Source organism: Cyprinodon tularosa, unplaced genomic scaffold (assembly GCF_016077235.1).
Source record: "Cyprinodon tularosa strain WSP-4 unplaced genomic scaffold, ASM1607723v1 ctg1240, whole genome shotgun sequence".
Lineage (NCBI taxonomy): Eukaryota > Metazoa > Chordata > Actinopteri > Cyprinodontiformes > Cyprinodontidae > Cyprinodon > Cyprinodon tularosa.
Genome location: NW_024038049.1, coordinates 1 through 56,827, shown reverse-complemented (window position 1 = coordinate 56,827; position 56,827 = coordinate 1). Strand labels below are relative to the sequence as shown.

The 56,827-nt window shown below is 45.2% G+C and overlaps 3 protein-coding genes across 3 annotated transcripts; 1 reads left to right on the top strand and 2 right to left on the bottom strand.

Moving 5' to 3' along the window:
• The first annotated feature begins 4,936 nt into the window (after positions 1-4,936).
• Positions 4,937-6,046, top strand: LOC119777536 (early nodulin-75-like). The gene has a single exon (XM_038276435.1). The coding sequence runs from the start codon at positions 4,937-4,939 to the stop codon at positions 6,044-6,046; it is 1,110 nt and encodes a 369-aa protein (XP_038132363.1).
• Positions 6,047-18,331: 12,285 nt separating this feature from the next.
• LOC119777534 lies at positions 18,332-32,391 on the bottom strand. Its single transcript, XM_038276434.1, has 9 exons — positions 32,069-32,391; positions 31,933-32,027; positions 28,183-28,316; positions 21,611-22,231; positions 20,768-20,842; positions 20,560-20,697; positions 20,357-20,473; positions 20,105-20,251; positions 18,332-19,053 (listed from the first exon to the last, which is right to left on the bottom strand). Exons 1-9 carry the CDS (start codon positions 32,374-32,376, stop codon positions 18,712-18,714), a joined length of 1,977 nt encoding a protein of 658 aa, XP_038132362.1. The 5' UTR covers positions 32,377-32,391; the 3' UTR covers positions 18,332-18,711.
• Positions 32,392-36,451: 4,060 nt separating this feature from the next.
• alg14 (ALG14 UDP-N-acetylglucosaminyltransferase subunit) lies at positions 36,452-51,575 on the bottom strand. Its single transcript, XM_038276430.1, has 4 exons — positions 51,376-51,575; positions 40,019-40,170; positions 37,082-37,204; positions 36,452-36,758 (listed from the first exon to the last, which is right to left on the bottom strand). Exons 1-4 carry the CDS (start codon positions 51,518-51,520, stop codon positions 36,528-36,530), a joined length of 651 nt encoding a protein of 216 aa, XP_038132358.1. The 5' UTR covers positions 51,521-51,575; the 3' UTR covers positions 36,452-36,527.
• Between the last annotated feature and the right edge of the window lie 5,252 nt (positions 51,576-56,827).

Genomic DNA, 56,827 nt, shown 5'->3' with positions numbered 1-56,827 from the left:
TAGTTAAATGATTCTTTACCCTCTTTGAAATAGCTAGCAGCGGATAGACATCAGGATTCCACTAAATGACTCTTGGTCATACTTGGTAATGGAAATGTAATGAGCATTTGAGGAACACATGAACACTAATGTTATATCAGTGTTTAAATCCTTAGTGAATAAAGCTTGTCTAAGCTTTAGCAACAGCTCAACACATGTTTCTGTAGCATAGCGTAGCATGCAGTCCATCCTGTTAGCTTTGTCTTTACTCAGCAGATATGATTAACATCATCAAAAAACATATTATTTGTTCTGTCCCTAATTGTGCCAGACCTGCAAACCTGTTTCCATGTCCATTTGGAAAGCTTGAGTTTCATTCAGCTGCAGCTCAGCAGGCAGGTTAACAGCAGAACGGGGGGTGGCAAGTCACTCCTTTGTAGGAGTTCCTGTGGAGGCACTTGGCTGAGAAGGGGGGTAGCAGAGGTCTTACAGCTTTTTATGAGCCAAAACTGCATCTTCTTCTCCGGTAATCATGTCAAGATGAAACATGGACACTGGCTCCTTCGTCAGTTTCACACGGTTTTATTTCTGATAGCAAGGAGTAGCTAGCCTAGGCTAGCGCTAGCTTAGCATTGCTATGGCTTCTCTCTCTCCCTCCCTTGACTCTTTTCCAACTCTTCCTTCTTCCTCTCCTCTCTCCTGCTCTCTGTGTCAGATGTTCAGTTATTCCTCTGCCTCCTTTAGTGATAATGGGATGTTTAATAAGTGTAGTATTTTAGTAGCTTTGGAGGCGAGGGTGTCAGAGTTAGAATCCAGGCTTCAGGCTGTTGAACATCCAGGAGTTAAAGTAGGCCCCCCACGTAGCTGTCCTCCAAAAGTGCCTGAGCAGCCAGGCGATTGGGTAACTGTACGCAGAAAGCGTAGTCGTGGATCTCTGCCCACTGGTCACCACCAACCCGTTCACGTTTCTAACCGGTTTTCCCCACTCAGTGACACACCCACTGAGAAGCCCACTCTGGTGATTGGCAGCTCCATAGTCAGAAACGTGGCATTAGAGACACCAGGGACCATAGTCAAATGTTTGCCGGGGGCCAGAACGGGCGACATCAAATCCTACCTGAAACTACTGGCTAAGGATAAGGTTAAATACAGTAAGATTGTTATTCACGCTGGTGGTAATGACACCCGGTTACGCCGATCGGAGGTCACTAAAATTAGTGTTGCTTCGGTGTGTAAGTTTGCCAAAAAAATGTCGGACTCCGTAATTTTGTCTGGTCCCCTCCCTGATCTGACCAGTGATGACATGTTTAGCCGCATGTCGTCATTCAACCGCTGGTTGTCTAGGTGGTGTCCTGAAAACAACGTGGGCTACATTAATAATTGGCAATCCTTTTGGGGAAAGCCTGGTCTGATTCGGAGAGACGGCATCCATCCCACTTTGGATGGTGCAGCTCTTCTTTCTAGGAATCTGGCCTCCTTTATTAGTCCTCCAAAACCCTGACCACCCAGGGTGCAGACCAGGAAGCAGAGTTGTAGTTTAACACACATCTCTGCAGCTTCTCTACTGTTACCCACTCTTTACTCCATCCAGACAGTGTCTTGCCCACGACCAAAATCTAATAAATTAGCAAAGATTCCCAAAGGAGTAAATCATGATAATCTAATTAAACTTAAAATAACTCCAATTGGGGAAAAGTTAAAACAATTAAATGCGGTCTGTTTAACATAAGATCTCTTTCCTCTAAAAGTCTGCTAGTTAATGACTTGATTTGTGATAATCACATTGACTTGTGTTGCCTTACAGAAACCTGGCTGCAGCAAGAGGATTATGTGAGCATAAATGAGGCAACTCCTTCAAGCTATTTAAATTTTCACATCCCCAGAAGTTCTGGGCGAGGAGGAGGAGTAGCAACAATCTTCCAGTCTGACTTACTAATTACTCCCAAAACAGTTAATACCTACAACTCTTTTGAACATTTAACCCTTAATTTCCCTGATCCACATTTCAAAGCAAGAAAACCTCTTCTTTTTGTAACTTTGTATCGTCCACCAGGTCCTTACTCTGAATGTTTAGATGAGTTTTCAGAGTTCCTTTCTGATTTGGTATTAAATACTGACAGGGTCATCATAGTGGGAGATTTTAACATCCATGCTGACATTGAAGGCGATAGCTTAAGAGCAGCCTTTAATGCTATCTTAGACACTATTGGCTTTGTTCAAAATGACTACTTCAGCTGCATCTGAGGTAGTCATGGAATCTGAACCGGGTTTAGACTGCTTTGATCCAGTTGAACTTTCAGAGTTAGCAAAATTATTGTCTTCATCTAAGCCTTCAACTTGTATGTTAGATCCAGTTCCAACCAGGTTATTTAAGGAGGTATTCCCTTTGATCTCCTCCTCCATTTTAGATGTGATTAATCTATCTCTGTTACAGGGATATGTACCTAAAGCTTTTAAGGTTGCTGTAATTAAACCTCTGCTTAAGAAACCGTAGACCTATATCCAATCTTACTTTTCTATCTAAAACTAGTCCATGCATTTGTTACTTCAAGGCTGGACTATTGTAATTCTTTACTATCAGGAAGTCCACAAACTGTAGTTAAAAGCCTTCAGCTGATCCAAAATGCTGCAGCCAGAGTTCTGATGAAAATTAAAAAGAGAGATCATATCTCTCCTATCCTGGCTTCTCTTCATTGGCTTCCTGTTAAATCCAGAATAGAATTTAAAATCCTCCTTCTCACATATAAAGCCTTAAATGGCCAAGCTCCATCTGATATCAGAGATCTGATTGTTCCTTATGTTCCTAACAGAGCACTTCGCTCTCAATCTGCAGGTTTACTAGTGGTTCCTAGAATTTCTAAAAGTAGAGTGGGAGGCAGATCTTTTAGTTCTCAGGCTCCTCTCCTGTGGAACCAACTACCAGTTTTAGTCCGTGAGGCAGACACCCTGTCTACTTTTAAGGCTAGCCTTAAAACTTTCCTTTTTGATAAAGCTTATAGTTACCCCGAAATCCCACATACTCCGTCTGCGCTCCAGACCGCCTGCACAAAGCAAAGCCTACAGCCGCCGCTGTGGCTCCCGTCTGAGTTCCTTGGAGATCGTACAGAGCATGCGCGAGATGAACCAGGGTTTCCGCGGATCATTAAAAATAATTACAATTCATAATTCTTTTTTTAAATCAAGGCCTTAATTGGCACTAAAATTAATTAAATATGTTTATCATTGCATTTATGATTCTTTAATAAAAAATGCTTATAAAAACAATTTTGTCAGATATATTATATCGCTCCAGGCGGAGAAAAAGCTAGAGGATATATATATACGTATATATATGTGTGTGTGTGTGTGTGTGTTTACATACATACAGGAGTCATGGAACTGTGCTTACAGCTCCTTCATATTTCATGTACACTAATAACTTGTGTACATGGTTCTTGTTGATGTCATTAAAATCATTTCTAATAGCATTAAAATAGCATTAAATTAGAGTCACTCATTCCTGTATGAACCCTGTGAGCGCTTAATTTAATATGACATATTAAAAAAAAATTTTGTAACGGGGATAAGGATAATCCAAAACTGCTTTTTTTTAATGAACTTGTTCTCTACTCCCAAACTCAGCATCTCTTTTCATTCCTGTTATAAGAAGTTTCTTTTGAATGGATTTGATTAAAGTTTAAGTCCCTCGGTATAAAATAAATATTTTGATGGAGATGAGAAATCTGCTTCCTCGTTGGTGAATAACCAATAGTTTGGATCCAATCATTTAAATAAACGGTGTTAGTTTTTTTTTTAATATATAAGAATTGTGCTATAATTTCTAGTCACCGATCTGTTGCTGCTATATTTTAATTTGACGAACCAGAATTTGTCAATGTTCTTTTTCCTGTTTGGTGCGATTGCAATTGCGGATCTTGACCTGGCCGGACCGGAGCGGAGGAAAAAAATAGCTCGGCTCCGTAATTTGTCGGTGACGGACGGAGAAGACGTACGTGGACGGAGACGTGCGGAGGAGTAGCGGTGGATGTGGAACAGCTCTCATTGATTTACATGAAAGACAAGCGCTCCGCACGACGTACGTCAGCAGAGCGGAGCGCTGACGGAGTATGTGGGATTTCGGGGTTAGAGTGGCTCAGGTTATCCTGAGCTATCTCTATAGTTCTGCTGCTATAGGCTTAGACTGCTGGAGGACATAGGGACCCCTTTTTCATCATTCTGCTTCATTCTATCTCTATTCTCCTATTCTGCAGAATCTGTTAGTTCAATCTCTAACGTTCTGCTCTCTCTGCTTTTTCTCATAGTAGCTTCATCTGGTCTGTTCCTGTTTGGCTGTGACTCCATCCTGGAGAGAAATATCAGCTGTGCTGCTGCCATTTCTAGATGTTGGAGCTTGGCCTGTTTTCCAGTGTAGTCCTGTTTCTCTGACTGTGACTAACTGGATGTGCTCTCTTCATCCTCTGACATGGGAGCTGGCTCGGAGCTCGTCTGCCTGGCTGTGTGTTTCCTGGACGGGGCCGCCTGTGGAGCTGGTTGACAGTTGCCTTTTGTATCTATGCTTCTTTTTGTATGTCTGCTTCTGTCTCCTTGAACCCCAGTGGGCCTCAGCAGATGGCCGCTCACACTGAGCCTGGTTCTGCTGGAGGTTTCTTCCTGTTTAAAGGGAGTTTTTCCTCTCCACTGTCGCTACAAGCATGCTTAGTGTGAGGGATTGCTGAAGAGTCAATGAGTCGATGCAATCAGCTGGTTTTCCTTAGATAGAAAACTTTGAATCAATCTGACTGGATGATCTGGTGAACTGGAAAGTACCTTGAGATGAAGTGTGCTGTGAATTGGCGCTATAGAAATAAACTGAATTGAATTGGATTAATTAGAGCACCCTCCTTCTATAGAGCACCCTCCTTTTATAGAGAACCCTCCTTCTGTGGAGCACCCTCCGTCTATAGAGAACCCTCCATCTATGGAGCACCCTCCTCCTATAGAGAACCCTCCATCTATGGAGCACCCTCCTCCTATAGAGCACCCTCCTCCTATAGAGCACCCTCCTTCTGTGGAGCACCCTCCTCCTATAGAGCACCCTCCTCCTATAGAGCACCCTCCTTCTGTGGAGCACCCTCCTCCTATAGAGCACCCTCCTTCTGTGGAGCACCCTCCTCCTATAGAGCACCCTCCTCCTATAGAGCACCCTCCTCCTATAGAGCACCCTCTTCCTATAGAGCACCCTCCTTCTGTGGAGCACCCTCCATCTATCGAGCACCCTCCTCCTATAGAGCACCCTCCTCCTATAGAGCACCCTCCTCCTATAGAGCACCCTCCTTCTGTGGAGCACCCTCCGTCTATAGAGAACCCTCCATCTATGGAGCACCCTCCTCCTATAATGCACCCTCCTCCTATAGAGCACCCTCCTTCTGTGGAGCACCCTCCGTCTATAGAGAACCCTCCATCTATGGAGCACCCTCCTCCTATAGAGCACCCTCCTCCTATAGAGCACCCTCCTTCTGTGGAGCACCCTCCGTCTATAGAGAACCCTCCATCTATGGAGCACCCTCCTCCTATAGAGCACCCTCCTCCTATAGAGCACCCTCCTCCTATAGAGCACCCTCCTTCTGTGGAGCACCCTCCGTCTATAGAGAACCCTCCATCTATGGAGCACCCTCCTCCTATAGAGCACCCTCCTCCTATAGAGCACCCTCCTCCTATAGAGCACCCTCCTTCTGTGGAGCACCCTCCGTCTATAGAGAACCCTCCATCTATGGAGCACCCTCCTCCTATAGAGCACCCTCCTCCTATAGAGCACCCTCCTCCTATAGAGCACCCTCCTCCTATAGAGCACCCTCCTTCTGTGGAGCACCCTCCGTCTATAGAGAACCCTCCATCTATGGAGCACCCTCCTCCTATAGAGCACCCTCCTTCTGTGGAGCACCCTCCGTCTATAGAGAACCCTCCATCTATGGAGCACCCTCCTCCTATAGAGCACCCTCCTTCTGTGGAGCACCCTCCGTCTATAGAGAACCCTCCATCTATGGAGCATCCTCCTTCTATAGAGCACCCTCCTGAGTCTTTATTGTGACTTTGGTGTCTTTCCTCAGATATTGACCTTCTGCTGGAGATAGTGTTTTAGTTCCTTTTGTTTGAGATGTTTAACCTTTGTTTATGTGGTAGAAGCAGACACAGGGTTCCCTGCTGTCTTCACCCTGCCTGTGCTTGTTGTTCTTCTAGCTTTGAACTGTTTACAGCTGAAACACGCTGTGATGGTAACATTCCTGTGATCGAAACTCCAGATTGTCATGCTCCAACAAGACAGACTCCCACCTCCACTAAGCGCATACCAGCACTTTCAGCAGCTATTGTGTAAGTTCCTGGACATGCTCAGGCAGCACGCAGCCACCTCACAGGCCACCACAAACTCTCTGTTAGGACACATTTCAGACGGGATTATCACACATTATAAACCCAGGAGGAATCTAACCTTTGCTTTGGTTCTTCAAGGAGCACAAATACTCAAAACTCTTCTGGAAACTCATGAAGTTTTTTAGGAAGTGAATATTAAAGTTTGAAGTACTGACATGACTTACATTTAAATGATGGAAAAATATAAGCACTTCAAACTTAAATATTCAAACTTCCTCAAAAACCCTAACCCTAGCATTCTGAACTTATTCTAGTGGTGGTGGTGGTGGTGGTGTTGGTGGGGTGGGTTCAGGCTGGATTAGGCTAATTCAGAGCGAGTCAGAAAGAGACTAAACAAACTGGTGAGAAAGGCCGTTTCTGTCCAAGGCTGCAGAGGCTGAGGAGGCTGCTGTCCAAGCTTCCATCCATCATGGACGCCACCTTCCACCCTCTGCAGCAGACTGGAGAGGAGCTGAGCAGCTCCTTTAGTCAAAGACTTTTACAGCCTGGTTGGAAAAAGGAGCGCTACTGCAGGTCATTCATCCTGCTGCACCCAGACTCTACAATGAGACACTACAACCACAATAACTGCTGCAATGGAGAATAATTACTATTTAATACTCTGCGAAATAACTGTTTCTCTATATCTGACACCCACTGCAATAACTATAAATATTAATACCGAGCTATATATCACCTTGACTATATATAGATGGGTATTATACTGATGGGTGGTCCAAAGACCACCTGGACCCTCGGACCACCTGGATCCATGGACCACCTGGATCCTTGTTGGATCGCCTGGATCCATGGACCACCTGGATCCTTGTTGGATCGCCTGGATCCATGGACCACCTGGATCCTTAGACCATCTGGATCCTTGGGCCACCTGGATCCTTAGACCACCTGGACCCTCGGACCACCTGGATCCTTAGACCATCTGGATCCTTGGGCCACCTGGATCCTTAGACCATCTGGATCCTTGGGCCACCTGGATCCTTAGACCATCTGGATCCTTGGGCCACCTGGATCCTTAGACCACCTGGACCCTCGGACCACCTGGATCCTTAGACCATCTGGATCCTTGGGCCACCTGGATCCTTAGACCATCTGGATCCTTGGGCCACCTGGATCCTTAGACCATCTGGATCCTTGGGCCACCTGGATCCTTAGACCACCTGGACCCTCGGACCACCTGGATCCTTAGACCATCTGGATCCTTGGGCCACCTGGATCCTTAGACCATCTGGATCCTTGGGCCACCTGGATCCTTAGACCATCTGGATCCTTGGGCCACCTGGATCCTTAGACCATCTGGATCCTTGGACCACCTGGATCCTTGGACCACCTGGATCCTTGGACCACCTGGATCCTTGGACCACCTGGATCCTTGGACCACCTGGATCCTTGGACCACCTGGATCCTTGGGCCACCTATAGGCAGGATCTTCTGTTCCCCTTTAAAGGGGTTGGGGTAGCGATGATAGTGGGAGGGAATCAACTCAACCTCGCCAGTTCATCCAGACCAACAATTCCCTCTAATGACCCCCCATTCAGAGACATAGGCAGGTATGGGGCATTTCCTAAACTAAAACCAGGCTTTGTTGGGCTGCTGGATAAAACCTGGAACTAAACGCTATTTCTGACATTTTGGATTGAAAAATCTTCCTGGATGGAAGAGAAACGTCTTCAAACTAGGAAACAAAGTCCAGTGTTTTTTTTTTTTACTTTTTTGCAGCTTCTCTTTAAGGTTTGTTTGGAGCTGATAGAACTAAACTGAGAGTGATGCAATCTTTGGAAGCTCCTCTGTTTGAAGCTCTCAGGGCAGCATGACCATGGGGGAGCTGGACCTTACTGCAGTGAGAGACGTTTGCAGTTTACTCTCACTACTCATGAGCCAGGAGGAACACATTCATCATCTTCCATCCTTTGTAAAAATGGCCATCAGATGTTATTCTACCTGAAATATTCTCAGCTAGATCCTTTATTGTTCCTCAGTGAGGAAATTCATGTTTGACAGCGAAAAGGATCAGAAAACCAGAGAAATAATACAGGACTGGAGTTCAATCAGCACCTAGGATGCCAGAGCGACGTCCTGCAGACAGCTGGAGATCAGTCCAATCAGCTGCAGACTGTCTCCCAGAAAACTCCAACTGTTTGGAGCAGCTGGTTCTGAAGTCTAGGAGGAAGGATCTGCGATAGCGCTGCTTTGTGTGTCTAGGATGCAGCAGCAGAGCTGATCTCAGGAGGAGATGGACCTGGGTCGTCTCTGAACCAATAAATCAGACGTAGGAAAAGAAAGAAAACCAGAAGAAAAGAGATGAAATAAAGACCTGATCAGTCTGACGTTAGTCTGTCGAGGATCTGTGTCCAGACAGAGGAGTGCTCTGGTTCTGTCTGCTGAGGCTGGGCCCAAATGGATCAGTCACAGCTGGGACCACAACTTCTCATTAATCATGATAATTTTTCCATTTCCACTGGATTCTTTTCTTGTGTAGCTTCTAGTAACAGTAGAGCTTTCATTCTCAGAGTTTATCCGTTCATCTAACAGGAAGACCTGCTGCAGGACCCGCCGTTCCACATGTTGACCTGAAGCTGTGCTTGGCTCCTGAGAACTTCTGAGCTTTTCTCCTTATCAGCTGCTGCAGCGTGTTCTGATTAGCCTCCTGCATTTCCTTCTCTGCAGCTCTGCTGAAAAGGTTCTGGGAGTCCTGGGAGCAGGTCTGCATGGTCCGTCCGGATGGGATTCTATTCCTGCTTTATCTAGAACCTGGCTTCCTGGCTTCTGCTGAATGTGTTTCCGTCATTGTGAGGTCCGGGACGTTCTTCCTCTGTTTACATTCCAGAGGCTCCGTCCAGTGCAGCTCATATCTGTGTCCCTGCAAACCAGCGTTACTCCATGGAGCGCTGAACAGGAGCTGCTGAACCGTTTGGTTCTGTCCTCCTGCCCACAGATATCTGTGACTAATGGGAGATGACTGAACTGTTGCCATGACGCTCAAACCGCTAAAATCTGCTGCTGGCGAGTTTCTGGGAGTCTAAACGTTCAGTTCATGAAGGAGCTCCACGCTGGGAACAAAAGACTCTCAGCCTTCCATGGATGCATTCTAGAGTCAATTTCTATGCTGCTTATAGCTGGCAGGCTGAGTGGAAATGGAGGAAAATGATGCTGGTTACTGGAAACGGCCCATCAAGTAGAAAAGCTCCTCTAAAGATCAACTGGCAGGAATGTGGTTTTTACTCAGTGGGAGCTAAAAATAGGCATATCTGACCTCCATTAGGAGCTAAGGAGGGACAGCGCTGGGGGGGACGGGGGGGGTTCAGTGGAGAACTGGAAAATCTGAAAAAAGACTTTAAAGACTTTAAAGTTTGCAGAATGGTGTTTGTTGTCTTTGTCTCAGCATGGAGCCCCAGAGAGATCAGCGCAGCGATGAAGGTCACAGATTGACTGCCTCAGATTGAAAGTCCTTTTAAAGCTACAGTCTCCACTCTAATTATAGAGCAAACAGATATTTGGCTCTTTAGAAACAAAACATGCTCCATATAGAGTGCAGCTGAACACACGCTGCCTGAAGGAGGATATCAGAGAAAAGTTTATTCAGTCTGAACCAAATCTGAGTCATTATGCAAATAGGATCGTATCTATTGATCAGCTCTAGTTTATTGTTTTCTATCTCAAGAAGTAGCAGGAGATTCTATCAAATCATTAACTTTTAGCAGATGGATGGATGTCTAATCAGTCAAGGCATTGACTTTACAGGATGAGCAGTTAGAGACAGGAGATACTGACTCTTCAGCAATCCCTCACACTAAGCATGCTTGTAGCGACAGTGGAGAGGAAAAACTCCCTTTGAACAGGAAGAAACCTCCAGCAGAACCAGGCTCAGTGTGAGCGGCCATCTGCTGAGGCCCACTGGGGTTCAAGGAGACAGAAGCAGACATAGAAAAAGAAGCATAGATACAAAAGGCAACTGTCAACCAGCTCCACAGGCGGCCCCGTCCAGGAAACACACAGCCAGGCAGACGAGCTCCGAGCCAGCTCCCATGTCAGAGGATGAAGAGAGCACATCCAGTTAGTCACAGTCAGAGAAACAGGACTACACTGGAAAACAGGCCAAGCTCCAACATCTAGAAACAAAGGTGTTGATGGCAGCAGCACAGCTGATATTTCTCTCCAGGATGGAGTCACAGCCAAACAGGAACAGACCAGATGAAGCTACTATGAGAAAAAGCAGAGAGACCATCAGTTCTCAGGTGAATATATGCCCTGATAATTAAACTTCATAATAAAACTATAACAGCGTAAATCTGGTCAGCTGGGAATATTCCTCAGATGAAAGAAGGAAATTCTAGAAACCTCTTTGATCTGGGATTTAAATGACAGGTCCTGATCAAAAACAACACCAAGATGTTTTACTTTATTATCTGAAATCAGTTTAATCCCATCCAAATGAAGTGACTGACTAATCAGCTTCTTTTTCAGAGACTCTGGTCCAAAGACTATAACTTCTGTTTTGTCTGCATTCAGAAGCAGAAAGTTAAGAGTCATCCAGGTTTTTATGTCTTCAGACATGCCTGTAATCTATGTAATGGGTTAGCTTCATCTGGATTATAGACAGATATAGCTGGGTATCATCAGCATAACAGTGGAAATTAATCCCATGCTGTCTAATAATTCTACCGATTGGGAGGATGTATAAAGTAAAGAGAATTGGTCCTAGCACTGATCCCTGTGGAACTCCACTGGTAACCTTTGAGCGTGTTGAAGATCTATCATTAACATGAACAAACTGAATTCGATCAGATAGATCAGATTACTCATCTAGAACCTCTGGAGATGAAGACGATGATGGACAGCATCCTCTTCATCAGACTGTTAGACACCAACAGAGGGTCTTCAGTCAGAGGCTGATCCAGATCTGCTGTAGACAGACCTCTACAGGAGATCCTTCCTATCTAAAGCATCAACATCTACAACAGATGGATTAAAAAAATATGAGTTCTTTCAACATTTAATTCTCTTTGGGATTTATAAAGTATTTCTGAAGTGAAGTCAATTGAATATGTTGTCGTGGCGACCACCGAAGGGGACTGTTGTTGAGTTTTCCATTCTGTGAGTTCAGTGAAGTGGTGGGAAAGCATGTTGTGGAGCAGAATAACAATTAGAGTGAAAGCAGGAACATTAGTCCTCATTGAGCATGCTAAGCTGCTCCTACAGTCCATTCACAGACAGCTGACTCATACTGCTGACTCAGCAAAAAGCCCAGATCTGCTCTGTCCAGGACTGAGACCATCTGAATCCATGACTGAAGGCTGTGAAAGGAACGATTCATGGATCTTATGGACATGATGAAAGGGACAGACGGCCTTTAGTCTTCCTGTTGCCTGGTTCCTCCTGTCGTCTGTCCAGAGAATGCAGCTGTGTTGTTTTCCAGGAAAAGAACAACAAGGAGAGCAGCGTTTTCCTCCCCTCTCTGGGGAGAGTTCAGGTTCTTCTATGTCGATGGAAACTTTCACACCATGGAGCCCAGCTCCCAGGAGGCCTAAGGTTCCTCAGCTCGGCTCTAATGAAGACCACCGGACCCAGGTGGTCTTCATTAGTGACCCTCTCCTCCTGAACCCCCAGATCAGCAGAAAGACACCTTCATCCCGTCCGTAGCTGCTCTGTGCCGGACCCCCGGGGGGCTCTGTGGGAAGGGCAGGGGCCAGTCAGACTGTGATGGCCCCCCCACAGGAACAGGATCATCTTTGGTCTGTTTCTCAGAGCACAGCTGCTGGTTATGTAAGGACTTCCTGATGCGTCTACAGATGGTTAGGTTCATTCATCTTAATTATTCCGTATTCAGCAGGTTTTCTCCTCTTGGTTGCTATATTGATGCTGATTTTCATTTGTTTTTCATTTCTGTCTTTTCTCAGGTTGTTTTCAAAGTCAAATGTCTCAACATGATTTCACTGTGGTCTCAAAAAGCTAAAACTATTCACATACGATAACAGTCATTGACGAACCAGAAGGAAACCAGAAAGGAAGTGGTAATGATGCAGAGTCTGAGAAAAACAGGTAGAGACGTGGTGCAAAAGCCTTCAGCTGATCCAAAATGCTGCAGCCAGAGTTCTGATGAAAATGAAAAAGAGAGATCATATCTCTCCTATCCTGGCTTCTCTTCATTGGCTTCCTGTTAAATCCAGAATAGAATTTAAAATTCTCCTTCTCACATATAAAGCCTTAAATGGCCAAGCTCCATCTGATATCAGAGATCTGATTGTTCCTTATGTTCCTAACAGAGCACTTCGCTCTCAATCTGCAGGTTTACTAGTGGTTCCTAGAATTTCTAAAAGTAGAATGGGAGGCAGATCTTTTAGTTCTCAGGCTCCTCTCCTGTGGAACCAACTACCAGTTTTAGTCCATGAGGCAGACACCCTGTCTACTTTTAAGGCTAGGCTTAAAACTTTCCTTTTTGATAAAGCTTCTAGTTAGGGTGGCTCAGGTTATCCTGATCTATCTCTATAGTTCTGCTGCTATAGGCTTAGACTGCTGGAGGACATAGGGACCCCTTTTCATCATTCTGCTTCATTCTATCTCTATTCTCCCACTCTGCAGAATTTACTGGGAAAACAATAATTTCAGAATATTAATCCTAAAATAAAAGATTCCAAACATCATTCGTAAACAAACAAACAAACAGGAGAAAATTTCAGATTTTTATAACTGGTTAGATCTTAACCTAGAGTGGATGAACATTACGTTCATTTTTAGATTCAATTAATTTACCTAAATGAGGATCAAAACAAAGGTCTCATTCATGAAGTAACTGAAGTAGAAATAAAAAAAAAACATCCGTGTCTAGAGCTAAAAAAAAAACTACTAAGAAACTCTGTAGTTTCCATCCGTTTTCTATTCATTTAGTTTTTATTGTTAAAGAAAACCCAAAGAGCACTATTTGTTTTTCTTATTTTTACCAAAGTGTGAACATTGGAGCCTTAATGATGGAGTGAAGCAGACAGTTTACTCAGATCCGTTCTTCTAGATAGCAGCTGAGCTGCACTACTGAACTCATCAGAACCATGGTGTCTTTCTAAACTAACACTGCCCCCTGGTGGACGAACCGCTCACAGTCATTCAGGCCTTTAGAGATCCATTTCCTGATCTGATATCATATTGATTATGGCTCAAATCTGTGTCATTGCACAACATCTACCTGACTGGATGATCTGGATCTATAAGCTGACCTAAGATGATGGGATGGGAATTGGAGCATAGAAACAACGAGAATAGAATTATGGAGGCAACCGCTGACTCCCCAAAGAGAAGGTAGAGATGTCTTTTTGCCAGATGTGTTGGCCGCACAAAGCCATCTGATTGGTGGAGCTCTGTGTGGTGGGAGGAGCCTGAGGAGAAGAGCTCAGGTAGCAGGGTGGTGAAGATATTTAGGTCCATTTCAGGACCAAAGGGATAACATCTGATGTTTACTGATGGTTGATTGGAAAACAGCACAAAAATAAAGATTTCTGAGAGAAGATTCAGCATTTTGACACATCAAGCATGTTTTGGGTCTTTTAAAAGATTTTAATTTCCGTCCCATTTATGCTGCATGTCTGATTTCCTTTATGACATGAAGGAGAAGATGTTTCTGTTCCAACAAAGGACCGGAGTAACATTTTGTCCTTTACATCATTATCATCATCATTTAGCAGATCCCTGATGGCGTTTCTGGGCATAGAACTAAACAAACATGGCCGCCGGTCCCAGCGGTGCAGGTCAGGCTGTCTTCACTCCTTCTGGCTTTTTTCTGTCTCCTTGAACCCCAGTGGGCCTCAGCAGATGGCCGCTCACACTGAGCCTGGTTCTGCTGGAGGTTTCTTCCTGTTCAAAGGGAGTTTTTCCTCTCCACTGTCGCTACAAGCATGCTTAGTGTGAGGGATTGCTGAAGAGTCAATGAGTCGATGCAATCAGCTGGTTTTCCTTAGATAGAAAACTTTGAATCAATCTGACTGGATGATCTGGTGAACTGGAAAGTGACCTGAGATGACATGATGGGAACTGGAGCTATAGAAATAAACTGAATAGAATTGAATTTTCCTTCTCTGAAATGAACTGGGAATCATTTTCAAAGCTCGACTTAAAGCTTTCCAGGAGGTTTTAGGACCTGATGACGTTTTCAGGTCCTAAAACCCTGCAGCCTGATGAGGCGTCAGCCATCAGAGGAGCCTCTGTAGGTTCATGACTGGATTCCTCCTGTGATCCGTCCGTTAGCTCCTGAACCAAGCGGAACCATACGGGTCCCTGGGAGCTCTGCATGTTCCCTCTGGAGTCTGGAACAGGTTCCCAGTTCTTAGCTGAATTTAAACAATCGCTCCTTTTTCTGCTCCCTCAGCAAATCCTGACGATTAGAAGGAGACTTTTGTTCTCTGCTCTCGTGGAGCCAAACCAGCCCTGATGTTGGAGGGACAAAGGTTCATCTGATATAACTCTGTAACCTGCAGTCATCGCCATGGCAACAAGGGGCCCTGGTCACACATAACAATGGCCCATCAGCCCCCCCTCTCCTTCTATAGGGCCTGTAGAACAGTAACAGCAGTGAAAGCCATTCAGAGCTGGGAGCCATTTGATGAGTTTTTCAGAAGGATAAGCACCAGCTGAAATGAGCCTGACTGCTTCCAGTAATAAACTGGTTCCAGTGCAGGTTCCAGTTACTCTGCTTTCTGGCAGTTGATGATCCCTCCCTCTCCAGCTTCCAGCCAACCGAAGGCATCAGGAACCCAGACAAAGACAGAAGGAATGTGGTGTCCTCTTTCAAGCTCAGTCAGCATGACGTAACCAGCATGGCTGCTCTCTCACTGGTTCCTGCACTGGTTTCCAGTATGCTGGCTAACCGCCACACATGGAAAACCCATCAGCTGGCTGCAGCGTCTCCATTCATGGCTCTGCCAGATGTCGGAGTGGATGATGTAAAAACGGTTCCTGCTAATCCAGCCCTGCCTTTCATGGTCCTGCAGCCAGAGTTCTGATGAAAATGAAAAAGAGAGATCATATCTCTCCTATCCTGGCTTCTCTTCATTGGCTTCCTGTTAAATCCAGAATAGAATTTAAAATCCTCCTTCTCACATATAAAGCCTTAAATGGCCAAGCTCCATCTGATATCAGAGATCTGATTGTTCCTTATGTTCCTAACAGAGCACTTCGCTCTCAATCTGCAGGTTTACTAGTGGTTCCTAGAATTTCTAAAAGTAGAATGGGAGGCAGATCTTTTAGTTCTCAGGCTCCTCTCCTGTGGAACCAACTACCAGTTTTAGTCCGTGAGGCAGACACCCTGTCTACTTTTAAGGCTAGGCTTAAAACTTTCCTTTTTGATAAAGCTTCTAGTTAGAGTGGCTCAGGTTATCCTGAGCTATCTCTATAGTTCTGCTGCTATAGGCTTACAGGTGCTGGTCATAAAATTAGAATATCATGAAAAAGTAGATTGATTTCAGTAATTCCATTTAAAAAGTGAAACTTGTATATTATATTCATACATTACATACAAACTCATATATTTCAGATGTTTATTTTGTTTAATTTGGATGATTACAAATGACAACAAATGAAAATCTCCAATTCATCATATCAGAAAATTAGAATATTACTGAAGACCAATAAAAACAAAGGATATATAGAAATGTTGGCCAACTGAAAAGTATGAAGATGAAAAGTATGAGCATGTACAGCACTCAGTATTTAGTTGGGCCTCCTTTGGCCTGTATTACTGCAGCAATGCGGCGTGGCATGGAGTCGATCAGTCTGTGGCACTGCTCAGGTGTTATGATAGCCCAGGTTGCTCTAATAGTGGCTTTTAGCTCTTCTGAATTGTTGGGTCTGGTGTATTGCATCTTCTTCTTCACAATACCCCATAGATTTTCTATGGGGTTAAGGTCAGGAGAGTTTGCTGGCCAATTAAGAACAGGGATACCATGGTCCTTCAACCAGGTACTGGTAGCTTTGGCACTGTGTGCAGGTGCCAAGTCCTGTTGGAAAATGAAATCTGCATCTCCAAAAAGTTGGTCAGCTGCAGGAAGCATGAAGTGCTCTAAAACTTCCTGGTATGTGGCTGCGTTGACCCTGGACCTCAGAAAACACAATGGACCAACACCAGCAGATGACATGGCACCCCAAACCATCACTGACTGTGGAAACTTTACACTGGACTTCAAGCAACGTGGATGAAGTGCCTCTCTTCTTTTCCTCCAGACTCTGGGACCTTGATTTCCAAAGGAAATGCAAAATTTACTTTCATCAGAGAACATGACTTTGGACCACTCACCAGCAGTCCAGTCCTGTTTCTCTTTAGCCCAGGCAAGACGCTTCTGACGCTGTCTGTGGTTCAAGAGTGGCTTGACACAAGGAATGCGACAGCAGAAACCCATGTCTTTCATACGTCTGTGTGTGGTGGTTCTTGAAGCACTCACTCCAGCTGCAGTCCACTCTTTGTGAATCTCCCCCACATTTTTGAATGGGTTTTGTTTCACAATCCTCTCCAGGGTGCGGTTATCTCTCTTGCTTGTACACTTTTTTCGACCACATCTTTTCCTTCCCTTCGCCTCTCTATTAATGTGCTTGGACACTGAGCTCTGTGAACAGCCAGCCTCTTTAGCGATGACCTTTTGTGTCTTGCCCTCCTTGTGCAAGGTGTCGATGGTCGTCTTTTGGACAACTGTCAAGTCAGCAGTCTTCCCCATGATTGTGTAGCCTATAGAACTAGACTGAAAGACCATTTAAAGGCTTTTGCAGGTGGTTTGAGTTAATTAGCTGATTAGAGTGTGGCACCAGGGGCCATCAATTTTGAACCTTTTCACAATATTCTAATTTTCTGATATGATGAATTTGAGATTTTCATTTGTTGTCATTTGTAATCATCAAAATTAAACAAAATAAACATCTGAAATATATGAGTTTGTATGTAATGTATGAATATAATATACAAGTTTCACTTTTTAAATGGAATTACTGAAATCAATCTACTTTTTCATGATATTCTAATTTTATGACCAGCACCTGTAGACTGCTGGAGGACATAGGGACCCCTTTTTCATCATTCTATCTCTATTCTCCTATTGTTTATCAGCTATGTCAGCATCTAGCTTCTCTTCTCTTTATAGGAGCTCCATCTGGCCTTGCGCTAGCCAAGCTTATGCCACCATTTACTTCCTGTTGTACTTCTATAGAACAGGAAGTAAAGGCCGCACCTTTGTTTGGACCAAGGTGTAGCAGATCTGAGGAAAACCATCAGAATGGGAACTTGCAGAACTAGAAGATGTGCAGACAGACATGGTGTCAAACATCATAGCCCCGTTTACATCACCCTCTGAAAACCAATCCGTGCCAAGCTCATTTCCTTAATACCATTTAGACACCACGCTAGCTCGGTTTCTCCTCTCCTAGTGGCGATCTACGGTACTACTGCTCTCAGTGATTGACTGAGGGAATCAAGCAACCCAACATGGCGGTGCCCGTAACATTCAGGAAGTTTGCGGAAGTTTACTTGACGGAGTCGGCTTTCGGGAAGTGAATCAGGGCTTCCAGATGCAGGAAACAAGGACAGATGTTGAGCTTCATCACACTGCTAACCAGAACCATCTCTGGAAATCGTGTGGTACGGTAGGGAAGCTAGGATTTTAGGAATGTCTGAGATGACGCGTCTGCTCATGCGCTCTTTGTTATCAGAGAAACTAGCCAGAACTGAACCGCTCCGAGCCCTGATGATGAACTAGTACCATGTTGTTGTTGTTGTGTCTGGCGCGGCCCAGTTCAGTTTAATGTGCCATTTATACTCAACTGTTACCTTGGTTACCGCGCCTCACCGACCTCAGCACAGTTTGTGAAGGGTAGTGGAAATGGGACTACTGACTTGGTTATTTAAGGCTATTTCCCAGTGGCTCAGTGGGGTTAGCTGTGAATGGAAATGTGCAGACAGGCTGATTCAAACACGGTGAGACTTTAATGAAAGGTAGGATTTTATTAATAAACACGGATTGGTCTAAAAAAGGAAAGAAGGTAAGAACGTAGAAAAGGTTATGAGCGCCTCGCGTCCATCAGGAAGACGTAACTCAGAGAAAGGAATGAATCTAGATCGTGAAAATCTACAGACTTTAACAGGTACACTGATAGGCTCAACACTGGTCCGCTACAGGTATGCCGTACAGGACAGCAAAGCTTCTATCAAAGACGTCCTTCAAAAATCACTCTTCACCACTTATCTGCCGTGCTTAGAACTAAAACTGGAGCTCTGCGGCTCAGAGTCTAGTTTCATAGAAAGTCCAGTGAGGACAGCGAAGGTCTGATGACGTCATACTGCTCTAGACCTGAAGCCCTGCACTAGTAGTCACTGTGGGGCTCGTTATAGAGGGGGTCGTAGTCGTCATGGTAACCGGCGTGGTACTCCTCCTCCTGGAACTCGGCCTGGTAGTCGCTATCGCTGATTTCTGAGCCGTTGGTGCCGGTGCCCTGGCTGCCGTTTTTGTGAATCACCGGTTCCGTCGGTGCGGCGCAGTACTTGGGGTCATAGACCTGCCGGCCCAGACCGTACACGCTCATGCCTCTCTGAGACGCCACCTTGTTGGTGCCCATCTGGAGGGAGATGGTAGAGTTGTCGACCGGCTGCAGCGCCACCTTCTGGTCAAAGATGTCCCTACGGGTACCAGGGGCCGACATCCCCGCCTGTCAGGAACCACAAAGCAGCGTTAGGTTCAACCGGAGCAACATTAGCTGGTTCTGATGGAACAACATGGCCTCCCTGTCATTACTGCAGCAGCTTGGGACACTGACTGGTCAAAATGACTCGTGACTAGCGTAGCTGGAAACAGCATGTGATGCGCAGTGAGAGGCTGGCGAAGCTAGGCTAGGCTGCATAGGTATAAGAGCACCCTTAATAAAGCAAGAGCAGCATATTTCTCCTCATTAATAGAGGAGAATAATCCTAATTTATTTTTAATCCCAAACTCACCCAGAGCCATAGCTCTGTTGAACCGTCCATTCCACCTGCTCTTAGCAGGAATGATATTATGGGATTCTTTATAAATACGGTTGATCTTATTAAAAATAAGATCATTAACACTCCTATCTAATAAATGGGCTTTGACTAGACCCACAATGGTTTAACTCTATATCTGGTCCAGATTGTTGTGATGTCACAGGCTGCATTCGCCTGGTATTTGAAGGCAACTCTCCTTAAAGTGGGATGATTGATTTCAGATCCTTCACCATTAACTGCTACCATGTTCTTCCACTGTTACCCTTTGAGGTACACTGAGCTAACTGGGTTAAACAGTGCTGAGCGCTGAGTCAGCGCATTCAGCTGCTGTTTACGGCTGTAACTTTAGCCAAGTTAAGGAGGATCCAGTTAGACAGACAATGCCTCAATTCATCAGCATGCTCAGAGAGAGGGATTGCTGAAGAGTCTCAGCGACTGGATGCAATCAGCTGGTTTGAACCTTAAATCTGCCTGGATGATCTGTTTTATCTGGATCTATCCACCTTATTCCAATGGATGGAAGAAGCTTATTTAAATATGTATTCATAGAATAAGGAGAAATAAAACACGCTGATCTGTTCGTGGAATAAGGAGGATATAGGTGGTGCTGTTTGGAGCTCTAGAAATAGACTGAATAGAATTTCAACCGTAGAGTTAATTGTGTGTGATGTATGGGTCTAACTAGTCTCTGATGCGGTGACAGCAGTCAGTATGGTGCACAGAAAGGCGGGCTTTAACCTGGCTGGCTCCTTTGTTGGTGCCCATCTGCAGGCTGATGGTGGTCTGGTCGTACGGTTTATCGCTGTGAGTCTTCGGGTCGTACAGATGCCTCCTGGTTCCGTACGCCGTCATTCCAGCCTGACTGGCACACTTGTTTGTTCCCATCTGGACGCAAAGCAGAAACAGGTTCTGTTGAACTCAACCCGGCAGAGAATGTTGCTAGACTGAAGGTCTCTACCATCAGGACTCATGAGGACCAGGAGCCCTTACCTGCAGTCCGATGACACACTGTCCAGCCTTGATCTTCTCTTCATCAAACTGCCGTCTTTGTTTGTCTGCATATTTCACCCCAATATCAACCTTTGTGTCCAAGCCTTTGGTCTTGGCCTGACGGACCCAACAGAAGAGAACCAGGACCAACGTCAGTTCAACGCTTCTAGGCAGCGGTTCTGCTCAGTGCGGCCTGGACTCACCATGCTGGCCAGTGCTAGCAGCGTGGTCTGCACTTGAGTCATGTTCCCGTTTTCAAACAGGTCGTTGGCCTCGAAGATGTCGCTGGGCTTCAGGCCGTAGGCCAGAATGGCTTTGATAAAATTCCCCAGGTTCTCCAGCTGCAGACAGACATGGGTCAGTGCTTCTGGAGGCTTTGGCAGGGAGGAGAAGACTCCCAGGTGGGCTTACCTTGTGCCAGTTCAGCTGGGAGTGGTTGATTTTCTTCACTGAGCCGGGCTGGAGCTTATTGATCAGCCTGGATAAAACAGGAGAGATTCAGGGACTGTTCTGTAGACTGAACCAGAACCGCTTCCTGTAGGAGAACCGGATCACACATCCTCCCTGTAGAGGACAACCCTTCAGCACCCAGCTGCAGAGACTCAGACAGAATAAGCTGTTGGTAATGCAGCCTGTTCCATCACTGAGACCTGTGTGATGGTGGCAGACCGACCAGGAGGATGGCCAGCAGACGCAGTGGGTGGGCGGGGCCTGACTCCTGCTTCACCCTCACCTCACTTACACCCTCTCTTCATCTCAACTGGCCAATCTTTAGGGTACCAGAGTGGCCTACAATCTGACGACTTTTAATCTGAAGGCATTTAATCTGGAGGCCTTTAGTCTGAAGGCTTTTAATCTGAAGGGCCTTTAGTCTGAAGGCCTTTAATCTGAAGGCATTTAATCTGGAGGCCTTTAATCTGAAGGCATTTAATCTGGAGGCCTTTAGTCTGAAGGCTTTTAATCTGAAGGTCCTTTAGTCTGAAGGCTTTTAATCTGAAGGCCTTTAATCTGAGGGTTTTAATCTGAAGGCATTTAATCTGGAGGCCTTTAGTCTGAATGCCTTTAATCTGGAGGCCTTTAATCTGAAGGCATTTAATCTGAGGGTTTTAATCTGAAGGCATTTAATCTGGAGGCCTTTAGTCTGAAGGCTTTTAATCTGAAGGTCCTTTAGTCTGAAGGCTTTTAATCTGAAGACCTTTAATCTGAGGGTTTTAATCTGAAGGCATTTAATCTGGAGGCCTTTAGTCTGAATGCCTTTAATCTGGAGGCCTTTAATCTGAAGGCATTTAATCTGAGGGTTTTAATCTGAAGGCATTTAATCTGGAGGCCTTTAGTCTGAAGGCCTTTAATCTGGAGGCCTTTAGTCTGAATGCCTTTAATCTGGAGGCCTTTAGTCTGAATGCCTTTAATCTGGAGGCCTTTAATCTGAAGGCATTTAATCTGGAGGCCTTTAGTCTGAAGGCCTTTAATCTGGAGGCCTTTAGTCTGAATGCCTTTAATCTGGAGGCCTTTAATCTGAATGCCTTTAATCTGGAGGCCTTTAGTCTGAAGGCCTTTAATCTGGAGGCCTTTAGTCTGAATGCCTTTAATCTGGAGGCCTTTAATCTGAATGCCTTTAATCTGGAGGCCTTTAGTCTGAAGGCCTTTAATCTGGAGGCCTTTAGTCTGAATGCCTTTAATCTGGAGGCCTTTAGTCTGAAGGCCTTTAATCTGGAGGCCTTTAGTCTGAATGCCTTTAATCTGGAGGCCTTTAGTCTGAATGCCTTTAATCTGGAGGCCTTTAATCTGAATGCCTTTAATCTGGAGGCCTTTAGTCTGAAGGCCTTTAATCTGGAGGCCTTTAGTCTGAATGCCTTTAATCTGGAGGCCTTTAATCTGAAGGCATTTAATCTGGAGGCCTTTAGTCTGAAGGCTCTTTAGTCTGAAGGGCCTTTAGTCTGAAGGCCTTTAATCTGAGGGTTTTAATCTGAAGGCATTTAATCTGGAGGCCTTTAGTCTGAAGGCTTTTAATCTGAAGGTCCTTTAGTCTGAAGGCTTTTAATCTGAAGGCCTTTAATCTGAGGGTTTTAATCTGAAGGCATTTAATCTGGAGGCCTTTAGTCTGAATGCCTTTAATCTGGAGGCCTTTAATCTGAAGGCATTTAATCTGAGGGTTTTAATCTGAAGGCATTTAATCTGGAGGCCTTTAGTCTGAAGGCTTTTAATCTGAAGGTCCTTTAGTCTGAAGGCTTTTAATCTGAAGACCTTTAATCTGAGGGTTTTAATCTGAAGGCATTTAATCTGGAGGCCTTTAGTCTGAATGCCTTTAATCTGGAGGCCTTTAATCTGAAGGCATTTAATCTGAGGGTTTTAATCTGAAGGCATTTAATCTGGAGGCCTTTAGTCTGAAGGCCTTTAATCTGGAGGCCTTTAGTCTGAATGCCTTTAATCTGGAGGCCTTTAGTCTGAATGCCTTTAATCTGGAGGCCTTTAATCTGAAGGCATTTAATCTGGAGGCCTTTAATCTGAATGCCTTTAATCTGGAGGCCTTTAGTCTGAAGGCCTTTAATCTGGAGGCCTTTAGTCTGAATGCCTTTAATCTGGAGGCCTTTAGTCTGAAGGCCTTTAATCTGGAGGCCTTTAGTCTGAATGCCTTTAATCTGGAGGCCTTTAATCTGAATGCCTTTAATCTGGAGGCCTTTAGTCTGAAGGCCTTTAATCTGGAGGCCTTTAGTCTGAATGCCTTTAATCTGGAGGCCTTTAATCTGAAGGCATTTAATCTGGAGGCCTTTAGTCTGAAGGCTCTTTAGTCTGAAGGGCCTTTAGTCTGAAGGCCTTTAATCTGAGGGTTTTAATCTGAAGGCATTTAATCTGGAGGCCTTTAGTCTGAAGGCCTTTAATCTGGAGGCCTTTAATCTGAAGGCATTTAATCTGAGGGTTTTAATCTGAAGGCATTTAATCTGGAGGCCTTTAGTCTGAAGGCCTTTAATCTGAAGGCCTTTAATCTGAGGGTTTTAATCTGAAGGCATTTAATCTGGAGGCCTTTAGTCTGAAGGCCTTTAATCTGAAGGCTCTTTAGTCTGAATGCCTTTAGTCTGAAGGCTCTTTAGTCTGAATGCCTTTAATCTGGAGGCCTTTAGTCTGAAGGCCTTTAATCTGGAGGCCTTTAGTCTGAAGGCCTTTAATCTGGAGGCCTTTAGTCTGAAGGCCTTTAATCTGGAGGCCTTTAATCTGAGGGTTTTAAGTCTGAAGACTTTTAATGTGAAGGCCTTTAATCTGAGGCCTTTAATCTGGAGGCCTTTAATCTGAAGGCTTTCGATCTAAAGGCCTTTAATCTGAGGGTTTTAAGTCTGAAGACTTTTAATGTGAAGGCCTTTAATCTGAGGCCTTTAATCTGGAGGCCTTTAATCTGAAGGCTTTGTAAAAGCCCTTAATTGGGGGTTTTTAATTAAGATTAAATTTGGGGCCTTTTAATCTGAAGGCTTTTTTGGGGGTTTTTAAGGCTTAAAAAAGTTTTTTTCCCCAAAAGGGGTTTTCTGGGGCCCAGCCCGGCCCCTTTCTTTTTTTTTTTTTTGCTAAGGGGGGTTTTTTTCCATTTTAATCGCCCTTTAAAAATCTATTTTAACCCGGTTTTAAGGAGTTAACGGGTAAAAAAATTTTCTGCCAACTGATTTTTCGGGGTTGCTTGTCCCCCCCCTAGTTTTGTTTTTCTGGGGAGGCGGGGGGAAAAAACCTTTCTGGGGTTCGGAAAAGGGAAAATGAAGGCCTAGAAACCCCTACTACCTTTCCGTTTTACCCAATGACCCCCCCCCCTTTCCCGGGCCTTAAGGGGGAAAAATTTTCCCCTCGAAAAAAGCCTTATCGGGTTTTTTATGGGCCCCCTATAAGGCTTAATTTTTGGGCCCCCCTTAAAAAAAACCTTTAACCACGGGCCCCAAAGAACAAACCAATTTGTAGAAGCTATTAAAACTTAAAACAATGGGTTTAGGAAAAAAAATTTGTTTTTTTTCAAAATTACTTCCCCAAGAAAGGACTCCGGTTTTAAAAAAAATTTTACTTTTTTTTTTTTTAAAAACTTTTGGTTTTTAAACCCCCGCCCCCTAACCCCCCCCCCCCTTCCCGTTGTTTCAAAAGATAATGGCGGCCGCCCCAAGCCCCAAGGGGTTTGATTTTTAAAAACGAAAATAAACCCCCTTGGTTCCCCCTTTTAACTGGGGAAAGCCTCAGGGCCAAAAAACCCCTTCCTTCTCCACCAAACCCACCCTCCCCCAAAAATTCCATATAAACCCCCTCCCACCCCATCCTCCATCCACTCCATCACCTCCAAACTTTTCCCCCCCCCAAAACCTCCCCCATCCCCCCAAAATCCATCCTTTCCAAAAAACCCCCCTAAAAATAATCCATAAATTTTATCCTTTCCCCTATATATATAAACCCCCATCTACCCCAAAATTTTCCCTTTTATAATTTTCTTCCCCCCTTAAATTCCTCCTCCCCAACCCAAATTCAAAAAAAACCCAACCCAAACCCCCCTCACTCCTCTTAATTATCCTATTTCAATTTATTATAATTTTTTTAACATTTTTTAAATATTTAAATTTTCCCTTTTAAAACCCCAAATTTTCCCCCAAAAAATATCCCCCAAAAAAACCCATAATTTATATCCAAATATATAATTTTTAAATCTAATAAAATATAATAATAATATATAAAATATATATATATAATATATATATATATAACCCAATATATAATATATAAATAATTTTTAAAATATATATTTTTAATTAATAAATCCCATAAAAAAAAATACCATAAAATATATTTTAATATCAAAAACAATAATTCCATAATTAATAATTTTAATATTTTTCCCCCCATATAAAAAAATTTATATATATATAATAATATATTAAATACCCCTTTAAAAAATTTTTAATTAATATATAAATCATTAATATATACCATATAATATATATATATATAATATATATCCCAATACCCCCAAAAATCCCATATTTTTTATATTTTATATATATATATATAATTAAAAATAATATAACCCATCATATAATATATAAATAAACCATATATTTTTAAAACCCCCCCAAAATCCCCCCCAAAAAATATAATATACATATAATATAAATTATATCCAAAATATTTTAAAAAATTTTCCTAATTATAATTTAATATATTATAATTATCAAATCCATACCCCTTTAAATCCTATATATATATATAACCCCCTAAAAAATAAAAAATATAAAAAAAAAAAATTAAAATAAAAATATTTAAAAAACTTAAATTTTAATTTAATAATAAAAAATATTTTAAAAATAAAAAAATTTTTAAAAAAATATATATATATAATAAAAAAATAATATTTAAAATAAAAATAATTTTTTTAAATATAATTTTTTTAAAATAAAAAAATATATAAAATTTTTTTAAAAAAAAAAATTTAAAATAAATAATATAATAAAAAATAAAATTATAAATTTTAATATAATAAAGAAATAAATAAATAAAATTTTAAATAAAATGAAATTTTTAAATAATAAATATAAAATAAATTAAATAAAATAATATATAAAAAAATTTTATATATAATAAAATATTTTATATCCCTTTCCCAAAAAATATATAATTTCCCTTAAATATATAAATTAAAAATTTTCCCCCCAAAAATTCCTTAAAAACCCCCAAAAAATAATTTCCCCATAAAAATATTATTAATTTAAATATTTTAAATATAATATATAATATAAATATAATTTTTTTCCCCCAAAAAATCCAAAATATCCATATTAATATATATAATTTATATACAAATTCCATATAATATATATATATTTTTATCCTAAAAAATACATAATCAATATATATATATCCACAAAATTTTTAAAATTACCAAATTTTAATATATATCATATCCCAACCCCCCCCCAATATCCAAATCCCCCCAAATATAATCCATAAACCCACCCCATCATCCATCCACCCTTCCCCCAAATCTCCACCCAACCCCTTTCCCATCACCCACCATCAATCCTCCATCATCCACCTCATCCATCCATCCATCCATCCATCCCCCCCCCATCATCCTCATCATCCAACCCCCACCCCATCCATCCCCCATCAACCTCCTCCACCCCATAATCCATCCATCACCCCTTTTTAATCCACCCCCAAACCATCCATCCATCAATCCATCACCATCATCAATCCACCCATCCATCCATCCATCACCCTCAACCCATCCATATTATATATAAATATTCCCATTAAAATCCAAAAAAATTTTTACCATCCATATAAAATATTTTATAATATATTTTTAATATTAAAAAAATATATAAAATATATTTATACCCCCAAAATTTATATATATATAATATAAAAAAAAAATATAATTTCCCAAATTTAAATTTTAAATATATATAAAAAATAAAAAAAAAATATAAAAAATATCCTAAAAAAATAAATTATATTAAAAAAATATAAAACCCAAATTAATTAAATTTATCCACCCATCATATTTTAAATAAAAATTAAAAATCCCATATAATTTTTAAAATTCCATACCAAAAAAAAAAAAAATAATAAAAAATATAATAAAAAAAAAACCCTTTTCCCCTACCTTTTTCCCACCATCATAAATATCTTTAATATCCACCATCTTCCCATCTACCAACAAAATAAAAACCCCCAATATTCCCCCCTCACCCCCACCAAAAACCATCATTTTTAAAACCATCCATCAAAATCACCTCATCCACCTAAAACCCCCCCAAACCATCAATCACCATCCATCCATCCATCTCCATCCTTTTCACCCCATCCACCATCCATCCATAAAATTTTTTCCATCACCATCCACCAAACCCATCCATCCATCCCCCCTCCCCCTCCACCATACAAAAAATTTTTAATAATTTTATAAAAAAAAACCATAAAAAAAAACCCCACCATAAAAATTAATTTTAAAAAAATATAATAATACCATATAAAATTTTTAAAATAAATAATATTTTATATATAAAAATATTAATTTTTAATATATTTTAATAATTTTAAATTAATATATATATTAATATAAATAATATATAAAATAATTATATAATATATAATATTTAAAAAAATTTTTAAATTAAATATATATATATAATTATAATATAATATTTTTAATATAAAAAAAAAAAAAATTTTTAATTAATTTAATAAAAATTTTTAAAAAATATAATATATATAATATTATATTTTAAATATATATATAATTAAAAATATATATATAATTTTTTAAATAAATATTTTAAAATTTTTCCAAACTCCACTACCACATTTCAAAACTAAAAAAATTTCCCAAATACCCCCCCCCTTCAATTTTTCAATTCTCTCCATCCACCCCTTCACCTCCCCCAATCCAAACCATCCTTTTCTGGGGGTAAATTTTGGCAAGGGGGAAAAAGGGAAGGGGCCAACAAACCGGGGGCCTTTTAGGCCGGAATTTTGGAGGGCTTCTTTTCCCCCCAAAACCCGGGATTCTTTCTGGGGCCCCAACACCGGGGGGGAAAAACCCCCCAGCCAAAACCCCTTTTTCGATTTCCCAAAGGGGCCCCCCGGTTTGGTCACAAAAAGGGGGGCTCAATAAACAGTTCCCCCCATGGGGGCCCACCCGAAAAAAACCCCTTTCTCTTTCCAGTTCCGTGGGGGTTTCCACAAACCCCCTCCATACGGGCCGGGCTTTTTTTGTAAAGGGGTTTTCCCTCCAAAAAACCCCAAACGGTGGTTAACACCAACAGCAACCCGGGGAAAAAACTCCTAAAAAAAAAACGAGGAAGAACTCTGGGCCGAGCCTCTAGGAGGATGACCTGACTACTGGTGTGACTGGACTCCAAGTCACTGACCCACTGGGAGCACTGGGAGCTGAACTGGTAGAGGTTTCTCACAGAGGCCCAACCCCAACCTGACCTCTGTTCTAGAGGTTCATCACATAGAGTGAACCTCTGTTCTAGAGGTTCATCAAATAGAGTGAACCTCTGTTCTAGAGGTTCATCAAATAGAGTGAACCTCTGTTCTAGAGGTTCATCAAATAGACTGAACCTCTGTTCTAGAGGTTCATCACATAGAGTGAACCTCTGTTCTAGAGGTTCATCAAATAGAGTGAACCTCTGTTCTAGAGGTTCATCAAATAGACTGAACCTCTGTTCTAGAGGTTCATCACATAGAGTGAACCTCATTTATAGAGGTTCATCACATAGAATGAACCTCTGTTCTAGAGATTCATCACATAGAGTGAACCTCTGTTATAGAGGTTCATCACATAGAGTGAACCTATTATAGAGGTTCATCACAGAGTGAACCTCATTTATAGAGATTCATCACATAGGATGACCTGACTACTGGTGTGACTGGACTCCAAGTCACTGACCCACTGGGAGCACTGGGAGCTGAACTGGTAGAGGTTTCTCACAGAGGCCCAACCCCAACCTGACCTCTGTTCTAGAGGTTCATCACATAGAGTGAACCTCATTTATAGAGGTTCATCACATAGACTGAACCTCTGTTCTAGAGGTTCATCACATAGACTGAACCTCATTTATAGAGGTTCATCACATAGAGTGAACCTCTGTTATAGAGATTCATCACATAGAGTGAACCTCTGTTATAGAGATTCATCACATAGACTGAACCTCTGTTCTAGAGGTTCATCACATAGACTGAACCTGTGTTCTAGAGGTTCATCACATAGAGTGAACCTCATTTATAGAGGTTCATCACAGAGTGAACCTCTGTTATAGAGATTCATCACATAGAGTGAACTTCTGTTATAGAGATTCATCACATAGAGTGAACTTCTGTTATAGAGATTCATCACATAGAGTGAACTTCTGTTATAGAGATTCATCACAGAGTGAACCTCTGTTATAGAGATTCATCACATAGAGTGAACCTCTGTTATAGAGATTCATCACATAGAGTGAACCTATGTTATAGAGGTTCATCACATAGAGTGAACCTGTTATAGAGGTTCATCACCGAGTGAACCTCATTTATAGAGATTCATCACATAGAGTGAACCTCATTTATAGAGATTCATCACATAGAGTGAACTTCATTTATAGAGATTCATCACATAGTGAACCATGTTTTATAGAGGTTCATCACATAGAGTAAACCTCTGTTTTCTAGATCCATCACATAGAGCGAACTTCATTTAAAGAGGTTGATCACATAGAGTGAACCATCTTTTATAGAGGTTCATCACATAGAGTAAACCTGTTATAGAGGTTCATCACAGTGTGAACCTCATTTATAGAGATTCATCACATAGAGTAAACCTCTGTTTTCTAGATCCATCACATAGAGCGAACTTCATTTAAAGAGGTTGATCACATAGAGTGAACCATCTTTTATAGAGGTTCATCACATAGAGTAAACCTGTTATAGAGGTTCATCACAGAGTGAACCTCATTTATAGAGATTCATCCCATAGAGTGAACCTCATTTATAGAGATTCATCACATAGAGCGAACTTCATTTAAAGAGGTTGATCACATAGAGTGAACCATGTTTTATAGAGGTTCATCACAGAGTGAACCTCATTTATAGAGATTCATCACATAGAGTGAACCTCATTTATAGAGATTCATCCCATAGAGTGAACCTCATTTTTAGAGATTCATCACATAGAGTGAACTTCATTTAAAGAGGTTGATCACATAGAGTGAACCATGTTTTATAGAGGTTCATCACAGTGTGAACCTCATTTATAGAGATTCATCACATAGAGTGAACCTCTATTCTAGAGGTTCATCACAGAGTGGACCTCATTTATAGATGTTCATCACATAGAGTGAACCTCTATTCTAGAGGTTCATCACAGAGTGGACCTGTTATAGAGGTTCACCACATAGAGTAAACCTCTGTTCTCTAGATTCATCACATAGAGTGAACTTCATTTATAGAGATTTATCACATAGAGTGAACTTCATTTAAATTGGTTGATCACATAGAGTGAACCATGTTTTATAGAGGTTCATCACATAGAGTAAACTTGTTATAGAGGTTCATCACAGTGTGAACCTCATTTATAGAGATTCATCACATAGAGTAAACCTCTGTTTTCTAGATCCATCACATAGAGCGAACTTCATTTAAAGAGGTTGATCACATAGAGTGAACCATCTTTTATAGAGGTTCATCACATAGAGTAAACCTGTTATAGAGGTTCATCACAGAGTGAACCTCATTTATAGAGATTCATCCCATAGAGTGAACCTCATTTATAGAGATTCATCCCATAGAGTGAACCTCATTTATAGAGATTCATCACATAGAGTGAACCATGTTTTATAGAGGTTCATCACAGAGTGAACCTCATTTATAGAGATTCATCACATAGAGTGAACCATCTTTTATAGAGGTTCATCACATAGAGTAAACCTGTTATAGAGGTTCATCACAGAGTGAACCTCATTTATAGAGATTCATCCCATAGAGTGAACCTCATTTATAGAGATTCATCCCATAGAGTGAACCTCATTTATAGAGATTCATCACATAGAGCGAACTTCATTTAAAGAGGTTGATCACATAGAGTGAACCATGTTTTATAGAGGTTCATCACAGAGTGAACCTCATTTATAGAGATTCATCACATAGAGTGAACCATGTTTTATAGAGGTTCATCACATAGAGTAAACCTGTTATAGAGGTTCATCACAGAGTGAACCTCATTTATAGAGATTCATCACATAGAGTGAACCTCATTTATAGAGATTCATCCCATAGAGTGAACCTCATTTATAGAGATTCATCCCATAGAGTGAACCTCATTTATAGAGATTCATCACATAGAGCGAACTTCATTTAAAGAGGTTGATCACATAGAGTGAACCATGTTTTATAGAGGTTCATCACATAGAGTGAACCTCATTTATAGAGATTCATCACATAGAGCGAACTTCATTTAAAGAGGTTGATCACATAGAGTGAACCATGTTTTATAGAGGTTCATCACAGAGTGAACCTCATTTATAGAGATTCATCACATAGAGTGAACCATGTTTTATAGAGGTTCATCACATAGAGTAAACCTGTTATAGAGGTTCATCACAGAGTGAACCTCATTTATAGAGATTCATCACATAGAGTGAACCTCTATTCTAGAGGTTCATCACAGAGTGGACCTGTTATAGAGGTTCATCACATTGAGTAAACTTCATTTATAGAGGTTGATCACATAGAGTGAACCTCTGTTATAGAGATTCACTCTATGAGGACCAGCAGGAGGTTCTGCTGCAATAGAAGCTCAGGAACCAGAACCAGCAGATAACCGGACCTCCAGCATGGTTCTTGTTCCATATAGATTCTGGATTTATGATCAGTCTGCTGGTTCTGGTTCTGCTGAGCCCAGATAAGAACCTTCTGAGGTTCTGGACTGCCTTCACACAGAACCTGGTCTGGGTTCTTCCGGACCTCCTCTCCACTCACACGCTGACCCAGTCCCAGCCGGTTCTAGCAGAACCTCTGGGTTTCACCCCCCACCCTCCCTAATGTTCAGTTCTATAGAAGCAGACTGGATGCGAGACCGTGAGGAGCGGTCTCAGTTCCGGTCCGGTCCGGTCCCCCTGGACTCCTGCGCCCCAGGAGCAGGACGGCGCATTGCGTCATGGAGCTCCAGGTTCTGATCCAAACGGAACGTTCTGGAGAGAATCAGCTCCAGACCCGAACTTGTGGAGTTCGGAGAGTTTCGGCAGAAAGTTTTTCCAGAGCGGATCCCTGCCTGCAAACAAAGTTCTGGCAGCACTTACTTTGCTCCGGACCTCCGCAGACAGGCCGTAGGCTGGTCCCTTGTTGAAGTGGCTCATCTTCTGCTGCTGCTCCCGGATCCAGAGGGAAGCTCGCTCCGCCAGCGCACAGGGAACAAAGCAGAGCGCAGAGCTGGCAGACAGCACGTCAGGAAAACGCGCTGACGTCACGCTGCAGCCAGGCGCCCAGCCTCGCCGCTGCTGTCCTCTCCTGGCTGCAGACATTGTTGGACCCAGTTCCTCCTGCAGACTGAACCCAGTGGAACCAGTGAGCTTTGAGTTCTGCTGGATGTTCCAGAACTTTCAGTAGAACCGCCTCATTTATAACCATGAAGGACTGTAGAATATCAGGCTGGCAACCAGACTGCTGACTGGGACACACCTGTAGAATACCAGGCTGGCAACCAGGGACACACCTGTAGAATACCAGGCTGGCAACCAGGGACACACCTGTAGAATACCAGGCTGGCAACCAGGGATACACCTGTAGAATACCAGGCTGGCAACCAGGGATACACCTGTAGAATACCAGGCTGGCAACCAGGGACACACCTGTAGAATACCAGGCTGGCAACCAGGGACACACCTGTAGAATACCAGGCTGGCAACCAGGGATACACCTGTAGAATACCAGGCTGGCAACCAGGGATACACCTGTAGAATACCAGGCTGGCAACCAGGGATAGACCTGTAGAATACCAGGCTGGCAACCAGGGACACACCTGTAGAATACCAGGCTGGCAACCAGGGATACACCTGTAGAATACCAGGCTGGCAACCAGGGATACACCTGTAGAATACCAGGCTGGCAACCAGGGATACACCTGTAGAATACCAGGCTGGCAACCAGGGACACACACCTGTAGAATACCAGGCTGGCAACCAGGGATACACCTGTAGAATACCAGGCTGGCAACCAGGGACACACCTGTAGAATACCAGGCTGGCAACCAGGGACACACCTGTAGAATACCAGGCTGGCAACCAGGGACACACCTGTAGAATACCAGGCTGGCAACCAGGGATACACCTGTAGAATACCAGGCTGGCAACCAGGGACACACCTGTAGAATACCAGGCTGGCAACCAGGGATACACCTGTAGAATACCAGGCTGGCAACCAGGGATACACCTGTAGAATACCAGGCTGGCAACCAGGGATACACCTGTAGAATACCAGGCTGGCAACCAGGGATACACCTGTAGAATACCAGGCTGGCAACCAGGGACACACCTGTAGAATACCAGGCTGGCAACCAGGGACACACCTGTAGAATACCAGGCTGGCAACCAGGGACACACCTGTAGAATACCAGGCTGGCAACCAGGGATACACCTGTAGAATACCAGGCTGGCAACCAGGGATACACCTGTAGAATACCAGGCTGGCAACCAGGGATACACCTGTAGAATACCAGGCTGGCAACCAGGGATACACCTGTAGAATACCAGGCTGGCAACCAGGGACACACCTGTAGAATACCAGGCTGGCAACCAGACTGCTGACTGGGACACACCTGTAGAATACCAGGGTGGCAACCAGGGATACACCTGTAGAATACCAGGCTGGCAACCAGGGATACACCTGTAGAATACCAGGCTGGCAACCAGGGATACACCTGTAGAATACCAGGCTGGCAACCAGGGATACACCTGTAGAATACCAGGCTGGCAACCAGGGATACACCTGTAGAATACCAGGCTGGCAACCAGGGACACACACCTGTAGAATACCAGGCTGGCAACCAGGGATACACCTGTAGAATACCAGGCTGGCAACCAGGGACACACCTGTAGAATACCAGGCTGGCAACCAGGGACACACCTGTAGAATACCAGGCTGGCAACCAGGGATACACCTGTAGAATACCAGGCTGGCAACCAGGGATACACCTGTAGAATACCAGGCTGGCAACCAGGGACACACCTGTAGAATACCAGGCTGGCAACCAGGGATACACCTGTAGAATACCAGGCTGGCAACCAGGGATACACCTGTAGAATACCAGGCTGGCAACCAGGGATACACCTGTAGAATACCAGGCTGGCAACCAGGGATACACCTGTAGAATACCAGGCTGGCAACCAGGGACACACCTGTAGAATACCAGGCTGGCAACCAGGGACACACCTGTAGAATACCAGGCTGGCAACCAGGGATACACCTGTAGAATACCAGGCTGGCAACCAGGGATACACCTGTAGAATACCAGGCTGGCAACCAGGGATACACCTGTAGAATACCAGGCTGGCAACCAGGGATACACCTGTAGAATACCAGGCTGGCAACCAGGGATACACCTGTAGAATACCAGGCTGGCAACCAGGGATACACCTGTAGAATACCAGGCTGGCAACCAGGGACACACCTGTAGAATACCAGGCTGGCAACCAGACTGCTGACTGGGACACACCTGTAGAATACCAGGGTGGCAACCAGGGATACACCTGTAGAATACCAGGCTGGCAACCAGGGATACACCTGTAGAATACCAGGCTGGCAACCAGGGATACACCTGTAGAATACCAGGCTGGCAACCAGGGATACACCTGTAGAATACCAGGCTGGCAACCAGGGATACACCTGTAGAATACCAGGCTGGCAACCAGGGATACACCTGTAGAATACCAGGCTGGCAACCAGGGACACACCTGTAGAATACCAGGCTGGCAACCAGGGACACACCTGTAGAATACCAGGCTGGCAACCAGGGATACACCTGTAGAATACCAGGCTGGCAACCAGGGACACACACCTGACATACGGCATAGAATGTGAAGAAATAACAGTATTTCCTCACAACCCTGTCCTCTCTGACCACTTTCTAATAACCTTCAGGATTACTTTAACAGAGTTCTCCTCCCCCAAAAGAAGGTTACATTTTAGTAGATCTTTATCAGATAGAGCAGTTATACATTTTAAAGAATCTGCTTCACTTTCTCTCTCCTCTGTGTCGCTGAGCAGTGCTACAGAGTGCAAAAGCATAGCTTATTCCCACTCACAGGTTGATGATTTTGTGGATGGGGTTGCTAGTTCTCTGCGTATTGCCTTAGATAACGCAGCTCCTAGACTGGAAAAGTAGTTTACTGCTTTACTGCTTTAGTGCAGAATTATTAGGCAAATGAGTATTTCGACCACATTTTCATACGTTGTCCTACTCCAAACTGTATAAGCTTGAAAGCCGACTACCAATTAAGTAAATCAGGAGGTGTGCATCTCTGTAATGAGAAGGGGTGTGGCCTGATGACATCAACACCGTATAAGGTATGCTTCATTATTAGGCCACTTCCTTTCCTCTGGCTAAATGGGTCAGAAAAGATTTGACACTGAAAAATCAAAAAGTTTTGATTTTTGGATCAAAAACTTCTGGGGATGTGAAAATTTAAATAGCTTGAAGGAGTTGCCTCATTTATGCTCACATAATCCTCTTGCTGCAGCCAGGTTTCTGTAAGGCAACACAAGTCAATGTGATTATCACAAATCAAGTCATTAACTAGCAGACTTTTAGAGAAAATCAAATCAAAGACAGAGGCCAGTGAAGACAGCGCCGTCTCACCGCCCCCTTGGCAGAGGCCAGTGAAGGCAGCGCCGTCTCGCCGCCCCCTTGGCAGAGGACACGCCGTCTCACCGCCCCCTTGGCAGAGGACAGTGAAGGCAGCGCCGTCTCACCGCCCCCTTGGCAGAGGACAGTGAAGGCAGCGCCGTCTCACCGCCCACTTGGCAGAGGACAGTGAAGGCAGCGCTGTCTCACCGCCCACTTGGCAGAGGACAGTGAAGGCAGCGCTGTCTCACCGCCCACTTGGCAGAGGACAGTGAAGGCAGCGCTGTCTCACCGCCCTCTTGGCAGAGGACAGTGAAGGCAGCGCTGTCTCACCGCCCCCTTGGCAGAGGACAGTGAAGGCAGCGCTGTCTCACCGCCCCCTTGGCAGAGGACAGTGAAGGCAGCGCTGTCTCACCGCCTCGTTGGCAGAGGACAGTGAAGGCAGCGCTGTCTCACCGCCTCCTTGGCAGAGGACAGTGAAGGCAGCGCTGTCTCACCGCCTCCTTGGCAGAGGACAGTGAAGGCAGCGCTGTCTCACCGCCTCCTTGGCAGAGGACAGTGAAGGCAGCGCTGTCTCACCGCCTCGTTGGCAGAGGACAGTGAAGGCAGCGCTGTCTCACCGCCCCCTTGGCAGAGGACAGTGAAGGCAGCGCTGTCTCACCGCCCCCTTGGCAGAGGACAGTGAAGACAGGCACAACCAGGCGGTCTGTAGGAACCAGGGTACCAGGACAACTTGACCAGAACTCAGACACAGAAGATCATAGTTCATGTTTTAATAGGAAATTAGATTAAATGAGTCCAGGTTCTGTTAAACTAGTCCAGTCCAAGTCCAGGTCAGACCAGTCTTCCCAGGAAAATGGCATTGGGGTATTTGTCCCTCAGATAGGACCACTGCACAAAGAAGAAGTCAGCCAGGCGGTAGAGGATCCTTCCAGTCAGGGACAGCGTCTGCACTCGACAGATGCTCTCCACGTAGACGATGTGGACTTTTTTCACTCCCAGGATTCCCAGCAGCAGAGCCGCTCCACACAGAGGAACGCAGGTTCCTGGGCCGTTACACAGGACCTGGAAAAGCACAGAGAGGAGGGGCCGATCACCTTACCACACTGGGACATGCTGGTCTCCTCAGACTGGTTCTAACCCAGTTTGACCCGTCTGCTCCGCTATGAACACACTGCAGGGATTCTGGAATCTCACATTAGGGTGACGGTAAATGCAACGATTCGTAGACCCTCCCCTATTCCCTGGAATCAGGTGAAACCAACTGGTTCCTGGTCTAAGCTTCTGGTGTGGTCTACCCGTTCGGTTCTATGCCTCATTTGGTCCCCGGAGACAGAACAATTCCTTTCTACTGTTAGTAATCAAGGAGGTGTACCGCTGCTACTCACCATATCGGGTCTGAGTCGAAACACCAAAGGGAGGCAGAACCTCAGAGCGTTCAGGGTGCTGACAGCAGAGGAGCTCCAGGACTGGTGGACCTCGCGGCTCCTCGGGACCCGATGAATGGAGAACTGGAAGGCAAAACCAGAACGCTTTGGGAATGGTTCTGTTACTGATCTAAAGGTCCGGCTGGGTTGGAATCAGCTCAGTGTTCTAGGGCTGTGCCTGAGAAGGATGCCGACCTTTAGAATGGACTTCCAGAACTTCTGGTATGATCTGAACCCTGCAGGAGAACGGGGAGGCTCAACGGGAGAACGGGGAGGCTCAACGGGAGAACGGGGAGGCTCAACGGGGGAACGGGGAGGCTCTACGGGGGAACGGGGAGGCTCTACGGGGGAACGGGGAGGCTCTACGGGGGAACGGGGAGGCTCAACGGGGGAACGGGGAGGCTCAACGGGAGAACGGGGAGGCTCTACGGGAGAACGGGGAGGCTCTACGGGAGAACGGGGAGGCTCTACGGGAGAACGGGGAGGCTCTACGGGAGAACGGGGAGGCTCAACGGGAGAACGGGGAGGCTCTACGGGAGAACGGGGAGGCTCTACGGGAGAACGGGGAGGCTCAACGGGAGAACGGGGAGGCTCTACGGGAGAACGGGGAGGCTCTACGGGAGAACGGGGAGGCTCTACGGGGGAACGGGGAGGCTCTACGGGGGAACGGGGAGGCTCTACGGGGGAACGGGGAGGCTCTACGGGGGAACGGGGAGGCTCTACGGGGGAACGGGGAGGCTCTACGGGGGAACGGGGAGGCTCTACGGGAGAACGGGGAGGCTCTACGGGGGAACGGGGAGGCTCTACATGGGAACGGGGAGGCTCTACATGGGAACGGGGAGGCTCTACGGGAGAACGGGGAGGCTCTACGGGAGAACGGGGAAGCTCTACGGGGGAACGGGGAGGCTCTACGGGAGAACGGGGAGGCTCTACGGGGGAACGGGAAAGCTCTACGGGGGAACGGGGAGGCTCTACGGGAGAACGGGGAGGCTCTACGGGGGAACGGGGAGGCTCTACATGGGAACGGGGAGGCTCTACATGGGAACGGGGAGGCTCTACATGGGAACGGGGAGGCTCTACATGGGAACGGGGAGGCTCTACGGGAGAACGGGGAGGCTCTACGGGGGAACGGGGAGGCTCTACATGGGAACGGGGAGGCTCTACATGGGAACGGGGAGGCTCTACGGGAGAACGGGGAGGCTCTACGGGGGAACGGGGAGGCTCTATATGGGAACGGGGAGGCTCTACGGGAGAACGGGGAGGCTCTACGGGAGAACGGGGAGGCTCTACGGGAGAACGGGGAGGCTCTACGGGAGAACGGGGAGGCTCTACGGGGGAACGGGGAGGCTCTATATGGGAACGGGGAGGCTCTACATGGGAACGGGGAGGCTCTACGGGAGAACGGGGAGGCTCTACGGGGGAACGGGGAAGCTCTACGGGAGAACGGGGAGGCTCTACGGGAGAACGGGGAGGCTCTACGGGGGAACGGGGAGGCTCTACGGGAGAACGGGGAGGCTCTACGGGAGAACGGTGAGGCTCTACGGGAGAACGGGGAGGTTCTACGGGAGAACGGGGAGGCTCTACATGGGAACGGGGAGGCTCTACATGGGAACGGGGAGGCTCTACATGGGAACGGGGAGGCTCTACATGGGAACGGGGAGGCTCTACATGGGAACGGGGAGGCTCTACGGGAGAACGGGGAGGCTCTACGGGGGAACGGGGAGGTTCTACGGGAGAACGGGGAGGCTCTACGGGGGAACGGGGAAGCTCTACGGGAGAACGGGGAGGCTCTACGGGAGAACGGGGAGGCTCTACGGGGGAACGGGGAGGCTCTACGGGAGAACGGGGAGGCTCTACGGGAGAACGGTGAGGCTCTACGGGAGAACGGGGAGGTTCTACGGGAGAACGGTGAGGCTCTGTGATAGAACAGTGAGGATCTTTGGCAGAAGCAATGAGGTTCTACCACAGAAGAGGTTCTAGATTAAACCTGTCTGTTCTGTTCCAAGTTAAGCAGCTCAGACCAACAAGTCGATAGCAGAGATGTTGTCTGCTGTGTTCTGATCGTGATCCATTCTCTGAGACCTTCTCTCACTTTTTACCCTTTGATGAACCCAGAAGCAGCAGTAAGGACTGGTTATCCTCCTGCAGCAGTGTGTGGCAGTTAGCTTGTTGCAGGAATGACGCAGATATTTTTGATTGATGCCCAGACTCTTAAAGCATGGTCTGCGCCATGTTATTCCACGCCACAACACAACAAGGACAACCAGGAACTGGCTAGGATTGTGGGTCTGTGTGTCGGTTTAATGAGTTTGTTCGCCATCCACAACCCTTCATCTAACGCCGGAAGCCACACAGTTCCCCCGTGAGTGTTCCCCAAAGACTGGCCGCAGCGCTGCATGTTTTGGTTTCGGGTGCAAACCAACAGACCGTCGCTCAGAGCTACAAACTAGCGTCCTGCACGGTGCAGGACGTAGCTACAGCCAGAGGTTCTGACATTAGGTGACAGACAGGAAATACAATGGCTGCTGTTTTTGTATTTAGCATTGCGGGAGCTAACTGGCTCTAGGTGTCCTCGCTGCTCGTCCCTGCAGCTGCTTGCCTTACAGACTCCGTTAGCGGTAGAAGCAGTGCTGAACCCTGCAGAATTATCCGCTGGAGCTCCTCTGAAGGACAAAGCAGGGTCAGAACTGTCTTTACCGTCTTCTGACTGAACTCCAGCGGAACTTGATTACAAACTCGGTTGAGTTGGTTGGACAGGACCATCTCTAGAGGACAGGTGGACACTGATGAGCTGTGGATCTGTTGGGGTGCCTGACTTGCTGTTCTGGTTCTGTTTGCATGGATCTGGTCTAAACCAGAATGTCCTGATGTGATGTGGACAGGATGGGAGGCATGTACCTGGAGGTCAGACGGGGCACGTCCTCTGGAGCTCTCAAAGGACACTATTTTGTCCTCACTCATCCTATCGGTGTCAGCGATGACGTAATGCCGAGGTGTGTAGACAGAGGACAGGCTGTCCATCAGCCGCAGGATCTCTGTGGTGTGACCACCTGGAGGACAGACAGAAGGACAAGCTTCATCCCAGGTTGGACATGGACACTAAAGACACTGGAGATAGATTAATGGACACTAAAGAAACTAAGGACAGAGGACATGGACGCTCAGCACACTAGGGACCCTTAAAATGATCCCTTAAGACCGAAGGTGGTCAAGACTTGGAACGAGTGGATTCCCAGAACTCATTAGTGAAAAGAAAAGAACTGAGGAAAAGAACTGATCAAATGCAATTACATTTCTGAACTGGATCAGTAGACTGAACTGGATCAGTAGACTGAAGTGGCTCAGTAAAGTGGATCAGTAGAGTGAACTGGATCAGTAAAGTGATTCAGTAGAGTGAACTGAATCAGTAGACTGAAGTGGATCCGTAGAGTGGATCAGTAAAGTGAACTGGATCAGTAGAGTGGATCAGTAAGACTGAAGTGGATCAGTAGAGTGAACTGATTCAGAAGAGTGGATCAGTAGACTGAAGTGGATCAGTAAAGTGATTCAGTAGAGTGAACTGAATCAGTAGACTGAAGTGAATCAGTAGACTGAAGTGGATCAGTAGAGTGAACTGATTCAGAAGAGTGGATCAGTAGACTGAAGTGGATCAGTAGAATCAACTGGATCAGTAGAGTGAACTGAATCAGTAGAATCAACTGGATCAGTAGACTGAACTGAATCTGTAGAATCAACTGGATCAGTAGAGTGAACTGAATCAGTAGACTGAAGTGGATAAGTAGAGTGAACTGATTCAGTAGAGTGGATCAGTAAGACTGAAGTGGATCAGTAGAGTGAACTGGATCAGTAGACTGAAGTGGATCCGTAGAGTGGATCAGTAAAGTGGATCAGTAAAGTGAACTGGATCAGTAGAGTGAACTGGATCAGTATACTGAACTGGATCAGTAAAGTGATTCAGTAAAGTGAACTGAATCAGTAGACTGAAGTGGATCAGTAGAGTGAACTGGATCAGTAGAGTGGATAAGTAGACTGAAGTGGATCAGTAGAGTGAACTGGATCAGTAAAGTGATTCAGTAGAGTGAACTGAATCAGTAGACTGAAGTGAATCAGTAGACTGAAGTGGATCAGTAGAGTGAACTGATTCAGAAGAGTGGATCAGTAGACTGAAGTGGATCAGTAGAATCAACTGGATCAGTAGAGTGAAGTGGATCCGTAGAGTGGATCAGTAAAGTGAACTGAATCAGTAGACTGAAGTGGATCAGTAGAGTGAACTGGATCAGTAGAGTGGATAAGTAGACTGAAGTGGATCAGTAGAGTGGATAAGTAGACTGAAGTGGATCAGTAGAGTGAACTGGATCAGTAAAGTGATTCAGTAGAGTGAACTGAATCAATAGACTGAAGTGAATCAGTAGACTGAAGTGGATCCGTAGAGTGAACTGGATCAGTAGAGTGGATAAGTAGACTGAAGTGGATCAGTAAAGTGATTCAGTAGAGTGAAGTGGATCAGTAGAGTGAACTGATTAAGTAGAGTGGATCAGTAAAGTGATTCAGTAGAGTGAAGTGGATCAGTAGAGTGAACTGATTAAGTAGAGTGGATCAGTAGACTGAAGTGGATCAGTAGAGTGAACTGGATCAGTAAACTGATTCAGTAGAGTGAACTGAATCAATAGACTGAAGTGGATCAGTAGAGTGAACTGATTCAGAAGAGTGGATCAGTAGACTGAAGTGAATCAGTAGAGTGAACTGGATCAGTAAAGTGATTCAGTAGAGTGAACTGAATCAGAAGACTGAAGTGAATCAGTAGACTGAAGTGGATCAGTAGAGTGAACTGATTCAGGAGAGTGGATCAGTAGACTGAAGTGGATCAGTAGAATCAACTGGATCAGTGGAGTGAACTGAATCAGTAGACTGAAGTGGATCAGTAGAGTGGATCAGTAAAGTGGATCAGTAAAGTGAACTGGATCAGTAGAGTGAACTGGATCAGTATACTGAACTGGATCAGTAAAGTGATTCAGTAAAGTGAACTGAATCAGTAGACTGAAGTGGATCAGTAGAGTGAACTGGATCAGTAGACTGAAGTGGATCAGTAAAGTGAACTGGATCAGTAGAGTGATTCAGTAGAGTGAACTGAATCAATAGACTGAAGTGAATCAGTAGACTGAAGTGGATCCGTAGAGTGAACTGGATCAGTAGAGTGGATAAGTAGACTGAAGTGGATCAGTAAAGTGATTCAGTAGAGTGAAGTGGATCAGTAGAGTGAACTGATTAAGTAGAGTGGATCAGTAAAGTGATTCAGTAGAGTGAAGTGGATCAGTAGAGTGAACTGATTAAGTAGAGTGGATCAGTAGACTGAAGTGGATCAGTAGAGTGAACTGGATCAGTAAACTGATTCAGTAGAGTGAACTGAATCAATAGACTGAAGTGGATCAGTAGAGTGAACTGATTCAGAAGAGTGGATCAGTAGACTGAAGTGAATCAGTAGAGTGAACTGGATCAGTAAAGTGATTCAGTAGAGTGAACTGAATCAGAAGACTGAAGTGAATCAGTAGACTGAAGTGGATCAGTAGAGTGAACTGATTCAGGAGAGTGGATCAGTAGACTGAAGTGGATCAGTAGAATCAACTGGATCAGTGGAGTGAACTGAATCAGTAGACTGAAGTGGATCAGTAGAGTGGATCAGTAAAGTGGATCAGTAAAGTGAACTGGATCAGTAGAGTGAACTGGATCAGTATACTGAACTGGATCAGTAAAGTGATTCAGTAAAGTGAACTGAATCAGTAGACTGAAGTGGATCAGTAGAGTGAACTGGATCAGTAGACTGAAGTGGATCAGTAAAGTGAACTGGATCAGTAGAGTGATTCAGTAGAGTGAACTGAATCAATAGACTGAAGTGGATCAGTAGAGTGAACTGGATCAGTAGACTGAAGTGGATCCGTAAAGTGAACTGGATCAGTAGAGTGATTCAGTAGAGTGAACTGAATCAATAGACTGAAGTGGATCAGTAGAGTGAACTGGATCAGTAGAGTGATTCAGTAGAGTGAACTGAATCAATAGACTGAAGTGGATCAGTAGAGTGAACTGGATCAGTAAAGTGATTCAGTAGAGTGAACTGAATCAATAGACTGAAGTGGATCCGTAGAGGGAACTGGATCAGTAGACTGAAGTGGATCCGTAAAGTGAACTGGATCAGTAGAGTGGATCAGTAGACTGCAGTGGATCCGTAAAGTGAACTAGATCAGTAGAGTGATTCAGTAGAGTGAACTGAATCAGTAGACTGAAGTGGATCAGTAGAGTGAACTGATTCAGTAGAGTGGATCAGTAGGCTGAAGTGGATCCGTAGAGTGAACTGATTCAGTAGAGTGGATCAGTAGACTGAAGTGAATCAGTAGAGTGAAGTGGATCAGTAGAGTGAAGTGGATCAGCAGAGTCAACTGGATCAGTAGAGTGAACTGAATCAGTAGACTGAAGTGGATCAGTAGAGTGAACTGATTCAGTAGAGTGGATCAGTAGACTGAAGTGGATCAGTAGAGTGAACTGAATCAGTAGAGTGAACTGAATCAGTAGAGTGAACTGAATCAGCAGACTGAAGTGGATCAGCAGACTGAAGTGGATCAGTAGAGTGAACTGATTCAGTAGAGTGGATCAGTAGACTGAAGTGGATCAGTAGAGTGAACTGGATCAGTAAAGTGATTCAGTAGAGTGAACTGAATCAGTAGACTGAAGTGGATCAGTAGAATCAACTGGATCAGTAGAGTGAACTGAATCAGTAGACTGAAGTGGATCAGTAGAGTGAACTGATTCAGTAGAGTGGATCAGTAAGACTGAAGTGGATCAGTAGAGTGAACTGATTCAGTAGAGTGGATCAGTAGGCTGAAGTGGATCAGTAGAGTGAACTGGATCAGTAGAGTGGATCAGTAGGCTGAAGTGGATCAGTAGAGTGAACTGAATCAGTAGGCTGAAGTGGATCAGTAGAGTCAACTGGATCAGTAGAGTGAACTGATTCAGCAGAGTTGATCAGTAAGACTGAAGTGGATCAGTAGAGTGAACTGAATCAGTAGACTGAAGTGGATCAGCAGAGTTAACTGATTCAGAAGAGTGGATCAGTAGAGTGAACTGATTCAGAAGAGTGGATCAGTAGAGTGAACTGATTCAGCAGAGTGGATCAGTAGACTGAAGTGGATCAGTAGAGTGAACTGATTCAGAAGAGTGGATCAGTAGAGTGAACTGAATCAGTAGACTGAAGTGGATCAGAAGAGTTAACTGATTCAGAAGAGTGGATCAGTAGAGTGAACTGATTCAGCAGAGTGGATCAGTAGACTGAAGTGGATCAGTAGAGTGAACTGATTCAGAAGAGTGGATCAGCAGAGTGAACTGAATCAGTAGGCTGAAGTGGATCAGTAGAGTGAACTGATTCAGCAGAGTGGATCAGTAGAGTGAACTGATTCAGAAGAGTGGATCAGTAGAGTGAACTGAATCAGTAGACTGAAGTGGATCAGTAGAGTGAACTGGATCAGTAAAGTGATTCAGTAGAGTTAACTGAATCAGTAGACTGAAGTGGATCAGTAGAGTGAACTGATTCAGAAGAGTGGATCAGTAGAGTGAAGTGGATCAGTAGAATCAACTGGATCAGTAGAGTGAACTGAATCAGTAGACTGAAGTGGATCAGTAGAGTGAACTGATTCAGTAGAGTGGATCAGTAAGACTGAAGTGGATCAGTAGAGTGAACTGATTCAGAAGAGTGGATCAGTAGACTGAAGTGGATCAGTAGAGTGAACTGATTCAGAAGAGTGGATCAGTAGACTGAAGTGGATCAGTAGAGTGAACTGATTCAGTAGAGTGGATCAGTAGGCTGAAGTGGATCAGTAGAGTGAACTGGATCAGTAGACTGAAGTGGATCAGTAAAGTGATTCAGTAAAGTGATTCAGTAAAGTTAACTGATTCAGTAGAGTGGATCAGTAGAGTGAACTGATTCAGTAGAGTGGATCAGTAGAGTGATTCAGTAGAGTGAACTGAATCAATAGACTGAAGTGGATCAGTAGAGTGAACTGGATCAGTAAAGTGATTCAGTAGAGTGAACTGAATCAATAGACTGAAGTGGATCCGTAGAGGGAACTGGATCAGTAGACTGAAGTGGATCCGTAAAGTGAACTGGATCAGTAGAGTGGATCAGTAGACTGCAGTGGATCCGTAAAGTGAACTAGATCAGTAGAGTGATTCAGTAGAGTGAACTGAATCAGTAGACTGAAGTGGATCAGTAGAGTGAACTGATTCAGTAGAGTGGATCAGTAGGCTGAAGTGGATCCGTAGAGTGAACTGATTCAGTAGAGTGGATCAGTAGACTGAAGTGAATCAGTAGAGTGAAGTGGATCAGTAGAGTGAAGTGGATCAGCAGAGTCAACTGGATCAGTAGAGTGAACTGAATCAGTAGACTGAAGTGGATCAGTAGAGTGAACTGATTCAGTAGAGTGGATCAGTAGACTGAAGTGGATCAGTAGAGTGAACTGAATCAGTAGAGTGAACTGAATCAGTAGAGTGAACTGAATCAGCAGACTGAAGTGGATCAGCAGACTGAAGTGGATCAGTAGAGTGAACTGATTCAGTAGAGTGGATCAGTAGACTGAAGTGGATCAGTAGAGTGAACTGGATCAGTAAAGTGATTCAGTAGAGTGAACTGAATCAGTAGACTGAAGTGGATCAGTAGAATCAACTGGATCAGTAGAGTGAACTGAATCAGTAGACTGAAGTGGATCAGTAGAGTGAACTGATTCAGTAGAGTGGATCAGTAAGACTGAAGTGGATCAGTAGAGTGAACTGATTCAGTAGAGTGGATCAGTAGGCTGAAGTGGATCAGTAGAGTGAACTGGATCAGTAGAGTGGATCAGTAGGCTGAAGTGGATCAGTAGAGTGAACTGAATCAGTAGGCTGAAGTGGATCAGTAGAGTCAACTGGATCAGTAGAGTGAACTGATTCAGCAGAGTTGATCAGTAAGACTGAAGTGGATCAGTAGAGTGAACTGAATCAGTAGACTGAAGTGGATCAGCAGAGTTAACTGATTCAGAAGAGTGGATCAGTAGAGTGAACTGATTCAGAAGAGTGGATCAGTAGAGTGAACTGATTCAGCAGAGTGGATCAGTAGACTGAAGTGGATCAGTAGAGTGAACTGATTCAGAAGAGTGGATCAGTAGAGTGAACTGAATCAGTAGACTGAAGTGGATCAGAAGAGTTAACTGATTCAGAAGAGTGGATCAGTAGAGTGAACTGATTCAGCAGAGTGGATCAGTAGACTGAAGTGGATCAGTAGAGTGAACTGATTCAGAAGAGTGGATCAGCAGAGTGAACTGAATCAGTAGGCTGAAGTGGATCAGTAGAGTGAACTGATTCAGCAGAGTGGATCAGTAGAGTGAACTGATTCAGAAGAGTGGATCAGTAGAGTGAACTGAATCAGTAGACTGAAGTGGATCAGTAGAGTGAACTGGATCAGTAAAGTGATTCAGTAGAGTTAACTGAATCAGTAGACTGAAGTGGATCAGTAGAGTGAACTGATTCAGAAGAGTGGATCAGTAGAGTGAAGTGGATCAGTAGAATCAACTGGATCAGTAGAGTGAACTGAATCAGTAGACTGAAGTGGATCAGTAGAGTGAACTGATTCAGTAGAGTGGATCAGTAAGACTGAAGTGGATCAGTAGAGTGAACTGATTCAGAAGAGTGGATCAGTAGACTGAAGTGGATCAGTAGAGTGAACTGATTCAGAAGAGTGGATCAGTAGACTGAAGTGGATCAGTAGAGTGAACTGATTCAGTAGAGTGGATCAGTAGGCTGAAGTGGATCAGTAGAGTGAACTGGATCAGTAGACTGAAGTGGATCAGTAAAGTGATTCAGTAAAGTGATTCAGTAAAGTTAACTGATTCAGTAGAGTGGATCAGTAGAGTGAACTGATTCAGTAGAGTGGATCAGTAGAGTGAACTGATTCAGTAGAGTGGATCAGTAGAGTGAACTGATTCAGTAGAGTGGATCAGTAGAGTGAACTGATTCAGTAAAGTGGATCAGTAGAGTGAACTGGATCAGTATACTGAACTGGATCAGTAAAGTGATTCAGTAAAGTTAACTGATTCAGTAGAGTGGATCAGTAGAGTGAACTGATTCAGTAGAGTGGATCAGCAGAGTGAACTGATTCAGTAGAGTGGATCAGTAGAGTGAACTGATTCAGTAGAGTGGATCAGTAGAGTGAACTGATTCAGTAGAGTGGATCAGTAGAGTGAACTGATTCAGTAGAGTGGATCAGTAGAGTGAACTGATTCAGTAGAGTGGATCAGCAGAGTGAACTGATTCAGTAGAGTGGATCAGTAGAGTGAACTGATTCAGTAGAGTGGATCAGCAGAGTGAACTGATTCAGTAGAGTGGATCAGTAGAGTGAACTGATTCAGTAGAGTGGATCAGTAGAGTGAACTGATTCAGTAGAGTGGATCAGTAGAGTGAACTGATTCAGTAGAGTGGATCAGCAGAGTGAACTGATTCAGTAAAGTGGATCAGTAGAGTGAACTGATTCAGTAGAGTGGATCAGCAGAGTGAACTGATTCAGTAAAGTGGATCAGTAGAGTGAACTGGATCAGTATACTGAACTGATTCAGTAGAGTGGATCAGTAGAGTGAACTGATTCAGTAGAGTGGATCAGTAGAGTGAACTGATTCAGTAGAGTGGATCAGTAGAAGTCATTAAGGCCTTCTGGCTCACAGATATAGGTTAAACTGAACTGGACCAGAAACCGGAACCAGGACCTCAATGCCTGAACATCAGTCCGGTTCCGGATTGGATCCTGCAGCACCTGAACCCTGGCTCGGTCTGTTATTGAAGTGATCCAGTCTGCCTCAGTAGTCTGAAGCAGCTGGTACCGGGCCTGGAGCAGCTGGTACCGGGCCTGCAGCAGCTGGTACCGGGCCTGCAGCAGCTGGTACCGGGCCTGCAGCAGCTGGTACCGGGCCTGCAGCAGCTGGTACCGGGCCTGCAGCAGCTGGTACCGGGCCTGGAGCAGCTGGTACCGGGCCTGCAGCAGCTGGTACCGGGCCTGGAGCAGCTGGTACCGGGCCTGCAGCAGCTGGTACCGGGCCTGGAGCAGCTGGTACCGGGCCTGGAGCAGCTGGTACCGGGCCTGGAGCAGCTGGTACCGGGCCTGCAGCAGCTGGTACCGGGCCTGGAGCAGCTGGTACCGGGCCTGGAGCAGCTGGTACCGGGCCTGGAGCAGCTGGTACCGGGCCTGCAGCAGCTGGTACCGGGCCTGCAGCAGCTGGTACCGGGCCTGGAGCAGCTGGTACCGGGCCTGCAGCAGCTGGTACCGGGCCTGCAGCAGCTGGTACCGGGCCTGCAGCAGCTGGTACCGGGCCTGCAGCAGCTGGTACCGGGCCTGGAGCAGCTGGTACCGGGCCTGCAGCAGCTGGTACCGGGCCTGCAGCAGCTGGTACCGGGCCTGCAGCAGCTGGTACCGGGCCTGGAGCAGCTGGTACCGGGCCTGGAGCAGCTGGTACCGGGCCTGGAGCAGCTGGTACCGGGCCTGCAGCAGCTGGTACCGGGCCTGGAGCAGCTGGTACCGGGCCTGGAGCAGCTGGTACCGGGCCTGGAGCAGCTGGTACCGGGCCTGGAGCAGCTGGTACCGGGCCTGGAGCAGCTGGTACCGGGCCTGGAGCAGCTGGTACCGGGCCTGGAGCAGCTGGTACCGGGCCTGCAGCAGCTGGTACCGGGCCTGCAGCAGCTGGTACCGGGCCTGGAGCAGCTGGTACCGGGCCTGGAGCAGCTGGTACCGGGCCTGCAGCAGCTGGTACCGGGCCTGGAGCAGCTGGTACCGGGCCTGGAGCAGCTGGTACCGGGCCTGCAGCAGCTGGTACCGGGCCTGGAGCAGCTGGTACCGGGCCTGCAGCAGCTGGTACCGGGCAAGGAGAGCAGCTGGTACCGGGCCTGCAGCAGCTGGTACCGGGCCTGCAGCAGCTGGTACCGGGCCTGCAGCAGCTGGTACCGGGCCTGGAGCAGCTGGTACCGGGCCTGCAGCAGCTGGTACCGGGCCTGCAGCAGCTGGTACCGGGCCTGGAGCAGCTGGTACCGGGCCTGGAGCAGCTGGTACCGGGCCTGCAGCAGCTGGTACCGGGCCTGCAGCAGCTGGTACCGGGCCTGGAGCAGCTGGTACCGGGCCTGGAGCAGCTGGTACCGGGCCTGCAGCAGCTGGTACCGGGCCTGCAGCAGCTGGTACCGGGCCTGGAGCAGCTGGTACCGGGCCTGCAGCAGCTGGTACCGGGCCTGCAGCAGCTGGTACCGGGCCTGGAGCAGCTGGTACCGGGCCTGCAGCAGCTGGTACCGGGCCTGGAGCAGCTGGTACCGGGCCTGCAGCAGCTGGTACCGGGCCTGGAGCAGCTGGTACCGGGCCTGCAGCAGCTGGTACCGGGCAAGGAGAGCAGCTGGTACCGGGCCTGCAGCAGCTGGTACCGGGCCTGCAGCAGCTGGTACCGGGCCTTCAGCAGCTGGTACCGGGCCTGGAGCAGCTGGTACCGGGCCTGGAGCAGCTGGTACCGGGCCTGCAGCAGCTGGTACCGGGCAAGGAGAGCAGCTGGTACCGGGCCTGCAGCAGCTGGTACCGGGCCTGGAGCAGCTGGTACCGGGCCTGCAGCAGCTGGTACCGGGCCTGGAGCAGCTGGTACCGGGCCTGCAGCAGCTGGTACCGGGCCTGCAGCAGCTGGTACCGGGCCTGGAGCAGCTGGTACCGGGCCTGGAGCAGCTGGTACCGGGCCTGGAGCAGCTGGTACCGGGCCTGCAGCAGCTGGTACCGGGCCTGGAGCAGCTGGTACCGGGCCTGGAGCAGCTGGTACCGGGCCTGGAGCAGCTGGTACCGGGCCTGCAGCAGCTGGTACCGGGCAAGGAGAGCAGCTGGTACCGGGCCTGGAGCAGCTGGTACCGGGCCTGGAGCAGCTGGTACCGGGCCTGGAGCAGCTGGTACCGGGCCTGCAGCAGCTGGTACCGGGCCTGGAGCAGCTGGTACCGGGCCTGGAGCAGCTGGTACCGGGCCTGGAGCAGCTGGTACCGGGCCTGGAGCAGCTGGTACCGGGCAAGGAGAGCAGCTGGTACCGGGCCTGCAGCAGCTGGTACCGGGCAAGGAGAGCAGCTGGTACCGGGCCTGCAGCAGCTGGTACCGGGCCTGGAGCAGCTGGTACCGGGCCTGCAGCAGCTGGTACCGGGCCTGGAGCAGCTGGTACCGGGCCTGCAGCAGCTGGTACCGGGCCTGCAGCAGCTGGTACCGGGCCTGGAGCAGCTGGTACCGGGCCTGCAGCAGCTGGTACCGGGCCTGGAGCAGCTGGTACCGGGCCTGCAGCAGCTGGTACCGGGCCTGCAGCAGCTGGTACCGGGCCTGCAGCAGCTGGTACCGGGCCTGCAGCAGCTGGTACCGGGCCTGGAGCAGCTGGTACCGGGCCTGGAGCAGCTGGTACCGGGCCTGGAGCAGCTGGTACCGGGCCTGCAGCAGCTGGTACCGGGCCTGGAGCAGCTGGTACCGGGCCTGCAGCAGCTGGTACCGGGCCTGGAGCAGCTGGTACCGGGCCTGGAGCAGCTGGTACCGGGCAAGGAGAGCAGCTGGTACCGGGCCTGCAGCAGCTGGTACCGGGCCTGGAGCAGCTGGTACCGGGCCTGCAGCAGCTGGTACCGGGCCTGGAGCAGCTGGTACCGGGCCTGCAGCAGCTGGTACCGGGCCTGCAGCAGCTGGTACCGGGCCTGGAGCAGCTGGTACCGGGCCTGCAGCAGCTGGTACCGGGCCTGGAGCAGCTGGTACCGGGCCTGCAGCAGCTGGTACCGGGCCTGCAGCAGCTGGTACCGGGCCTGGAGCAGCTGGTACCGGGCCTGGAGCAGCTGGTACCGGGCCTGCAGCAGCTGGTACCGGGCCTGCAGCAGCTGGTACCGGGCCTGGAGCAGCTGGTACCGGGCCTGGAGCAGCTGGTACCGGGCCTGCAGCAGCTGGTACCGGGCCTGGAGCAGCTGGTACCGGGCCTGCAGCAGCTGGTACCGGGCCTGCAGCAGCTGGTACCGGGCCTGCAGCAGCTGGTACCGGGCCTGCAGCAGCTGGTACCGGGCCTGCAGCAGCTGGTACCGGGCCTGCAGCAGCTGGTACCGGGCCTGGAGCAGCTGGTACCGGGCCTGGAGCAGCTGGTACCGGGCCTGCAGCAGCTGGTACCGGGCCTGCAGCAGCTGGTACCGGGCCTGGAGCCGGGGGTTCCGCCGGTCCTTACCTGATCCAGCAACGACCAGAACAGCAACATGAGCTCCGGTTCCGAAGGGCTGCCTGGATCCCCGGCTGAGCAGCAGGTAAAGGCGAAGCAGCAGCAATGCAGCGAGCAGAACCAGGCTGAGCAGAACCCCCAGCAGCAACATCATCACTGCAGCTACGGAAGCTCTGGAGGACCATAACAGCCAGCCGCGCTTTTCTTCTGAACACAAGCAGGAGGCTTTACTGCCCCCTGTGGCTGAGCGGAGGCACTGCTTCACTCCGCTCCTCAGCAGGTTCTCCTGCTCCTCCTCTAAATGTTCTGAGAAGCATCCCGCTGCAGCCTTCCCGCAGGCTTCAGCGGGATGTACTTGAATGTTCTCCCCATCATCCCAGCTGCTTCGGTTTATAAACTAGACGCCTGATTGGACGCTCGCCGAGGGGCCTAGAGGGCGGCCATCTTGGGTCAGACCAGCTGCTGTCAGAGTAAACAGGAGGCTCCTTTGATCTCATTTTACTCCCATGAAGGAGTCAGAGATTATATTACAATAATCTCTGACACGTCACAACCACTTAAAGACCAAATCTCATTCTAGAATGACCTTTCAGTTATACAGATTTATTCAGATTAAAAACTGTTTACACTGAACTCAAACTGGATGAGATTTATGCAAAGTTAGATATTTTGCAAATATTAATATGATAAACACAAAGTGTTATATCAATATTATGTTTTACAAATATTATACACTACCGTTCAAAAGTTTGGGGTCACCCAAACAATTTATGTTTTCCTGAAAAGTCACACTTATTCACCACCATACATTGTGAAATAAATAGAAAATAGAGTCAAGACATTGACAAGGTTAGAAATAATGATTTATATTTAAAATAAGATTTTTTTTCCATCAAACTTTGCTTTTGTCAAAGAATCCTCCATTTGCAGCAATCCCAGCATTGCAGACCTTTGGCATTCTAGCTGTTAATCTGTTGAGGTAATCTGGAGAAATTCCCCCCCACGCTTCCAGAAGCTCCTCCCACCAGTTGGATTGGTTGGATGGGCGCTTCCTGCGTCCCATACGGTCAAGCTGCTCCACAACAGCTCAATGGGGTTCAGATCTGGTGACTGCGCTGGCCACTCCATTACAGATAGAATACCAGCTGCCTGCTTCCTCTCTAAATAGTTCTGCACAATTTGGAGGTGTGTGTAGGGTCATTGTCCTGTTGTAGGATAAATTGGCTCCAATCAAGCGCTGTCCACTGGGTATGGCATGGCGTTGCAAAATGGAGTGATAGCCTTCCTTATTCAGAATCCCTTTTACCCTGTACAAATCTCCCACCTTACCAGCACCAAAGCAACCCCAGAGCATCACATTACCTCCACCGTGCTTAACAGATGGCGTCAGGCATTCTTCCAGCATCTTTTCATTTGTTCTGTGACTCACAAACGTTCTTCTTTGTGATCCAAACACCTCAAACTTGGATTCATTCGTCCACAACACTTTTTTCCAGTCTTCCTCTGTCCAATGTCTGCGTTCTTTTGCCCATCTTAATCTTTTTCTTTTATTGGCCAGTCTCAGATATGGCTTTTTCTTTGCCACTCTGCCCTGAAGCCCAGAATCCTGTATTGTATTGTATTGTATTGTATTGTATTCTATTCTATTCTATTCTATTCTATTCTATTCTATCCTATTGTATTTTATTCTATTCTATTCTATTCTATTCTATTCTATCCTATTGTATTTTATCCTATTGTATTTTATTCTATTCTATCCTATTGTATTTTATTCTATTCTTTTCTATTCTATCTTATTGTATTGTATTGTATTTTATTCTATTCTATTGTATTCTATTCTATCTTATTGTATTGTATTTTATTCTATTCTATTCTATTCTATTCTATCCTATTGTATTTTATCCTATTGTATTTTATTCTATTCTATCCTATTGTATTTTATTCTATTCTATTCTATTCTATCTTATTGTATTGTATTTTATTCTATTCTATTCTATTGTATTCTATTCTATCTTATTGTATTGTATTTTATTCTATTCTATCCTATTCTATTCTATTCTATTCTATCTTATTGTATTGTATTCTATTCTATTCTATTCTATTCTATTCTATTCTATTCTATTCTATTCTATTCTATTGTATTCTATTGTATTCTATCTTATTGTATTGTATTTTATTCTATTCTATTCTATTGTATTCTATCTTATTGTATTGTATTTTATTCTATTCTATCCTATTCTATTCTATCCTATTGTATTTTATTCTATTCTATTCTATTGTATTTTATTCTATTCTTTTCTATTCTATTCTATTCTATTCTATTCTATCTTATTGTATTGTATTTTATTCTATTCTATCCTATTGTATTTTATTCTATTCTTTTCTATTCTATTCTATTCTATTCTATTCTATTCTATTCTATTCTATTCTATTCTATTCTATTCTATTCTATCTTATTGTATTGTATTTTATTCTATTCTATTCTATTCTATTGTATTCTATCTTATTGTATTGTATTTTATTCTATTCTATCCTATTCTATTATAATCTATTCTATTCTATTCTATCTTATTGTATTGTATTTTATTCTATTCTATTCTATTGTATTCTATCTTATTGTATTGTATTTTATTCTATTCTATCCTATTCTATTATAATCTATTCTATTCTATTCTATCTTATTGTATTGTATTTTATTCTATTCTATTCTATTGTATTCTATCTTATTGTATTGTATTTTATTCTATTCTATCCTATTCTATTCTATTCTATTCTATTCTATTCTATTCTATTCTATTCTATTCTATTCTATTCTATTGTATTCTATTGTATTCTATCTTATTGTATTGTATTTTATTCTATTCTATTCTATTGTATTCTATCTTATTGTATTGTATTTTATTCTATTCTATCCTATTCTATTCTATTCTATTCTATTCTATTCTATTCTATTCTATTCTATTGTATTCTATTCTATTCTATCTTATTGTATTGTATTTTATTCTATTCTATTCTATTGTATTCTATCTTATTGTATTGTATTTTATTCTATTCTATCCTATTCTATTCTATCCTATTGTATTTTATTCTATTCTATTCTATTGTATTTTATTCTATTCTTTTCTATTCTATTCTATTCTATTCTATTCTATTCTATTCTATCTTATTGTATTGTATTTTATTCTATTCTATCCTATTGTATTTTATTCTATTCTTTTCTATTCTATTCTATTCTATTCTATTCTATTCTATTCTATTCTATTCTATTCTATTCTATCTTATTGTATTGTATTTTATTCTATTCTATTCTATTCTATTGTATTCTATCTTATTGTATTGTATTTTATTCTATTCTATCCTATTCTATTATAATCTATTCTATTCTATTCTATCTTATTGTATTGTATTTTATTCTATTCTATTCTATTGTATTCTATCTTATTGTATTGTATTTTATTCTATTCTATCCTATTCTATTATAATCTATTCTATTCTATTCTATCTTATTGTATTGTATTTTATTCTATTCTATTCTATTGTATTCTATCTTATTGTATTGTATTTTATTCTATTCTATCCTATTCTATTCTATTCTATTCTATTCTATTCTATTCTATTCTATTCTATTCTATTCTATCTTATTGTATTGTATTTTATTCTATTCTATTCTATTGTATTCTATCTTATTGTATTGTATTTTATTCTATTCAAAGTCTGCAGTAGAATCCTGTTTCTATCAGCTTAATGCGGTTGTGTCTCAGAGTCATTGTGTGTTATCACTTCCACCTCTTCTTGACGGCAATAAAGAGTTTGGTACTGCTGGTGTGAAGTCAGCTTTATTAAAATTCTTCTTATAATTTCTTTTCCACTGACACCAAAACCACCATCGAACTAAAATACAACATAAACTTAAATGAGATGGTTTCATGAGTACAAAACGACATAAAAAATAATATAAATACATATAAACATACCTCGCTGGCTGACCCTTCCTTTTGAGGTAGAAATGAGAAATAAAGGACCTTTTAAACTTAAATTTCTTTGTAAAACTTCTTGCAAATGTCATGCCTTCATGCTGCGTGCATCTTTTTCTTCTAGTTTTTCAGCGAACATGCTAGATTCCACTTCCTAAAGAAGCCTTTCAAAATAAGACTCATAATGACAAAAAATCTGCATAATACAAAATAAAAAAAGTAAACCAAAAAATATGGCAGTAAAATGTGTTTTGAACATGTTGTGGGTTTTAAGGGGCAGCTGTGTGTAAAGATTTGCTGATGAGGTTTGAACTTCAGGGCCACCGTAGCTTCAGGTAGCAGACCCGGGTCTTCAGCGCCCTGCCCCCTGCTGGTCAACAGGAGCATTGCAGCGCAGGATGGATTGTGGCGTTAGATCAGTAAATAATAAAGGCTCAGGTAGATTTCTGTTGTCATGGAAACATCTCAGCCCTACCACCATCTGCTCACCACCCTGATGATGATGATGATGATGATGATGATGATGATGATGATGATGATGATGATGATGATGATGATGATGATGACAGATTAGTATTAGTAGAGGCAGAACCTCCAGGTTTCCAGACTCTGAGGATCAGGGAGGACTTCACGCCTCGTGGCTGCAGCTCCTCCTCCTCCTCCTCCTTCTCCTTTCCTGCAGCTCCTCCTCCTTTCCCGCAGCTCCTTCTCCTCCTCCTTTCCTGCAGCTCCTCCTCCTTTCCCGCAGCTCCTTCTCCTCCTCCTTTCCTGCAGCTCCTCCTCCTTTCCCGCAGCTCCTTCTCCTCCTCCTTTCCTGCAGCTCCTCCTCCTTTCCTGCAGCTCCTCCTCCTTTCCCGCAGCTCCTTCTCCTCCTCCTTTCCTGCAGTCCCCCTCCTCCTTTCCTGCATGCAGATGTCCTCAGGAGGAGCGGCTGCTGCTCTCCAGGCTGTGGGACATGGGGACCATCAGGAAGGAGTGAACAGCAACAGCTGCGGAGGAGCTGGAATTTCCGAGCAGACCTGAAGGCAGCATGTGGAAGCCCAGTCTGCTGAGGGAGCATCATCATCCTCATCATCATCATCATCGTCCTCATCATCATCACCAGCAGCAGCAGCATCATGTCTGGACTCTCCCTCACAGGTGGGTGTGTGATCACCGCTCCTCAGCCTCCGTGGATCCTCCCTGGATCCTCCCTGGATCCTCCGTGGATCCTCCCTGGATCCTCCGTGGATCCTCCCTGGATCCTCCCTGGATCCTCCGTGGATCCTCCCTGGATCCTCCGTGGATCCTCCGTGGATCCTCCCTGGATCCTCCGTGGATCCTCCCTGGATCCTCCGTGGGTGTCTGTAGTGCTGTCCGCCATGCTTTAGCGCCACAGGTGACAGACAGGCGGTCTGCAGACCATAGAGGGGGGCATTCAGGGTGACCTGTTCCTGGAGGAGGAAGCAGCATCACTCCTCTGGAGGAGAAATGGTTAGGTGAATGTA

What these genes read in the sequence shown, in the direction of transcription:
- alg14 (XM_038276430.1), bottom strand. Translation starts at nt 51,520, where the DNA reads ATGATGTTGCTGCTGGGGGTTCTGCTCAGCCTGGTTCTGCTCGCTGCA. An exon ending in GTGCCCCGTCTGACCTCCAG is followed by an intron (nt 37,205 to 40,018) that starts GTACATGCCTCC and finishes TTTGCCTTCCAG; the next exon opens with TTCTCCATTCATCGGGTCCC. An exon ending in TTCGACTCAGACCCGATATG is followed by an intron (nt 36,759 to 37,081) that starts GTGAGTAGCAGC and finishes GTGCTTTTCCAG; the next exon opens with GTCCTGTGTAACGGCCCAGG.
- LOC119777536 (XM_038276435.1), top strand. Translation starts at nt 4,937, where the DNA reads ATGGAGCACCCTCCTCCTATAGAGAACCCTCCATCTATGGAGCACCCT.
- LOC119777534 (XM_038276434.1), bottom strand. Translation starts at nt 32,376, where the DNA reads ATGTCTGCAGCCAGGAGAGGACAGCAGCGGCGAGGCTGGGCGCCTGGC. An exon ending in TCCTAGAGGCTCGGCCCAGA is followed by an intron (nt 22,232 to 28,182) that starts GTTCTTCCTCGT and finishes AAATGCCTTCAG; the next exon opens with ATTAAAGGCCTCCAGATTAA. An exon ending in AGTGTGTCATCGGACTGCAG is followed by an intron (nt 20,252 to 20,356) that starts GTAAGGGCTCCT and finishes CTTTGCGTCCAG; the next exon opens with ATGGGAACAAACAAGTGTGC.